At 38.9% G+C, this 72,089-nt stretch overlaps 1 protein-coding gene and 1 long non-coding RNA gene across 6 annotated transcripts; both read left to right on the top strand.

Annotated features, from left to right (window-relative positions):
- Positions 1–25,417: 25,417 nt before the first annotated feature.
- On the top strand, positions 25,418–43,940 carry naif1 (nuclear apoptosis inducing factor 1). 4 transcript variants are annotated; one of them, XM_026925007.3, is made up of 3 exons: positions 25,418–26,029; positions 28,485–28,532; positions 31,738–43,940. In XM_026925007.3, exons 1-3 carry the CDS (start codon positions 25,576–25,578, stop codon positions 32,208–32,210), a joined length of 975 nt encoding a protein of 324 aa, XP_026780808.3. In that variant the 5' UTR covers positions 25,418–25,575; the 3' UTR covers positions 32,211–43,940. The 4 variants fall into 4 exon arrangements, with proteins under 4 accessions (XP_026780808.3, XP_026780807.3, XP_026780806.3 ...); XM_026925006.3 differs by having other exon boundaries at positions 28,482–28,532; XM_026925005.3 differs by having other exon boundaries at positions 25,422–26,029; positions 31,735–43,940.
- A 33-nt stretch (positions 43,941–43,973) lies between these two features.
- LOC128318720 (uncharacterized) lies at positions 43,974–54,000 on the top strand. Of its 2 annotated transcripts, XR_008302185.1 has the most exons (5): positions 43,974–46,659; positions 46,905–47,054; positions 47,209–47,300; positions 52,999–53,063; positions 53,313–54,000. It is a non-coding gene; the product is annotated as an uncharacterized LOC128318720 (long non-coding RNA). The 2 variants fall into 2 exon arrangements; XR_008302184.1 differs by having other exon boundaries at positions 52,999–54,000.
- Positions 54,001–72,089: the final 18,089 nt, after the last annotated feature.

The following is a 72,089-nucleotide window of genomic DNA, read 5'->3' as shown; positions in this document are numbered from 1 at the left end:
AATGCAATAAAACCAGCACAAACACTGGCAGTGCTTTTCCAAGATGGAACATTTTAATGTTGGTGACGTGGATGAATCTGGACATGTAATGAGCAATGTTGCTCCTGGACAGGTCTGTAAATGCAATCAGTATGAATCTTTGAACTGATTCAATGGCCTGCTTTACATAACTCAACTAGATTCATTTTTATGAGCCAGGTAAGGAAATGCTTTGGATAAACCACCTTGAAATGTATAATATTAGATAACTCCAATGTAACTATGCTTACAAGAATAATAGAAATAGGTTCAGCTGAAAAATATCTCTGAGAACACGTTATAAATAAATGAGGGCAGCAGAGGCACTCTTAGCCATCCTCATAAATCAGTATGAGTCAAATTTCGCTTATTTCTAGTTCTAGTGCTATGGACTGGCAAGGCCATTTCTTTTGTATTTCCATATTTATATTGAGATGTATTAAACCACTTAGAACATGGCACCTATTGTTTGACCTCTCCCCCATTTTTCAAGTGATCAAAAATATTGGAACATATGACTGACAAGTGTTCCTTGTTGCCCAGGTATGCTCTGTTAAATGGATTGTTTAAAAAAAATAGCTCTACATGTCTATGCTTGGTTTGAGCCCTGGGTTCTGCTTGTGAAGACTGTGTTTGTTATTAAAAAGGATAAACCAAGATGAAGACCAGAGAGCTGTCTACAGGGGAAAGGCAACCCATTTTGAAGCTGAGAAAACAGGGAAATTATATCAGAGCCATTGCAGAAGGGTTGGGCATACACAATACAAGTTGGCCAAGGAAAACAGCAGTTCATGACAACACTGTGATGACATTGTGATGATGACATTGTGAGAGTTATATAGAAATATAGAGGCCATACCACAAGATGCAAACCACTCATCAGCAGTAAGAATTGGAAGGCCAGATTGGAATTTGCAAAGAAATACAGAGACGCACCACAAAAGTTCTGGAAAAGTTATGGACTAATGAGACCAAGAAGAGACTTCTACTAAAGTGATGGAAAGGCCAAAGTGTGGAGAAAGAAAGGATATGCTCATGATCCAAAACAAATGAGCTCATCGGTCAAGCACAGTGGAGGTAGTGTCATGGCTTGGGCTTGCATGGATGCTTCTGGAACATGCTCTCTTTACTGATGATGTAACTCATGATGGTAGTAACAGAAGGAATTTAGAAGTCTACAAAAACATTCTGTCTGCCAATTTACAGAGAAATGGATCAAGTCTAATTGGGAGGAACTTCATCATGTATTGAACATTTGAATGCATTTCACCTCCTGAATAGAGGACTGAAGGGAGAAATCCTCAACACAAACAATAACTGAAAGAAGCTGCAGTACAAGCCTGGAAAAGCATGACAAAAAAAGAATGCAACAGCTTGGTGATGTTAGTGGGTTGCTGGCTTGATGCACGTATGCAACCAAATATTAAGTGTTATTTACTTTAAGACTATTTGTTCCAATATTTTTGCTCACCTAAAAATTGGGTGGTTTGCACCAAAGGTGCCATTTTCTAAGTTGTTTAACACACCTAAATGTAAATGTCAGGAAATGAAAGCTGAAACATGTTAACATAAAGGTTATTCTGAGAATACGTCTTATAATCTTGTTGTGTGAAGAACAGCAAAGAAAGCCATAGAGAGTACATAATTAGAATTATTGGCAAAATGGGGGAATTTAAATGATTAAGACTGTTCATGGGATTGTAATGTCATGAGAGTCCATCATTTCTATATATGGTAAGACTGGCTGCCAGATAGTATAGAACTTAATTGCAGAAACGATTATGGAATTGCGATTTTTTTCTAATGTCATATAAAATCTCTGATCCACTGACTGTATGTAGGTGCGAATTTATCTTTCCATTTAATAAGTACAAGTCATCTGGCTGTAAGGGTTGCAAATGCGATGATATTAGATATATTCACCCAATGTTCCTACAGGACTATTCCAAATATGGCAATAACTGGTGAAGGTTCAATGGTCATACCAAAAACATCAGAGAGGAATTTGAAAATTAGTTTCCAGAGGTTCATTATTTTTGGGCATGACCAGAGCATATAAGATGGAGTACCAGGCTCCTCCCTGCATCTATCACACAGTGAATCAGTTTCTGGTTTTATTTTAGCCAGCTTTACTTTGGTCCCATGTAAGCGATGTATAATTAACAAATGACGGATTGATGAAGTGTGAATCCTATCTAAGGCTGTTTGCCATATCTCAGCTGATATCCACATCCCTCTCCCCCTGTTGTTTTTGTGTGGTTAGGGGCTACAAATTATTTGAGTTAATTAGTCAAGGAATATGAAACATTTGTTGAAAGATGTTCAAAAGAGATAAATTTATTATTCAAGTACAGGTCTGCAAAGATGGTGATTCCATTCTGCTCAAATTTTGAAAGCCCCATCCATCACTCCAGATGGAGTGAACGTGTTATTTCCTATTATAGGGGCACACATTGAGAAGTCATTAAGAGAAAAAGCCCACCTAAACTGTGTCCAGATCTCAACAGAATGCTTCACAACTAGGCTTGAAGCATAGTGGGATAAGGGCCCGGATAGAGTTATTTTAGAGCAGAGAAGAGCATGTAGTGAGGTGGACCCGCAGGATGACTTCTCCATCCCCAACAACTTAGGGCTATTATGGTCATTTGATATACTAATCCAGTACAACAGGCTTCATATATTGCATGGCCAAAAATAATAATAATAATATTGAAATTTGGGCCAAGATAGCCTGTCTGTCATGATTATGCCAAAATCAGTGTTTAACTACATTACCCATCAGCCCCTGCATGTCATATAACCTTGTAAAATGTCTCACTGAGCACTTACACCTGTTCTGTATTACTCAGATACAGAACCAGCACCCCTACTGAAGTCCTGGTCTCTGTATGTTTCAATGTCGAGCTTGTCATGCGCATGTGTCTTCGTATGTTCCACACCCTTGATCATAGTCTGCCTGGTTTTGCGTTATATCCAGTGGTTACATTTATGTTCTTGTTTCACGGTTTTGGTTGTTTGTGTTACACTTTTTTCAGTAAAATCTGCACTTGCATCCGCTGCCTCTACAAAATCTCTGACCGAAAGCTTGACCTAAAACATGGATGCAGCAGACTCTTTGTCCAGGAAGCCCTCCTAGAGCGGAACCACCTGCTGTGGGAGCAACAGGGGAAGGGAAGTTGGGTCAGAGCCACTTGGGAGTTGCTCAACACCATGCGCCCCCTCAAGACATTTTTTGAGTAGGGGGCTACCAACCCAACTAAAACCATCTGGCAGAGGATGGCAGAGGAAGAGGAACTGGCTCACTGGCATGATGTGACTGCTGATAGAAGTAGCAGGATGAATTCTGAAGCTTATAGAGCTATACTTTCTGCTCAGATTCAGACAAAAGATGCAAAAATGATAGGATGGCGCTTCACAGTACAGATGGATAATGACCCAAAACATACCACAAAAGCAACCCAAGTGCTTCTTAAGCTCAAGAAATGAAATGGCAGAGTCAGTCAATTGACTTCAACCCAACTGAGCAAGCTTTCCACTTACTGAAGACAAAACTGAAGGCAGAAAGACCCACAAACAAGCAGCAACTGAAGGCGGCTGCAGTAAAGGCCTGGCAAAGCATCTCAAGGGAGGAAACTCTGCATTTGTGATGTCCATGGGTTCCAGATTTCAGGCAGATATTGGTTGCAAAGGATTTGTATCCAAGTAGTAAAAATAATCTTTATATTAATAATTATGTTAGTTTGTCCAACTACTTTTGCTTCTGTGAAAACGATGATTAATGCAACATTTTTGTTAAACTCCTTGAATTAAAGCTGATAGTCTACACTTCAGGCACACCTTGATTGCTTCATTTCAAATCCATTGTAGTGGTGTACAGAGGCAAACATACAAAAATGTGTCACTGTCCAAATACTTGTGGACCTGACTGTATTCTAGATAACCACTAATTATGTTGGACTCATATCATATACATAAAAAAGGTCTCCTGTTGAGTTAATATTAAATGAACAAAACACTATACATGAATAAAGATTTGGTGCAGCAAGAACTCTCCCCATGTCACTAATCAAAACCAGGTGACACCTAAACCCCTTACAAAGAAATTTACACATTAAAGTGCTTGTAGTGGATAGTAATTCAACTTGGCTGCAATTTCTTTGGCTGGAGTCCGTGTTGTGACTAGTCAACAAGCACTACTTTATCCAAGTCCAGTTCTTCTTTAAGCAACTTAGAGACCCAAGCTGGTGTGCTTGAATTTCTCTGCTACATTCACTATGCAAATATTTGATCTCTTCATTCTCCCCTCCAAATCTAGATATTTTTCCTGCAGTGCACCTACATCTGACTCCAGTTTGCGAATGGTCGTTTGCAGGGATGTTATCTTGTCTGAATAGGTGGAAAGGCTGCTCTTACCTAAGAGAAGGTTTCTAAAGGCCAAAAAGCACAGCCGTCCGTTATATAAAGCCAATAGCCTGCATGTAGCCTATAGATACTCTATATATACTCTTCCTTGTTGTTAACAACTTGTGAAATTATTGTTTTAGCTATGAAAGAGGACTGCAGATGTGCTCTGGTCTTGTCCAGGATTGAGGCATCAAGTGGAACAGGCGGGTTAATAAAAATAAAAATAAAAAAAACAATCTGGTTATTTTGAGGAAACTTTCGGCTTTATCAACCACTTCTACACTATATAGCTAAAGGTTTGTGGACGCCTGACCGTCATACCCATTTGTGGGCCTTCCCGAAACTGCACAAAATTGGAAAGCTAATTGAAAGCCTTCTCAAAAGAGCGGAGGTTATTATAACAGCAAAGGGGGACTAGATCTGGAAAAGGATGTTTTGCCAGGCCTATACTGCAGTTGCTTTCAGTTGCTGCTTGTTTGTTGGTCTCTCTGCCCTCAGTTTTGTCTTCAATAAGTGAAAAGCTTGGGTGGAGATCACTGGACATTTAAGAACATTTAATTTCTTTGCCTTAAAAAGCCCTTGGGTTGCTTGCATGGTATGTTTTGGGTCATTCCTTGTTTTTAAGAATGTACCAAGTTGTTGATTTGGCCACTCCTAAAGTTTCTAATATCTCTCTGATAGGTCTGTTTTGTTTTTTCAGCCTAATGATGGCCTCCTTCACTTGCAACGACACCTCTTTGGACAGCATATTGAGAGTTCCCATGGACGGCTACCAAATGCAAATTTAACGCTTGGAATAAACTCCAGACCTTATATCTCCTTAATTTGTCATCAAATAACGAGGAAACAGGCCATACCTGGCCATGAAACTGCTTATCAGTATATATAGACACACACTAAATGACAGTGGAGCACATACCTGCAAGGGCAGTGACCAATCAAAAATTTGAAGATCGAAAATATTAATTTTCATAATTTTGCAACATGATTGTAGAAGGTTTGTTATACAGTATGTCCTTACTAAATACGTTATTATTTGTTTAAAAAAATTGATTCATCAAAAATCCAGTTCTTTGTATGTTATTTTGTACATTTTGTTCTTATGCATTCAAATTTCATTAACTAATGTTAACAAGTGCAAAGAAAAAAATGTCATTACCATCACACACAACATTAAAAAGTCTATACCATCTACATTTGCATTAGGCTATTTCAAAATACATGTTGATCAAGGCCATGATCTTTCTTCATTTCACTGATCGACCTTGGGGGGGGGTTTAGCAGGAGTTCCCCTTACTGGCTTTGACAGTAGGCATCCTGTGTACCAGAAATGGATGGAGTGGGGTGATCATGGGGGGAAGTTAAGTTAACTTCTAACAAAATACAGGACATTCCCAGCTAATTCAGCACAGCTGGCAACCTTACCTACAACTGTCATACAAACCAGGGAATTTCAAAGCAGTAACTAACACTAAATAATTTTAGCTAACAAAGCTAACATAATTTCCATGCATAAATGTTTCTTTAGATTAGATGTTGGGTCCTTTGATAAAAACAGTGTCTTCAGCTGGAAAGCATAGTTTACACTGTACTGTGATGTTGTTATTTCCATTTACTGCTTTATAGACAAAATAATTTCGAAATTTCCATGACTGTAATGCATTTTTTTTTCCAGCGTGCATCATCACGATAAACAGCCATTTCAACTCGCCTCTAGAGCAGAATGATTAAAGACAGATGTTATTTGCGCATGCACCAGGCTCATGTGAGTCATGACTCACAAGAGAGAACCAGAATTATAATCAAGCAGCTGTCTATATTGTGTTATGCCAAAGATAAATTTATTTGGTTTTAAATTGTGATCCTGATAGTAATCCTATTTTTTTTTTTTTTTTACAAAACTTAGCTGTAATCTGATTACTTTGTTTTTTAATGTAACTGTAAAGGCTTACATTTACCAGTTTTTTGTATCCTGATTACCTAAAGCAGTTACATGTATTCCATTACTCCTGTTGTAGCAATTAACAAAGATTGACCAAAGGTGCAAAGATCACTCCGGAGAGCAGGGGTGTTGAGACCAATAGACTTTATTCTTTCAAGAATCAAGACGAGCAGTTCTCTGCAGAGAAAATGCTACTCAGCTCTTCAGAAGTGCATTCTTATATACATTTATGTAAAAAAAATTCCTCCTCCTGTTCTTAGCAAGACACTATATTCTCATACATGTGTATCCTGTTTTTAACAAGACACAAGGTTTCCCCGTGTGCTTATCTTATTGTTAAAGGAAGCCTTACTCACTTAAATATACACCTTGTTCCTGTTATCCCACCTTAGGCAGGATACCTATGCATATGTAAAGTCATATAGGTCACTTTTGGGCTTCAGTGTTACTGGGTCAGATACTGGGTACAATGATACATTTTGTGCTATACTGGTTCCATACGTCTATAACACTGGGGATTAAACATTATCAAATATGAGTACACATTTTGTGGTTAACATTTTATGGTTTAAATATTCTATATATTTCCCCCCTCTGAGACTTATTAAGTCTCACATTCATTACCTTTTTCAAGAGAGCAATCACACAATCCAGTACTTTCACTTACCCCTATCCGGTGACCTAAGTAGATCACCCAACCTTTTTATCAATGACTAAATTCTGGAATTGCTCTCTTGTGCAGACCAAACATCTCCCTCCCCATTTGACTAGGAAGGAGTAAAAGATCTGTTTAATCTGTTTAGCATCAGCATTGGCCACCAGAGTTCTAAAAGTAGAACACAGCAAAACAACAACCCACCAACAACTACAACTACAACAATCGTTATTTCCAATTTAGTTAACCAAGCTCTCCATTTTCCTCAGTTTAGTTCAAACCAATCCCATGCACTGGCATCTCTGCCCATGTTTTCAGTCACTTTTTGTCTGAGATTTTTTAGTTTTTCGTGGCTTCCGTAAAGGTTCCTTCTGGTGCAATATTATTAGGGATATGAGTACAGCATTGATCATTGAACAAAACACACACACCTTCTTTCTTAAGCCAATAACCAATTTAGTGCTTGGTATAAGTATAAGTCTTGGCTGTCCTACTGAATCTATGTACACTTTAGGATCAGTCTGATAAGCCCTTTTTACTCTATGGTTCTCTTTTGGGTTACTTCTAATAGGTTGTTCTATATTCCAATCCATTATTGAGATCTCTTGAATCATCCATACTCTATTACAGAGTCAGAAGAAATTTGCTACAAGTACTATTTGTTCATCATAACAGTGTTTTATTGGAAATACCAAAGTTTGGTTTGTGCATCCATGTATTATTGTCATATTCTCAGGTACAGTTACTGTTGCATTAAGTATACATTTCTTCTGGACATCTGTTCGCTGGAAAGAGTCACTGTCCAGGTGCCACATCACCATACAGTTACCTTGAAATTCACCCATGCTCTATTTGGTTTTAGACTTAAAACATTCATATTCAATTGTATATTCTATTTCATAATCTGAGGGGATCTCTTTCTTTTTAATTTCTATTCTTACATCTAAATGTTGGCACCACTCTCCCCATTCTGGTGAATTGAAGCTACTAAAGTAATCTGGACTACTCAATATTGTTAAGCATTCAGCTGGGCAATATGGTCTTTTAAAATCATGCAGATGACAAAAGTGTTGATTAAGCTCAGCACACTGTCTATAGTCATACTGATTGGGTACTACTATAAGTGTTCTTAATGGTGATGGTGAGCATAGTAAACAACTACTCACTCTTGTTTCATTTGCTGTGTATGGAGCCCACTTATACCACTCATTACATCATGCTATTCTTAATAGCTTTTCTTTTATTCCTCTACCATTAATTTTATCACTAGATATTTTTCATTCATTTAACTGTTGCCTTGTAAGGGCTGGCTTAGGGTTACTTTGTGACCCAATCAAAGGTTGGGGAGTTAAGTGTGTTGAACTTTGATTAGCAGCTAGTGGAAGGGCCTGTGTCTGCGGGACCAACTGTACTAGGTACACTGCAGTAAGTATCAAGCCAAATACCAAGATCATCCTCTTCACTCTTTTGATCCACAGGGGTGGATGTTGGCTTACTTCCTCCTCCATCACTTGTGTCTGGGTTTGTTCCAGTCCCTCTCTCTCCTTCAAATGTGCTTGTTTCTGTCTTTTCAGGACTTTCCTCTGAGGTCTCCGCTTGCTGTTCATTTCCTTTTTCCTTTTCTGGTGCTACTCTAGGGACTCTGGTACAGTGATTTAAATGATGCCAAGTAGTACTACCTTCTGCTTGTACTACTGTTGGCATAGCTCTTACCACGTTGTAGGGTTCTTCCCTTCTGGGTTCATTCCATTTTCTTCTGAACACTTCACCTGATCTCCCGGTATCACTGGACATGGTGTAACTAGTTCTTCTCTTGGCTTCTTTTTCTTTTCCTGTAAATAGATGGCTTTATGTATAAGAGTTAGTTGTTGCATATATGCTTTCAATTCCATTTGCAATTGTTCCAAATTGGGTCCCTTATAAGGACCACTCCATTCTGGCACAGGCATGGGTCAACCTGTAAGCATTTCATGTGGTGTTAGATGCGTCATTCTGTTAGTTTGCATGTGGTAGCTCATGAGCGCAAGGGGAAATGCATCAATCCAATTAAGCTTAGTGCTAGCACAAATCTTATTGAGTTTAGATTTGAGAGTACCATTAACTCTTTCCACCATTCCCTGTGATCAAGGATGATAAACACATCCCAGCCTTTGTTTTATCCTTAGTTGCTGCAACACTTTCTTCACTGTGTTTTGAACAAATGCTGAACAATTGTCAGAGCTGATTTCTGATGGTATACCAAACCTTGGAATTACTGCTCTTGTCAAGAATTTAATTGCTGTTCCTGCAGCTTCCATCTACTGAATCTATCTATTACCACTAACATATACCTTTTACCTTGTACTTTCTTTATCATGTCTACATAGTCTATCACCAGATGTTTGAATGGACCTTCTGGGACAGGTATATGACCTATTGGTGCTGAGATTCCTTTCCTGACGTTATTGTGGGCACAGACTTCACACTTAGACAAATATTTATCTACTGTTACCTGTAGATATGGGGACCAATACCCCTGTTGTTTAATTTTTCTTATAACCTCCCCCTTTGCACAGTGATCTAGATTATGTGCATCAGATCTGAGAAAAATAAGAAGTGCTGTAGGAGCAATAAGTCGTCCTTCATGTGAATGCCATACACCATGTATATCCTTAGTAGCACCCCTATGTTGCCACTCTGTTTTTTCAAACTGACTGGCCTGGAGCTGAATACGAATGAAGTCTTCTAGCTGAGGGTGTGGTTATATTCTAACCGTTGGTGCTAACACTGCCATCTGAGGCCTTCTTGGCTCCTAAACCTGCAGCATTATTTCCGTTGATGACAAAATTATTTCCCTATTTATAAGCCTGGCATTTGATGACTACTAATCGCTTTGGTTGCATCATGGCTGACATTAACTGACTAATTTGTTCAGCATGTTGAATAGGTGTTCCATCACTCTTTTTAAAACCCCTTTGTTTCCAAACAGCCCCACATAAATGACACACCCCATGGGCATAAGCGGAGTCGGAATACATATTAGAAATCTTTTCTTTTGCTACCTGACATGAAGTAGTGAGAGCCATCAATTCAGCTAATTGGGCAGAGCAAGGCTGCTCGCAATGTTGTGAAATCAGCGTTACAAACTTATCCTGGTCTTTTCTAACCATGGCATAACCTGCATGGTTGCCTAAATGATCTCTAAAATATGAAGCATCTACACAGTAATCAACGTCTGCATCACCTTCAAAATCTAAAAGAATCATGTGAGCAAGATTCACTGTAGAACGTCTGATACTTACATCAGGATAAGTGAGAAGAGATGAATAGGCCTGAATATGTGCCAGAGTCAAAACAACTCTACCTTGCTCTGTTAGTTCCACTACTTTGTGATGAGTATAAATGATTACTGGGTAGGCCATAGTTAAAGTGGATGCTTTTTCTTAAGCATAGTATAAGGCAGCTAGCCCTTCTTGATAACATAGAGGATAGCCCTGTGTTACACTATTCAGTTTACAGCTATAGTATGCAATGGGTTGTTTCTTTTTGCCGCTACGTTTCTTGTATTAACACTGCTGAAGCATATCCATCTGTTCTATTTGCTACATACAAGTGGAATGGTTTAGTGTAATCTGGGGTAGCTAGTCTGAAGTTCCTTTTTAATGGATTCAAAGGCTAACAATGCATCACCATTCCATTTTAGAGCTGAATGCAAATTCTGTTGTCCAGTTGCTGCGTAATTTCCCTCAACAGTGCAGGTTTCATTGCATTCATATCACTGCATTCACTCTATCCAGTCTGAGCTGAAACCTGTGATACCAAGAAAAGTCATCATTTGTCCTACAGTCTGAGGAAATGGGGCCTTACATATTCCTTCTAAGTGGGTTGGTGTTATTGCTGTAGTTCCATATGCTATGAAGTGGCCTATACTGTATATTCGACCTGTGGCTGACAGTATTGCAGTTTAGTCTTGGATACCTTATGCCCGCCCTGTGCCAGTTTGGTCAACACTTTAATAGAGTCGCTATGGCACTGGTCTAGGGACATAGAACAAATCATAAGGTCATCCATGTATTTCCAGTGAAAGATCTGCTAGATCAGCCTTATGTACTTGATTGAATACATGTGGGGAATATTTGAAACCTTGAGGCAGTCTAGTGTATGTGTATTGCTTACCAGCATAAGTAAAGGCAAATAAATGTCTACTTTCCTCTGCTAGAGTAATGCTGAACTAGGCTGAGCAAAGATCAATCACTGTAAAATACTTGGCATTAGGAGGGAGTTAACAATGTGCGGGGCTGGCCAGTCTTCCTCTACTTCATTGACAGCCCTTAAGTCATGCACTAAACGCCATTTCGATTTATCTGCTTTAATGACATGTAAAATTGGAGTTTTACAAAAACTAACTGTTTCTATTAGTACCCCAGAACTAAGCCAGAACTCCCTGTGTATTTTAGAGTTTAGACCAACTACTTCTTCAAGCTTGCTTTTTACTTCGGGAACCATGGCATCCATCACAGCATTTCTGAACAATGTGGTAATTAAGGGATCACCTTCCGGATCTCTTTCAGTCTCCTGTTTCCAACTTTTCAGTTGTCTTTGCACATAAGCAGTTGGATTCTCTGTTTTGCCTAGCTGTTCTCATTTTAGGGCTTTAGGGTCCACTTGGACTGGGTACTCATTTCTTAGCACCCACCACAGAGCTGGTTGACTTGGATCAAAAGCAGTTCCATCCATCTGTGGAGTGCCTACAGCCCCTCTCATGTTTGTGGCTGTAAGAGGTTCTTCCATCTTAGCACCTCCCAGGATTTTTGCCAGTAATGCTTTTTAAAAAAAAAAAAAAAAAAAAAAGTCATGCAAAATGTCGAACCCATTCTTAAAATGACTTAATTTTGGAGAAAAGAAATTTACTAATCTTATGCGTCTTTAACTAATAGCTCAGCAGCTAGTCAATGTCAGCATTTGATTTTACATCATTAAATTTGTGTTGTAAATATTAGTAATGTATTTTTTTTTCAGTTGTCTTGACATGAGCAGTACTAAACCCTTATGCCAGTCATTATAACTTTGTACCTTGTATGTCATTTGTAGTCAGACCATATCATTCAACTCAATTTATTTATATAGTGCGTTTAACAATGGACATTGTCACAAAGCAGCTTTCCATAAATCTAGATATTGATTTAGATGCCTAAAGAGGAAGCCAGAGGTGACAGTGGAAAGGAAAAACTCTCTGAGATGATATGAGGAAGAAACCTTGAAAGGAACCAGACTCAATCTTCAGCAGTTGATTCACCAGTGACGGAAACTCCAAGCAGGAGTACAGCATCAGGATGGGCCAGGCAGTTCCAGAGGGCAGAAAGAGCCAGGGTTGCCAGCATCTCATCAGGCAGTAGGAGTAACACGTATAATGACAGAGTGTCAAGAAAGAAAGGCTGAGACGGATGCAATCGCAGTTATTTTCCTTTAATGAGAGAGGTTCAGACAAATCCAAAATGTTAGGCAGGTTCAAGGTCACAAAACAGGCTTAAGTCAGACGATCAACAAACATGACAAACGGCAGAAACTAATCACAGGAATCAAGAAACTAGGCAAGGTCAAACCAGATCAGCGGAAACAGATAAACATTGGTAATGTCAGGTGCACTAAACAAACAGTGTATACTTCGCAAAGTTTTTTTTTTTTTTTAATGGCACTTAAAGGTGCATCTTCTGCTACCTACTGGGCTGGACTGTGGAGCATTGTGGATGGAAGAGAAAAAAAAATCCTATTAATCAAGCTTGTTATTCTTTAAAACTATAAGTTTTAAGTGACACATTTCTTATTTCCAATAAACTTAATTCTTCATCTAATTGAGCTCATTCTCTTTTGTATGCTACACAGTTTAATATCACATGTCCCTGGTAAACCACATTTATCACAATTACCAGATTCATGTTTGCCAATAATAAAAAGTGTGATTGAGAGTAATGTGTCGAATGCGGAATCTAGATATTATTGTGTCCTCCTTCCTACTTCCAAAAATTTTTTCTTCCGGTTCCAGCAAGTTTTTGAATGCTATATAGTTGACGACCCCTTAACTCCCCACCCCAAATCTCCTGCCACTTCCTGATCACAGCCCCTCTAATTATTCCTTTAATTTCAGCCTTACTTAATGATACATTTATCCTGACATTAATGTGTTTTATTGCCTTTTTGGCCATTTGATCTACATTCTCATTTCCCTCTACCCCAACATGTGCCAATATCCATAAGAATGATAAGATTAATCTATATTGGTGAATTCTAAACATACTTTGTTGGATCTCATACAATATATCTTGCCTACATGTTGACTTGCCACTTAATAAACTTAAAACGGTAGAATATGAGTCTATGAGTCTATAATCTAGAGCAAATTATTGTATTAAGTGGCTGAATTTCCTCCACACAATGAAGAGCCATCAAAATGTTCCATGTTCCCATGTTCCCAGCTCTCTGCCAAAACCTTTCTAACTGGATGGGTTATTGGAGAGGTCCAAAATGCCAGGGACAACTTCCATCAGCATCTCTCCCAAGATGTGTAGCTGATACAGGAGAGGTTACTCGCAGAACTTGTGCCTGAATACCATCTACCTTTTTTCAATAAAGTTGCCAGTGCAGATCTATACTCTATACATCCATAATCTATTGTAGCTCTTATAAGCTAACAATATATGGTCATTAGTGAGTGTCATCTTGCACCCCATTCCACCCCTGCTAAACATTTTAAGATGTTTATTCCTTACTTATCAATAATTTTCTGTATCTGTACCGCAAAAGTTAATTTTGTATCCATCCATACCTCCATATATTATAATTGAGACCTGTTCTACCATTTATCCATAAAAAAGAAGAAAAAGAAGTGTTTTTCAAAAAGAAAACAACTCCTCTAGTTTTATTCTAACTAGAGGAGTTATTTTCTTTTTTGAAAAACACTTTTTTTTCCATCTGTTTTTAGCAGACGAGGTCCCCAAGTTTCTGCCCATCTTTCCACTTCAACCACTGCCTTCTGCATGCTTCTCACCACATATGAAACATTTCGTCCCTTCTTTCATAAAGTCTCATCATCTGCATACAGTGACTTCCCAATTCCTAGTCCAACATGGGAAAATATGTCATTAATCACTATACTGAAAAGTATAGGTCTACACACACTACTTTGGGGTGATCCATTTTCTATTGAATAAGATTTTGAATAAGAAGATCCTACTCTGACTCTTATAGTTCGATCGAACAGAAAATTCATTATCTAATAATGCATTCTCCCTTTAATACCAATTCTGTCTAATTTAATTAAAAGCCCTTCTTTCCATGTCATATGCTTTTTCCAGGTCAAAGAAAATTCCCACTAATACCGCTTTATTTATTTGTGCCTTTCTAATATCATCCTCTAAACAAAGAACAGCACCCAAAGTATTACGCCCTTTTCTAAAACCACTTTGATAAGGAGATATTAACCCTTTACTTTTCAGCATGAGAGTTCTATTCAGGACCATGCTGTGACACTTATACTGGGTCGAGAATTGCTTTTCAGTGTTTTAAATCAAACACACACACATGGCTCTGTGTTGGTTGGCTCTCTCTCTCTCCAGAGGTGCTCGTCTCTCTCCTTTTCATCCTCGCCTCCACTCACTGCAACACAGAACATTCATTCATTGGCCTGTGGATCACCTTAAATTTAAATGGCTTAAGTGCCAGATACCAATAGGTGATCTGTGCGTTGGCATCTTTCATGCGGTGGAGCCACTAGAGTGGGGCATGGTCCGAACACGGGGTGAAGGGGTGAAGATAGTGCCGGAGGGTGAGGACCACCTATTTGATGGCCAGATATTCTGTCTCTATTGTGCTGAACTTAGTCTCTCACATGGAGAGTTTGTGGCTGATGTACAGCACGGCACGCTCCTCCCCTTCCACCACCACAATGCGGGCAGTTTTGTCCCAGCAGCAATCGCTGCTGTCTTATCAATTTGGGGATGCGCCCATGGGGACATGCCCATGGCCCAAGTGGAAGCCGAGATACCGTACTTCCACCCTTCCAATCGCATACTTCCTTCGGCTTACCGTGAGCCCCCTCTGCATGCCTCAGCAATCTCAGAACATCCCTCAGATGCTGAATGTGCTGCTGCCGATCATTGCTGTAGATAATGTCATCTAGATAGGCAGTGGCATAAGCAGTGTGTGGATGGAGGATTCTGTCCATGAGTTGCTTGAATGTCGCGGGGGCCCCAAATAACCCAACAGGAGTGGAAAAGTCCATGTTTCACGAGATATCCCATTGTCAAATCCAGTGTTAAATAAAAGCGAGCTGCACCTAACCAATTGAGCAGCTCATCAATGCAAGGCACTGGGTATACGTTGACTTTTCTAACGTCTACACAAAACCTGACCGAAACATCCATTTTGGGAACCAAAACTACTGAGCTGGACCAGTCACTGTGGGACTCCTCGATTACTCCCATATCGAGTGTGGCCTTGAGCTCATCCTGAACCACCTGTTTTTTATGCTCAAGTAAACAATAGGGGCGGCTGCATACCACCACCCCTGGGGGTGTCTCTATGGGGTGCTCTATGAGATTAGTGCGACCTGGTAGAGGCGAGAACGCGTCTGAAAATTCTACCTGCAACTGGGCAACATCCGTGATTTGGGAGGGAGATAGGTGGTCTCCATCAGGGACCGGGGTGGATTGAGCCACCGTTTTTAGATTCACCTCTGGTCCTAGTTCCTCCCACTCTGGAATGACCTTCACCTAAACCACAGGAACCACCTCCCTCCATGGTTTGAGGAGGTTAAGGTGGTAAACCTGCTGTGCCCTACCTCTATCCGTTTGCCTTACCTCATAGTCGACATCCTCGAGCCGCCGTGTGACCTCAAAGGGTCCTTGCCACTTGGTGAGTAATTTAGAGCTTGACATGGGTAGCAAAATTAGGACTTTATCTCCTGGTGCAAACTCCTGTAGCCGAGTACCCCTATAACACAGCTGGGATTGACATTCTTGTACCTGATGCAAACTCTCCTGTGTTATGTGACTTAAGGTGTGTAGTTTTGCTCTCAGGTCAAGAATGTACTGGACTTCACTTTTAATGTTAGAAGGCCTCCCTCTTTTACCGAATGATGTAGAGGATGCCGCAAGGCTTCCGCCTGTACAATAATTCGAATGGGGAAAACCCTGTGGAAGCTTGCAGGACCTCTCATACTGCAAATAACAGGGCTCTAACCACTCGTGCCAATGCATCCACGCATCATCGTGAACGAACTTATGAATCATGTTTTTAAGCATTTGATTAAACTATTCGACCAGCCCATCTGTCTGCGGATGGTAAAATGGTGCATATCGATTTAATCCCCAGCAATTCGTAAAGCTCAAATAGTGTTTGTGACATGAAAGACATGCCCTGATCAGTCAGGATCTCTTTCGGGATCTCGACTCAGGAGATAACACGAGGAGTGCCTCTGCAACATTACCTGCGGAGATGTAGCGTAGAGGCATTGCTTCCGGGTATTGCGTTGCTTAGTCCACTAGAACTAATACAACGCCCTCGTGCAGTCCGATCTAATCTAATGCCAAGTCTTTCGAAGGGGACCTTGATTAATGGAAGTGGGCGCAATGGCACTTTTGGGGTGGCCGGCGGATTCACCAGCTGACATTTGCGACATGCCATGCCCCACTTGCGAGCATCACCACAAATGCCCAGCCAATAAAAACGAGACATTAGAGAATTCAGTGTCTTATTTTGGCCCAAATGCCCAGCCATGGCATTATGATGAGCTGCATGGAACAAAAGTTCCCTACAGCTTTTTGGAACCAACAACTGGGTCGTCTCTTCCTGCATTTGAGTGTCCTGTGTAACTCAATATAACCTATCCTTAATAATCAAAAAATAAGGGTGGGAGAGTGCAACAATAGGCTGAATTTGCTGACCATCAATTACTCTCACTTGGTTAAAAGCATGCCTCAAGGTCTCGTCGCATGACTGCTCCAAGGGGAATCCCTGCCAAGAGGGGAGGAGCAAGGCCCTCCTCACTTTCTGTGTCCCCCTGACGTTGAGCGGACACAGATGGAACCAACACCATCTCCCCAGCCAATGCTGAACACATTCCACACTGTCTCTCACCACTGCAGGACCCATCCACAAACATTTCTTTCGCTAATGCTCGAAACCCTGGCCAATTTGTCCCCAGGATTAGTGGATTTGTGAGGCGAAGACTAACCACTGCTTCCACTATATATTTTTGCCCCTAGAATTTGAGGATGACTAGCAACAGTGGATATTCGTGAACATCCCTGTGCACACACCTCACCTTCACCATATGTTGATTCCCCAATGCCTCAGCTTGAACCAAGCACTGGTGAATTGAGGTTTGTTCACAGCCTGACTCCACCAATGGTATGTACCTCCATGAACACTCACTGGAAGGTGACACTGGACCCATTCCACCATCCCCTCTGGTAGTCGGGTGACGAACTGCTCCAGCACCACGAGGTCGGCTACCTCTGGCGACATGTCCCGTTTCCAGCAGCCATCTTTGGCAGGCATCCCAGGGCTGCTAGGTGAATGCGAACAGACCGCCGCGCTTGCGGAGTGTCAGTGAGTGGAAATACTGATGGTGCTGTTCAGGGGTGCAGCCAACCCGTTCCAATATCACCCGTTTCAGGGCCAGGTACTCCATCAGGTTCACCAAGGGAGCTGTTGGGCCATGAGCTGGGCTTCCCCGGACAGGAGCGGCAGTAAGCAGGCCACCCCCTGGGCATTGGGCCAGCCCCATGCTTCCGCGGCCCACTCGAACAACTCAAGGAACACCTCCGGGTCGTCTTTCAGTCTCATCTTTGCCAAGCCCTAGGCAGCTGCTGGGGCTGCTGCTGGAGTACCCGTCTGCTGGACCAGGCTCTGGAGCACCTGCCAGTCCTCTGCATGAGCTTCGAGCAGGGCCTGGATGCGCTGCTCCTGGGTCTGGTGGAGGCTGGTGAGGGACCTGATGATCTTGGCCAGTGGTGAGGACTCCCTGACAGCGCTCCTCCCTTAATCCCGGGTTTTAGCACCAGTGTGACACTTATCCTGGGTCAAGAATGAGGAAGTGGGAGAGCATACCCCCACTTCCACATATGCATTCCATATTTTACATAGGTTGGATACATATTTTACATAGGTTGGTTAAAGCAATGGCCTGATAATTGGATGCTTGTGAGTGATCCCTCCTTGGCTTAGCAACTGGGACAAAAATTCCATGTTTCCAAAAATATTTCCCATACCTTATAAAAAGGGACAAAAGAGCATTTAATTACATGCCTCATCTTTTCCTGGTGATGTCTTTCTAACTCCAGCAAGAGCCATCTTTAATTCATATATTGTAAAATCAATATCTAATGTGCAACCAGAGGGACCTCTTTGTATCTTAAACTACATTCTCTACACACTCTCATTTCATCAGGAATATTGCTATTACTGTGCACTTTTTCAAAGGCTTGTGTCAACATTTCTGCTTTCTCAATATCATTTATTATTGGCCTGTCTCTACTTATAAGCACAGGTATGCTGCTATAATTTTGTATCCATCCCATCCATCTGATCATGCTCCATATTTCATTAATTTCTATTTTTCCACCAATATTATCACAAAATTTCCACCAATAATTCAAATCTTATCCATTTCTAACATTCTCAATTCACATAACTCCTTGAATTTTTCCCAGTTAGCAGTTTTAAATTTCCACCTAGGAATTCTACCTACTGCCACTTGTTTGACATCTACTCCTATTTTACAACAAATGGGGAAATGGTCACTTTCTTTGTTCTAGTGCTTTGTTATAAAACATCCCAAGTGCATTTCCTAGCCAGGTCTTCTGAGGCAAGTGTTAAGTCTATTGCAGAATAATGACCATGGTCTACATCAACCCTTGTAGCCGTACCTTCACTGAGGCACACTAAACTGCTCCATTCTAACATATGTTCAATAATATTCCCATTTTGGTCATTACTTACACTACCCTATAGCGTGCTATGGGCACTGAAGTCTACATACCACAACAACTTGTGATTACCCTTTCCGTGAATTGTCTCCAATGTTTCATTAATTGACCTGTTACATATTATAGAAATATGTAATATATTATATGTAATATGTAATATTTAAGCAGTTATAGAAATACTCAAACTAGTCCATCTGGCATCAACAATCATGCCACAGTCAAAATCATTGAGATCACATTTGTTTTTCCCCCATTCTGAAGGTTGATGTGAACATTACCCGAAGGCGCTGGCCCATATCTGCATGATTTTATGCACTGCACTGCTGCCACATGATTAGTTAATTGCATGAATGAGTAGGTGTACAGGTGTTCCTAATAAAGTGTTTGCTGAATTTACATAGCTGATATGTACCTTGCATTTCCAGTGCTTCTTGTATAAACAGACCCATTTCCCCTACAATAATGTGGTAAAGTTGGTAATGTAGAAAGATATCAGTTGTACTTTTGTTGTAATTTTGTTCAATTTCAATCTGTCTGGGTTTATAATCAGTTTTAGCCATAGTGAATGTGTCAACAGAAGAGAGTAGCGACAACCATGTCAATGTGTGTACCATAAAGTTCTGGAGACAGTAGAAAAAGGTGTCAGCTATGTGAAAATCATAACCATAATGATACATGTTAAAATGCTGGATGTTTAGGAAAAGTGTGTTTTTATGACTGAACTATGTACAAAGGGTTATTGTGAGGATTCATGATTCAGATCCAAATGTAAAAAAAAGAAGACATTGTTAAAAACAAACAAAAAAAGGTACATGGTATAGTAAGTTCATGGGAGTTTAATGCATTCACCATAAAACAACTAATCATGTATATACATATGTGCAGGCCTAATGCAGTTTTTGTTGTTGTTTTAAAAATCCCTTGAAGTGTCATAATGGGTTAAAACACAGTGTGTTCTAGATGTATATTTAATTTTTTATATGTATTTTTATTTATAAGGAAATGTTAGAGAGTACCAATTTTTTCTTATGGTGACCCTGAGATACAAAAGAGACAGTTAATTAGATTAATTAACTCACATCCTATTTATTTGTGCTTGCATCTTGTGGTACGGCCTCTATAATTCTGAGTCTTCTTCGAATGGTGGATTGTGATACCTTCACCCTTGCGTCCTGAATGTTGCTGGTGATGTCACTGAATGCTGTTTTTGGGTTTTTCTTCACAGCTCACAGCTCAAACAATGTTTGTGTCAACTGCTGTTGGCCTTGGCTGACCTGCTTGATGTCTGGTTGTTAGTACACCAGTGGTTATTTCTTTTTCAGGACATTTCAAATTGCTGTATCAGCTATGGCCAATGCTTGTGCAGTGGCTCTGATCAATTTTCCCTCTTTTCTCAGCTTCACAATCCCTTGCTTTGCTCTCATGGACATCTCTCTGGTCTTCATGTTGGTTTATCCCTTTTAACAACAAATGCAATCTGAACCCAGGGTTCAGACCAAGAGTAGACATTCAGAGCTATTACTTGTTTAAACAATCAATCTTACAAGGTACACCTGGGCAACAAGAAACACCTGTCAGTCACATGTTCCCAAAAAAATTGGGGGGGTGCATTTACTTTTACAATTCCAGTGATGAGAAATACTTTTCGATTGTACTAGTTGTTTCCAAAATGACTCACTGTTTCAATGACTGGTGACATCTACTGGTCAAATCCATGTGAAAGCATTGAGTAAGGGAATCCAGGATACATTTAACCTGTTTCATATCTTTTTTTTTAAACAGATGCTTTGCAGCTGCAAATAATAGCAAGTTTCTATAACTGACTCGTGTTCAGCAGACACAACCAAGCTGAGAAGTCTATAATTTTAGACAAATAGACAAACAAGCAGTTAGCTCAAATTGTCAGAATCCAAGGGAATAAAATTGTCTGTGTTCTCTGTGTGGGAGGAATGACATTGCTTTCAGTCTCCTGTCAGTCACTAGCCAATAGTGGGCATCTGTGATCTCATGTATGCGTGACTGATAGTGCTTTCCTCCACGTTTTACACTGCCCTGTGATACAACACAAGTGGCAGCTGGAAAAGATGCAGTTGGTTAGCTTCCTGTGTTTCAGAGGAAGCTTTCACCCTCCAGGTGAGCTGGCTGGTGAGTGGGAATTGTCAGGTGGCCAAATTGACTAGAAAATGGGGGGAAAAGATCACATCTAAGAATTGTAGTTTTCACCACAGTTAGCACTGTTTGAGGACAAACCATAGATTGTATATACACTCACATTCCACTTTAATAGGAATATCCATACACCTGCCCGTTTATGCAGTAAGCCAATCATGTGGCAGCAGCACAATGCATAAAATCATGCAGATACAGGTCAAGAGCTTCATTTAATGTTCACATCAAACACTGGAATGAGGGAAGAAATGTGATCTCTGTGACTTTAACTGTGGCCTGGTTGTTGGTGCCAGGTGGGCTGGTTCGTATTTCAGAAACTGCTGATCTCCTGGGATTTTTCACACACAACAGCTATCATTGGCACAGGCCCACCCAAATTGGACAGTTGAAGATTACAAAAAAAAAAAAAAAAAAAAAATCACCTGGTCTTTCCAGTCTTCAACTGTCCAGTTTTGGTGAGTCTGTGCCCATTATAGCCTCAGATTCTTGTTCTTGGCTCACAGGAGTGGAACCTGATGTGCTGTTCTTTTGTAGTGGCCCATCCACCTCAAAGTTTGATGTTTTGTGCATGCTGAAATGCTTTTCTGCCCACCACGGTTGTAAAGAGTACTTATTTGAATTACTATAGACTGTGTCAGCTCAGACCACTCTGGTCATTCTCCTCTGATCTCTCTCATCAACAAGGTGTTCCTGCACACCCTCCTCAAACACGATATTTTTGTTTTTCGCATCATTCTGTGTAAACTCTAGAGACTGGTGTGTGTGTGAAAATCTCAGGAGAGCCACATTCTGGTGTTTGATGTGAACATTAGCTAAAGCTCTTGAACTGTATCTGCATGATTTTGTGCATTCTGCTGCTGTCACATAATTGGATAACTGCCTAAATGTGCAGGTGTACACGTGTTATTAAAGTGGATAGTGAGTGTATTCCATGGGTTCGGAAAGTATTCATATGCTTTCACTTTTTGCAAACTTTATTGTATTATAGATTTAATTTAAAATGGATTAAATTTGCCTTTTGGCCATTAATCTATACACAATAAGCCATAATGACAAAATGAAAACATTTCTGGAAATGTATTACAAATTAAAAACAGAAATGTTGCATCTAGCCCCTGGACTAAGGCACTCCAAGTTGAGCTCGGATGCATTCTGTTGGCTTTGATTATCCTACAACTTTACTGAAGTCCACCTGTGGCGATACTTTGGATCTGTGTAACTTTTAGCTTTCCGACTCTGATTCTGAATAAAGAGCCTTTGAATAGCTATAATGTATGTAAAGCTACACTATATTGCCAAAAGAATGTGGACACCTGGCCATAACACCCATATTTGAGCCTTCCCCAAACTGTTGTCACAAAACTGAATAAAGAGCCTTTGAATAATTGTCTACAATGTCTTTGTATGACGATTTCCCCTTTGTAAGATGCCTTTGTAAGGTTTCCCCTCACTTGAATTAAGTGGCCTAGCCCAATCCTGTTCCAGCATGACAGTGCTCCTGTGCACAAAGCGAGCTCTAAAAGACATGGCTTGCCAAGGTTGGTATTGAAGAATTCAAATGGCCTGCACAGAGCTCTGACCTCAACCCCACTGAATACCTTTGGGACGAATTGGAACGCCGACTGTGTGCCAGGCATTCTTGCCTGACATCAGTGCCCAAACTCATTAATGCTCTTGTGGTTGAATTGGCACAGGTTCCCATAGCCACACTCTAAAATCTAGTGGAAAGCCTTCCCTGAAGAGTGGAGGTTATTATAACAGCCAAACGGGGCACTAGATCTGGAATGGGATGTTCAAAAAGCACATATGGGTGTGCTTAGTCAAGTGTCCACATACGTTTGGCCATATAGTGGATTTTAAAGTAGAAACATTTAATGTGGTCATTGATAAATTAGTGGCTTGCCTTGACCATCATTTAGATGCTTACAAGCATTTAACTCATCTCTTTGGAGTTGTCAGATCAGGTGTCTAACAGTGACATAGTGGAAAAGGCAAATGTACTCTCCACTGCACATCCATCAGACCTGGACATGAACTTTACCAACAGGTGCATCCAATTCATCCAATTCAGACTCTGAGTGTGAGAAGTGCCCAACTAAGTTGCTTGAGACACTGCAGGCACTTAATCTGCATTCGGTGTTCCCCAGTGTCTATGTGGCACTTCATAAGTTTGCCAGTGACAAACTGTCAGGGTGAGTGGACATTTTCCCTTTCAGGCAGAATAAAAAAATGAGTAGCATGTGCCAAATATGTCTTAGCTCATTGTCACTTCTGTCTATATCAGACCTGGTCAGACAGCATGATTTTGATGGCCTGATGATTTTGCGAGGAAAAAGGCAAGAGAGAGACCAATATAGGAATGCCTGGCCAGAAAAGGTCAATACTTAGCAAGAGGCGGAACTCTCATACCTTACTTGCCATAAGGAAAAAACCTGGGGCGGATTAGGCAGTTTTCAGCTTTTACTTGTTTTCAATGAGAATTTACTATTACAGTCAAAATACTGCCTTATTTCATTGCTAAAGAGTTCTAATTCACTATTCAAATACTACTTGACTTTTCAAAATATTATGGCAAAAATTCATGTGTCAATGCTTAGGATTCACATTAGCTACTATATTTAGTTTTAGTCTTATGTCAGCCTACCAAAACACATTTCCAAATTTTTTAGCCAAATGGCCCTTGTTGCTTAACATAGTATAAGGCTACCCTACAAAAGGAAACTGCAGTATCTATGTTGTTGGTTGAAACTGTGTTAAACTTTGGGTTGTCAATTTAACTTGTTTCAACATTCAATCTTGCTCAATTTCAGAAAAGACATGAGGTTCTCCTAACCAGCTCCAAAATCTGGCCAAAAACACAGTGAGAAAAAGTCAGACCTCAGAAAGTGAGTAGTAAGTCAGCTTTTCTCCATTTCAGTGTTGGTACAGATAGTAGGGCAGAGGGTCTGTCACAAGGAGAATCAGTGCGGGGTGGGGGCCTCCACAGACATGTGCCCCAGGGCCTCGCTGATTCATGGTCTGGCCCTGATCATGCTATATAGGTCAGTGGCAGGGACAGGGAGACTAATCAGAATTTTTAAATTCAATTTATAACACAAGAAGGAGTACAAAACCTGAAGGGTCTGAATACTTTTCAGACCCACTGTATATAAAATATACAGTATTTTTATATAAGTCTACACATCCTTTTTTTTTTTGCTTTTGTTTGTGATGTAAAAAACAGAACAATGATAAATCATGTCAGATGTTTTCCAACCTTAAATGTGATATAGCAACCAAATAATTTCACGTGAAAAACAAATTGAATTTTTTAGGAAAAATGAAAAAGAAAAAAAAAAAAACTTACAATAACCTGTTTGTATAAGCATGCACACCCTTTAACTAATTCTTTGTTAAAGTACCTTTTGCTTGAGCTACAGCACTCAGTCTTTTTGGGTAAGAGTATACCAACTTAGCACAACTGAATTGAGGTAGATCAAAATTTTCAGATATTAAATAAAAAAATTGTGACCTCCCTCAATTTTTTGACTTAGTATCTCAAATTTGCTAAGTCAAAAGGTATAATAAATTATGTCAGAATTTTGAGTTAATTAGACAGAATTTTCAGATAAGAAATCGAAATTGAGGTAAGTCAGAATTTTGACATACTGCTGTTGCCAAAAATAAAGAAAAGATTATCCTCCCATTATCTCCCATTATCTGGGAGAAATGAGCTTCCATACTTATTTGATTTGGAAAACTGCAGTGTAGGCAACAGTGAAATCCACCTCTGATTTTTTTATCCATAGATGTGAAATATTAATACATTTTCCTTTGTGTTCATTTGTGTGCATTTTAGATTTATAACAGTCCACAGATAAAACTATTTCTGTAAATGATTAAATACTAGTGTTTCCCTCAACTGTATTTCAAAAAAAAACTTTATTTCTTACCTAGTTGTGGTTAAGCAGCAAAGCTATGATAATTTTTCCATGATTTACTCCTATTCAAAAATTTCATTGTTTATTGTCATTGTAACTAAAAATCTTCTGCACAAAAAGGAAACTGTACAAGGTGCGGCCACAAGTGAATTTAACTGCCAAAGACTCGCATGAATTAGATCATTGTCGCACATTGCATCGAGGTAGTAGGCCATTTCGAAAAGACCCATCACCTTTAACTGTTTAAGACTAGTTTGAGTGACTGTTAGTTCCGCCAATAATCTCATCAATCGTCACAATTTCCTAAACGGTACAGCGAGTAAAAATCCGTGTTGCGAAAGTAGGCGGAGTTTTACCCATTACGGCCGTAAACGTCGTCGTTAAAGAAGAAGTCGATTCAGGAAGCCATTACGTTGCGCAATTTAGTCAAGAAAAACTTACTATTTTTACGTATTCTACGCACTTTTAAAAATACTTTCCTTAAGTCCCATTCAAAATATTATGGCATCGCAGGCAAAGAAGAGAAAAATGAATTTCTCTGAAAGGGAGGTGGAAATCATCGTGGAGGAGATGGAAAAGCAAAAGCACATTTTGGTGAACCACTTCAACGCTGGCGTCACTCACATCGCCAAAAATAACGCCTGGATGGAGATTCTGAAGCGCGTGAACGCTGTGACCAACTGCCAGCGCGAGCTCGCCGAGGTGAAGAAAAAATGGTCCGATTTGAAAACCGAGGTTCGTCGCAAAGTGGCGCAGGCTCGCGCAGCGATAGAGGACACAGGGGACTGCACCACGGTACCGGTTATTCTTACTGCCATGCAGCAGCGCATCTGTAACCTGCTGGGGGAGGCCACCATCATCAGCCTGCCTGCTGGAGAATCGGGAGAGCCGAGTGCGGAGATTGCGGTGCCGGTACCCATTAGCACAGCCAATACTACCGTTACACTAACGCAGAGTAAGTCAATGGCGTTACTGCAGCGCGGTTTAATGCTTGTTACCGTAAACCGACCCTCAGAATAATGGTGAAAAATGTCACCACAACCCAGTACAATAACACAACGATAACAAATGTTGTTAATCGCGACTTTAGTATTATAAGGTTCTGTCAGAGCAAAGAGCCGTTTAGAGATATGGGACATTTCCAGGTAGCAAAACTCTGACGCACTGACATTTACATACATTTACAGCTGAACAATTTTAAGGTTATTCCAAATGTCCACTGTTGAAATTCTGAGACTGTTAGAAAGTAAATTTTTTGACCAGTGGCCAAACAACAGTCAATAGAGTTTACACAGAATTTTGCACAAACAAACAAACAAATAAATAAATAAACAAAATAAAAACATGTAAACTCTGTTGTATGTGAAAATCCCAGGAGATTAGCAGTTTCTGAAATGCTCAATCTGGTACCAATATCCATGGTGATCAAAGTCACAGAGATCACACTTATTCTCCATTCTGATGTTTGATGTGAACATTACCTGAAGCTCTTGGCCTGTATCTGCATGATTTTATGCCTTGTGCTGCTGCCACATGATTGGCTGATTAGATAACTGCATGAATGTACAGGTGTTCGTAATAAAGCGGACAGTGAGTGTATTTATGAACACATTTCTGATTGACACCCAACATCACAGTGTGACATTTTAGAAAATAAATTCTAGCTTGTTGTCCTTGTTTTTGCAACAGATGCAGGCTCTTCCGTTATAGGAGCGTCAGACTGATGTCTCACTCAGAAGTCTGGATTGGTTTATGAAATAGGGATTACTGATGGCAAATTACGTATTTGCACAATGCTTGCTGGGTATTCTAGTTTCACCACACTGAGGTGTGGAAAACAAAAAAACCAAAAGAAAATCATGAATTCTGTCAAAACACAAATGCTAATACAATACAGTAGAATACCATGCGGCTGAATACTACATACAAATGTAGTAAATTCTGGTTTTTTATTAGAATTTCCCTTAAATGTTGACAGAAATTGAATTTGTCAATTTACTGCTTTGTCTGCAGAGTTTAGTGTGTATACGACTGAAATATAATGTATAACCATACCGTGCCTTGCGAAAGTATTTAACCACCTTGGTGTTTTTTCTGTTTTGTTGCCTTACAACCTGGAATTAAAATGGATAATCTTATTAGAAACCCCTAAATAAGAGCTGATCAAACCAATTAACTTCAGAAGTCACGTAATTAGTTGATTAAGGTCCACCCATATGCAATAAAAATGCCACATGATCTGTAACATGATGTCAGTATAAATACACCTGTTCTGAAAGGCCCTTGAGTCTGAAACACCACTAAGCAAGCAATATGAAGACCAAGGAGCTCTCCAAACAGGTCAGAGACAAAGTTGTGGAGAAGTATAGATCAGGGTTGGGTTATAAAAAAATATTTGAACAAGTACTTTAAACATCCCACAGAGCATCATTAAATCCATTATAACAAAATGGAAACAATATGGCACTACTACAAACCTGACAAGAGAAGGCTGCCCCCAAAACTCACAGACCGGGCAAGGAGGGTATTAATCAAAGATTCAACAAAGAACCAAAGATAACACTGAAGGAACTTCAAAGATCCATAGTGGAGTGGGAGTATCTGTCCTGTTTGTCGTAGTATAGGGCCTCTTTAAGCTGTACACTCCACAGAGTGGGGCTTTATGGAAGAGTGGCCAGAAAAAAGCCATTGCTGAAAGAAAAAAAATAAGAAAAATGTTTGGAGTTTGCCAAACAGCATATGGCAGACTCCCCAAACACACAGAAGAAAGTTCTCTGGTCAAATGAGACTAAAATTGAACTTTTTGGCCATCATGGGAACTGCTATGTGTGGTGCAAACCCAACACTTCCCATCACCCCGAGAGCACCATTCCAATAGTGAAGCATGGTGGTGGCAGCGTCATGCTGTGGGGATGCTTTTCAATGGCAGGTACTGGAAACCTGTTTCAGTATGCCAGAGATTTTAGACTCTGTTGGAAAGCATACTGCTAAAGCTACATTGGAGTGGTTTAAAGGGAAACATTTAAATGTCTTGGAATGGCCTAGTCAAAGCCCAGATCTCAATCCAGTTGAGAATCTGTGGCATGACTTTACGATTGCTGTACACCAACACAACCCACAACTTGAAGGAGCTGGAACAGTTTTGCCTTAAAGAATGAGCAGTGAGTAGATGTGCTAAGCTAAAAGAGACATACCCCAAGTGACTTGCAGCAGAAAAATAAAAATCTATCTTAATTCCAGATTGTAATGCAACAAAACAGGAAAAACACCAATGGGTGAATACTTTCACAAGGCACTGTACATGTGAGCGTATTTAATAATATGAACAGAAGTTCAGTAAGTATACAACATGCACAAAAAGCAGGTTAAAATTCGGCAGGAGTCTTATACTGTTTTACTTTGTTCAGCAGGTATTCAGCCGACACCTGGTACTGCCTGCGAAATGAAAACGCTAGAAGGTAAGCCTTTTAGGCCATTTTTCAGGAAAAAATCTGATTAGTCACAGACTAAATCACAAACTTTCCTGTATTTGGAACAGTGACCTGGTTGCCAATCTAGTTGCCAATTGTAGATTTGTCCCCAGTGATTGCAGCTTGTTGCTATTTATTCTTCTTGTAATATGGAGGAAAGGTGCAGTATGTCCCTTCCTGAGAATAACGTTGTAATAATGTGCAGTATTTTTAGAATAAATATATTTTGTGAAAAAGGTAATAATATTACAAGAAAAAGGTGCAATAAGTCATAATTCTATGACAGAATGGTGCATATCAAAGCAACGCAAATAAAGAATTATTTTACAAATAAAGAGATGCTTAATCTTCTGGCACATCAGCAACAGATTGTTAGTATTAGAACTTTGAAATGACTGTGCAAGAAATTGCTTTATTTAGAAGAAATTGTCTGTTTTGTTGACGGAGAATGCCAAGTGGAGTTCCACTCTGGGATAGGTCATTTTTATTACCATTTATTTATGCACCCTCACTGAATGGCACACAGATGTAACCATCGAGAGGCTTGAAGGTGATCTCTACCTGTGAGTTCTCCTTAACAAAAGAAACAATAACTTCATCAAATCCCGAAACTTTGTGTCAGCTCTGTTGAACTGAAAACTGACCGTCCTAAATATTTAATTTCTTTTGTTCACGATAATGTTAGATTTATTTCTTGGTTTAATATCTCGTACTGTTATAACGTAAGCAGTCACCTGCATTTGGATTATCCTGATTATATATTTTGTATAATTATGGCTAAATAAACACGAGCATTGGTCAGCATGTCACCATTACACAGACAGCAACAAGTATACTGTATTTTCTGAAAATGTATTTTTCAAATACCTAATGCAATTATACTCAAATTACTTACTCATAGAATACTATCACTCATAGTCTAATTTTCTTATTGATTTATACCTCATGATTATTGTCATATCAAATTATACATTAGGGTACAGAAGTAGGAAGATTTAAAAATCTAACAACATATAATCAAATACAGTAGTATAGAGTTTCACCAGAATAGAAAATAATAGATTATAATTTATTTCTGATAGAAAGAAGTCATCTTTGGTCATTAGACCACAAACTAAATTTTATGCATTTACAAAATACTATAGTTTCTATCAAGAATGCAGAAAAAAGAAGCAGTGACGGAGAGTAGTTGTGAAAGGTGAGTAGCCATGACGGAACCGGTTATTTGCTTTTATCAATTGTAAATACCTCCAAGAAAAGAGTTTAACACGAAGAAGCTCGAGAGCCGTGTTGAGTGTAGGAAAGTCAGTAACGTCTGCTCAAAAAGTTTGTATTTGTATGTAGCTGCTAAGGGGTTTAAACAGTTGCAAAAGTAGCACCAAAGTCTCAGTTATGTCTTTAACATGTGTCACACTGATTAATATGCAACTAATGATATGAATAAGTATTACTAGCCTACACATGGAAGACAGCCTGAACATTAATGTAGTTTGAAAGCTAAATCTATATTTGAACAATTTATCCTGTCACATACGCCTATCAGCCGTAACATTAAAACCATCTGCCTAATATTGTGTAGTTCCCCCTTTTGCCATTAAAACAGCTCTGACTCATTGAGGCATGGACTCCACAAGACCTCTGAAGGTGTGCTGTGGTATCTGGCACCAGGACGTTAGCAGCAGATCCTCAAAGTCGTGTAAGTTTCTAGGGGCCTCCATGGAATGGACTTGTTTGTAAAGTATATCCCACAGATGCTCGATCGGATTGATATCTGGGGAATTTGGAGGCCAGGTCAATACCCTGAACTCTTTGTCATGTTCCTCAAGCAATTCCTGAACAATTTTTGCAGTGTGGCAGAGCGCATTATCTTGCTGAATGAGGCCACTGCCATTAGAGGCCACTGCCATTGCCGGCCGTCCACATGATGTAAAAGAAAGCATGATTCATCAGACCAGGCCACCTTCTTCCACTGCTCTGTGGTCCAGTTCTGATGTTCATGTGCCCATTGTAGCCGCTTTCGGTGGTGGACAGGGGTCACCATGGGCACTCTGACTGGTCTACGGCTACGCAGCCCATACACAGCAAGCTGCGATGCACTTTGTGTTCTGACACCTTTCGATCATAGCCAGCATTAACTTTTTCAGCAATTTGTGCTACAGTAGCTCTTCTGTGGGATTGGACCAGACAGGCTACCCTTCACTCCCCACATGCATCAGTGAGCCTTGGGCGCCCATGACCCTGTCACCGGTTCACCAGTTGTCCTTCCTTGGACCCCTTTTGTTAGGTACTAACCACTGCATACTGGGAACACCCCACAAGACCTGCCGTTTTGGAGATGCTCTGACCCAGTCATCTAGCCATCACAATTTGGCCCTTGTCAAAGTTGCTCAGATCCTTACACTTGCTCATTTTTCCTGCTTCCAACATATAAACTTTGAGAACTTACTGTTCACTTGCTGCCTAATATATCCCATCCCTTGACATGTGCCACTGTAACAAGATAATCGTTGTTATTCACGTCACCTGTCGGTGGTTTTAATGTTATTGCTGATCAGTGTATATTCACCTGTTGAAATTGAACAACTTTAGTTATGATTTTACTATTGTTCTTTAGTGTTTGGAACACTATCAAGTTGAATTTCTAGGATGTCTCTTCTTTTTATAATTTTTATTAAACTGTTTGGTTTGTTAATCATTTTGTGCTTGGTAGAATGAGTTGCTATTAATTCTAAATGACCTTCATTACCGATTGATAAATATATTAAAATTCAAATAAATGTAAGGTAATTTGAGTATGGTTTAGGTGGAATTAGCATTTAGTGTCTTCCTAACATATAGAGAGCTACTTTTCATATGCTAATTTATTAGCAAATTGTTTCGCAAAACTTTTAGCAAATTATTAGCTGATTATAAATTTAATCTATATATAAACCAACAATATAAACCATAGATTGCTGAATGGTATATATCCATCACTTCTATAGTGATGGTATATATCCATCACTATAGAAGTTAAAAGCTTTATTTATGCCAAGCTTTATTTCTGTTGATGCTGGTCATTTGATATAACCAAGCAAAATTGAAAGAGGAAGTATTCATGTGAAAATATAAATTATTTTTGCAAATTTATTCAGAAAACCGCTCCTAGTGTTTTAAACTACTGCTTAATAAGGTTATGTGTGTGATACAGTAGCTGAGACCACATACCACACTCTGGAGGAGGGCATGGTAGAGTACTGCACAACAGAAACACCCGTCACTGTTACGACTGAAGCCCCTGTGGAGGTTTTAGCAGCGCAGGCTGAGTGCTCAGTAAAGCCACAGGAGCTGAAGAGCCGTATTGCGCTGAACTCTGCCAAGCTGTTGCAGGAGCAGCGTGTCACCAACCTGCATGTGCGTGAAATCGCCCAGCACTTGGAGAACCAGAACGACCTGCTGCAGATGATCCGCCGCTCACAGGAGGCACAGGCCTGTGCCCAGGAGAGACAAGCACAAGCCCTCGAAGGTACACAGGCTACCCTTCTTGCTCTCATCCAGATGTTCAAGCCAGCTCTGAAGGACTTGAGAAAGTTCCTGCAAAATGCTAACACCGCTAATGTAACAGGAGGCGTTGAGGCTGGCGAGGGGGTGGTGAACATGCCACAGCAGGTGGAAGATGGACAGTAGACTGGCATGTGTTGTATTCTCAGGAGAATGAGTTTTGTGTGTGTGTATGTGTGTGTGTGTGTGTGTGTGTGTGTGTGTGTGTGTGTGTTGAAATATCCTTGATATTGTCCTATATTCTACTTTCCATGAGAGTATTCTGTATATCAGTGGTTCTCAAAGGGGGGTCCTGGAACCATTGCCAGGCGGCCCATGGTTTTTTTTGGTTTTTTTTTTTTTTTGTTACAGTGGTAGAAATACAATCCACATTTATTATTGAGCTTCTATAGTTGTTAGCCTTTTGACTGGTCACATGAATTAAATGGGTTTAATTCAAACCTTAATAACTAAATGTTGATGAAATAAATATGTACTGAGGTGGTCCATGAAATGTATTTTACAGTTTAAGAGGTCCCTGGCTCCAAAAAGCTTGAGAACCACTGCTGTATATTACATGAATGGAGACTTTATGAATGATGACAATATACTTTCTTTATACCATTTTCTTCTTTTTCCAACTACATTTTAATTTAAAACCTCTCATCATTTCTGAATTAATTTTGCATGTAAGAATGAGCTTCCACTAAATCAGCAGGGCCTCTGACATTACAGGTCAATAAACAAGACAAATATAAAGCTATTGTCAACTCATTTTCATAATTAAGGTCTTACTGATTTCACCTGGCTGATTTGAGTTGGACAGGACTATATTTGGTACAAGTGATGTCAAAACAACCTGAGTACAAAGCAGAATTAGCCATCTGCTTACATCAGTTCCCTTTTACTCCAACCACAGAAAATGGACTGACTTCTGTTTGTACACTCAGGCTCTTTTTGCCTGAGTATGACCAAAGCTGCCTGTAGTTAGAATTTTCACCATTTTATATGCACTATTTTACTGTAGTTCTATGTATATAGTAATGGTGAGAGGTTCAGCTGTTTTTTTAAATGGTGAAAGCAATGAAAATTGGCAGAATGCTGCACTACGAGTATGATAATCATGAGCTACCTAGTACTGTAAAAAGGTAGATAAGCTGTATTTTTATCTAATGAACAAGTTTTTAATAATACTCTTTTACTGTCACGATGTGACATTGATAGGCCAAGACCACAGTTTCCAGCAATGTTTTTGTGTTTGTATAATAAAATCTTACAAAGTTATAAACAGAAAAATACGATAAATCTAATCTGATTTTTTAGTAAAACCCATGGACACCTAAACACCACTCACCGCCATGTAATAGTGTACAGTGCCATGCTTAAATATTCAGCCCCTTGAACCTCTATACATTTTGTAGTATTACAACCTGGAACTGAAATGGACTTAATTGGGATTGTTACCAATTGATTAACACAATATCCTGTGTTCATTCCTGAGTTTGTATTGGCCTTTTATGTTCTCCCCAGGTTTGTATGGGCTTCCTCCGTGTTTTTCGGTTTCCTCTCACTGTCCAAAACCATGCGGGTAGGTGTGCTGGCTCTGCTAAATTGCCCATATGTGTGAGTGTGTGTGCATATGTTGCTCTGCCTTGGGCCCGTTGTTCCTTAGATTGGCTTCTGAGCCACCCCTATCCTGACCAGGATAAAGCACTTACTGAAGATAAATGAATGAAAACTGAACAATAAAGTAAACACATTTTTTAACGATAGTACTAGTTCTCTATAGTTTGTTTGGAGCTGCTAGAGCAGATATATTCAAATTATTCAAATTAAGTAAAACAAAACTACAGTCTTATAATACAGCAAAACGTTGGGTGGTGGTACACACAGTGAACAGTAAGTATGTATATGGACATAGAAAATATTTCATATTTGTTACATGTATAGTCATAAGATCAAAACATATATGACCAATTTGGATATATGGTGATGTATGTATGCCCCCTATATGTCCTGTAACCCATACATATAAATACAAGGAAACTATGCATAGCTTATATATGGTTATAGTCATTTTTGCAATTACTTTTAATCAGCTCGTCCCATGGTAATTTGTAGTGGATGGATGTAGTCCATCAACCTCCAATTACCAGTGTTACCTTCAATTTCATACAAGTGCTCCTAGCAGAGTAGACACATGGTCGAATTCATCACATTAAATATGGATTAACTGTGATAACCAAATACTTTTTTGTCTGTAATTTTGTGTGTAATTTTGAACAGTATATGTATTAATTTTATATTTTTAAACACATACACACCAGTCAGCCATAACATTAAAAACACATGCCTAATATTGTGTAGGGCCCCCTTGTGCCACCAAAACAGCTCGTCTTGGACCAGACTTGTTTGTACAGAACATCTCCCAGATGCTCTGGGGAATTTGGAGGCCAAGTCAACACCTTGAACTCTCTCTCATGTTCCTCAAACCATTCCTGAACAATTTTTGCATTGTTGCAGGGCATATCTTCCTGCTGAAAGAGACCACAGCCATTAGGAATTACCATTGCCATTAAGGCGTGTCTACAACAATGTTTAGATAGGTGGTACATGTCAAAGTAACATCCACATGAATGCCAGGTCCCAACTTTTTCAGCATTTTGTGCTACAGTAGCTCTTCTGTGGGATCGGACCAGACGGGCTAGCCTTCGCTCCCCACGTGCATCAGTGAGCCTTGGGCGCCCATGACCCTGTCGCCAGTTGTCCTTCCATGGACCACTTTTGGTAGGTATTAACCACTGCATACCAGGAACACTCTGCCGTTTTGGAGATGCTCTGACCCAGTCATCTAGCCATCACAATTTGGCCCTTGTCAAAGTTGCTCAGATCCTTACGCTTGCCTATGTTTCCTGCTTCCAGAACATCAACTTCAAAAACTGACTCACTAGCAGCCTAATATATCGCACCCCTTAACAGGTGCCATTGTAACAAGAAAATCAATGTTATTGACTTCACCTGTCAGTGGTTGTAATATTTGAGGCTGATTGGTCAGGTCCATAAGTATTTGGACAGTGACACAATTTTCAGAATATTGCCTCTGTACACCACCACAGTGGATTTGAAATGAAGCAATCAAGATGTGATTAAATTGTAGACTTTCAGCTTCAGTCCAAGGGGTTTAACAGAAATATTGCATTAACTGTTTAGGAATTACATAGTCCCTCCATTTTGACAGGCTCAAAAGTAATTGGTCAAACTAACATAATTATAAATATAAAGATTATTTTTACTACTTGGATGCAAATCCTTGGCAGTCAATGACTGCCTGAAGTCTAAAATACCTGGACATCACTAAATGTGGAGTTTCCTTCCTTGAGATGTTTTGCCAGCCCTTTACTGCAGCTGCCTTCAGTTGCTGCTTGTTTGTGGGTCTTTCTGCCTTCAGTTGTGTCTTCAGCAAGTGAAAAGCATGCTCAGTTGGGTTGAGGTCAGGTGACTGACCCGGCCATTTGAGAACATTTCATTTCTTTACCTTAAAAAGTTCTTGGCTTGCTTTCGCGGTATGTTTTGGGTCATTATCCATCTGTACTGTGAAGTGCCATCCTGTCAGTTTTTCAGAATTTGACTGAATCTGAGCAGAAAGTATAGCTCTATACACTTCATAATTCGTCCTACTACTTCTGTCAACAGTCACATTATCAATAAACACCAGTGATCCAGTTCCATTGACAGCCGTACATGCTCATGCCATAAAACTGCCTCCACAATGTTTGACAGATGATGTAGTATGCTTTGGACCACAAGCCCTTCCTTTCCTTCTCCATACTCTTCTTTTCCCATTTTTCTAGTACAAGTTAATCTTTGTTTCATCTGTCCAAAGAAACTTGTTTTAGCATTGGGCACAATTTTTTAAATGATTTCTAGCAATGTCTAATCTTGATTTTCAGCTCTTGAGTGTTACCAGTGGTTGCATCTTGAGGGTAAACCCTCTGTATATACATTCATGAAGGCATCTCTTGATTGTAGACTTTGACAATGATACACCTATGTCCTTGAAAATGCTCTTGTCTTGGCAAGATGCTGTGAAGGGGTTTTTATTCACCAAGGAAAGAATTCTGCGATCATCCACTTTAGTTGTCTTCCAGGCCTTTTGGTGTTGCTGAGCTCGCCAGTGCATTCCTTCTTTTTATGAATGTACCAAATTGTTGATTTGGCCACTCCTAAAGTTCCTGCTATATCTCTGATAGATCTGTTTTGTTTCTTTAGCCTAATGATGGCCTCATTCACTTGCATTAACACCTCTTTGGGCAGCATATTGAGGGATGCATGAACAGCTACCAAATGCAAATTCAATGCTTGGAATCAACTCCAGACTTTTTATCTCCTTAATTTGTCGTGAAATAACAAGGAAACAGGCCATGAAACTGGTTATCTGTCAGTTACTTTTAAGCCTGTGAAAATGGAGGGACTATGTAATAAAAGGCTGTAATTCCTAAATGGTTAATGCACTATTTTTGTTAAGCCCCCTGCATTTAAGGTGAAAGTCTATACTTTAATCACATACATACATATATATATATAAAATCACACCCACACAAACATAAAAATACTTCCCTCCGAAAGTATTGGGGACCATTTAGCAAACGACATGAATCCCATTTTAATTCCTGTTCATATTTTTGCTAGAAAACAGCGATTCCACAGGAGTGCCTATATGAATTAGAGGCTAGTAGCAGGTAATACAGCACGCTTAAACAGTGATTTTTTTTCCTTCAGCACATCTTCTTTATTCTTTTAAAAAGACACGTATTATTGATTATTTGTATTATTATTACGTTGAACTTCGTATGTCCTTTAAGTGAATATTTTTACTGGACATTGTGTCTACCAGGATCTTAATTTGCTGTTCATGCAGAGTTTTTACTGGCTAAATACCAATATTTACTGGCTTATGGAAACTCTGATATATACACTCACTGTCCACTTTAACAGGATCACCTGCACATTCACGTAGTTATCCAATCAGCCAATTATGTGGCAACAGCACATGTTCACATTAAACATTATAGAATGGGGAGAAAATGTGATCTCTGTGACAACCTGTGGCATGGTTGTTGGTGCCAGATGGGCTGGTTTGAATATTTCAGAAACCGCTGATCTCCTGGGAATTTTACACACAACAGTCTCTAGAGTTTACACAGAATGGTGCAAAAAACCAAAAAACATCCTGTGTGCAGAGGGTTGGCAGGCTGAAACACCTTGTTGATGAGAGAGATCAAATGACAGCTGACAGGAAGTCTATAGTAACTTAAATAAGCACTCTTTACAACTGTGGTGAGCAGAAAAGCATCCCAGCATGTACAAAACATCAAACCTTAAGGTGGATGGGCTACAACAGCAGAAGACTACATCAGGTTCCACTCCTGTAAGAACAAGAATCTGAGGCTGTCATGGGCACAGACTCACCGAAACTGGACAGTTGAAGACTAGAAAAAGACCAGGTGATTTTTTTTTTTCTAATCTTCAACTGTATATCACAATGTAATTAACATACGTATAGCCAATTTTGTTTCTACTATTCACTGAAGATATTTGGGTTTGAGATCAAAAGATGAATATAAGACAATAGATCAGAATTTCAGCTTTCATTCCCCGATGTTTACATCAAGATGTGTTAAAGAACTTAGAGCATGGCACCATTGGTGGCAGACCACCCAGTTTTCTAGGTGAGCAAAAGTATCAGAACAGATAGTCTTAACGTAAACCACACTTAATATGGGGTTGCGTATTACTTGCTTGCAATAACCGCATCAAGCCGGCAACCAACTGACATCACCAGACTGTTGCATTCTTCTTTTGTGATGCTTTCCCAGGCTTGTACCGCATCATCTTTCAATTGTTTTTTGTTTTTGACTCCTGTAGTCTTCTCTTCTTGCATGTTTAATTGGGTTAAGGTCTGGTGATTGACTTGACCAGTCTAAAACCTTCCACTTTTTCCCTTGATGAAATCCTTTGTAATGTTGGCAGTATGATCTGTGTAATTGTGTTGGTGCATGATGAAGTTCCTCCCCAGACTGGATGCATTTCTGTAAATTGGCAGACAGAATGTTTCTGTAGACTTGTGAATTCATTCTTCTGCTACCATCATGAGTTACATCATCAATAAAGATTAGTGAGCTTGTTCCAGAAGCATTTTTGCAAGCCTAAACCATGACACTGTGCTTTACCGATGAGCTTGTATGTTTTGGATCATGAGCAGATCATTTCTTTCCCCACAATTTGGCCTTTCCATTACTTTGATAGAGGTTAATCTTGGTTCCCGAATGTTTGTGGCTCATCTCTGTATTTCACTGCAAATTCAAATCTGACCTTCCAGTTCTTGCTGCTCATGAGTGGATTGCATCTTGTTGTATGGCTTCTATAATCTGCTCTCACAGTCACACTACCTTCATCCCTGCTCTGTGGAGGTTGTTGATGTCACTGACTGTTGTTCTTGGTTTTTTCTTCACAGCTGTCACAATGTTTGTCATCAACTGCTGTTGTTTTCCTTGGCCAACCTATGTATGTCACAATGCAATTAACATACATACGTTTTTATTTGTTTGTTTTTGTTTTAAATTTATTTTATAAAGCAGGGTAATTTGTATATATTGTATGTGTATCCATTGCAAAATTACTACTCTTAGTTATAGAAGAGATAAAGTACAGAAACTGATTTTGCAAAGAATGTAAACAAAGAACTGGCTTCCCAGGTTGTCATAGATAGAAATTTTTAGTGAAATTTCTATTGGGGGAAAAAAAATTCATATCTTCTAAATGTTGAAGACTTGTTCCAAAATAAGTAGTGCCATATTATGCACCTTCTCAAGAGTATACTACACCTCTCACTTTGGCAAGTTTAACTTATTTTAATTAATTTTTAGTTAGAAAAAAATTCAGTAGCTTCTGAACAGTCAAGATAATTGTTCCAGAACAATTTGTGAAATAATGCGCACATGTTCTAGAATAGACTACATTCTTTACTTTGGTGTACTTAACTATTACTAAATTTTAATGAAATTTTCTTCTTTTATACAGTTGAATTAACTGATACAAAACAAAATATGGACCTTCTCTCAAATATATTATACCCTTTACTTTGGCAAGTTTAACTGGTAATGAATTTCTAATGATTTTTTATTTGCAAAAAATTTTAATATCTTCAAAAAGTGTTGAATATGTCCATCTAAAACAGCTTGTATAATATTATGCACCTTCTCTAGAATGTACTATACTTTTTAATTTGGCAAGTGTAACAGTTACTGAATTACTGAAAGTTACTGAATTTTTATTTGGAAAAAAATATAATAGCTTCTAAATGGTTAAACATATTCATGGAAAACTATTTGTATGACATTATGCACCTTCTCTAGAATATACTACACTTTATTTTGACAAGTTTAATTCTTGTCAAATTTGTATGTAATTTTATTTGAAACCAAATTCAGCTAATGAACCATTAAACGTATTCACGCAAAACACGCAGGTACAATATTATGCACCTTCTGAAGAATATACAATACTCTTTACTTTGGCAAGAACTGTAACCGAATGATTATGAAATTTTACTAGGAAAAAAAAATTCAATATCTTCAAAACAGTTAAATGTATTTAACAGCAGTAAAGTTGTTTTTATATTGGACATTCACTGCACATTCTAGATTCTCTCTTGTATTCCTCAAGAAGTAAACACACAAAATGTGTATTTTTTAGTTTGGAGTGGACAGACAACCAAGTATAGTAGAATATATATTTTTAATTCTCTCTTGTTAAAGCCTGCTGATGGTAATTTTTCAGAAATGCAGATCACCAGCGCTTTATCCACCTTTTTCCTACGCCCCATGACGCTTTGTGCGAATTATGGGAGTAACTTCCGTTAAGACCTTTTTTGGGAAGCACTGCCATATGGCTCTCAGTATAATAGGCCTAGACTTGAGGACACTAAACACATGGTTGGAGTCATGGAATGGCAAAAGGTCATAGCTTCCTTTGGTGAAAACTAGCCTAGTATGTTTCTGAATCTAAATCTCATGACATCATGTATCTAATTTAATCCAACTGCTGAAATGTCCAAATACCAGTGCAGTGATATGGTTATAATAGAACAGTGGCATGCAGAGTCTTTCATAGGGGCAGGTGTGAAAAATGGAAAAAAGGGCACACGCACGCATGCACCAGGGTGACATTTCAAATATATGGGGTACAGCCCCCAAAGAGAATATGAAATATGCAGACACAGACCGCTCACCGATTTCTTTTTTTTTTTTTTTTTTTAAACAATTAATTTTTTAATTAATATCACATGCCAGTGGAACAGAAAGTGGAATATGGCTTTGTGAATAAAGTTGTAAAGTAAACACTGTCTTGATATTCATGATACACGTTTATTTTAAGTGTAACTTCAAAATCAAGTTCCTCTCACAAAGTGCATGCCAATGTCCTACACACACACACACACACACACACACACACACACACACACTAGGGCACTCCTGATAAAACACTCTTGCTTAAAAGACATTTAAAAGGGCACCATCTGTTCCACCTATACCTACTACAAACGCATGCATATACGCTCTTCAGTAACTTAAGTTGCAAAAATGACGTGTGAAAATGTCCCAGTCTGAGGGGCTCATGTGTGCTTCATCATCCTTGGTATGTGTCTTGTGGCAAAAACAAAGTGGACCGATTATTTTCCTGCCACTTTAATTTTCACTTGCACTTTTTTGGAAATTAATCTGAATGAGGCACTTTGAGCACGCCACTGCAATAAAATAATACAAAGTGTACATTTTCACAGTGGTAATCAGTGCAGATAAAGGCTGTACAGTATGTTCTAATCACTTAAAGATTCAATTATCATATGGTCTTGGATAACTAGGCCAGCTGCACTGAACATCTACTTCTCTGACAACTTTCCAAATGATTTCTTGATGAGTTGAACTTGAATTAAATTGCACTTTTTTTTTTAATCCTGTTTAGCGAGAGACTTGTGTGAAAATCGGATTGCAATTAAAAGAAAAAAGAATAACATATAATCCTGGGTCAAGAGTTGAATTTCCCAGCAGTTGAGACACAACTAATTGTACTTCAAAGACCATTGTTTGTAAATATGCTTTGTTACAGTCTGAGTGAGAATATAAGTTAAACAGTTCAGTCTCTTTACTGTAATTGCCAGTCAGAAGACACAAAAGCAGTCAACAGACTTGAAAATGGAAGCAAAGATAGTGCCAAGAAACTGAGAGTGAAAAATTTTAGGCACCATAGACACAACACCAAGGAACACAGTATTCAGTGGCAGTGTTGGAGAGAAAACTGCCAAGCAAAACTGGTCACAAACTGCTTTGATGTAAAGGAGGACCATCCCAATATTCAAATTCTTGAGGTCTGTGAACATATGCACCCACCTGATATGCAAATGGTGAACAAGGCTGAATTTCACCAAGCAGTTACTGAAGAGGTGAGGAGGGAACCCACAGTACCCATACGACGAATTTTCAATGCTGAGCATGTACAACTGTGCCATCAGAACCAGGGTGGAGGTGACAGACCACCTGTGCCAAGCTTTCTGTCAGTTAGATCTGTTATGCACAGAGGCAGAGCTGCGGTAATGCCTCCCATCCCAGCTACAATTGATGATGTAAGGATTGCAGGCCAGTGGGCTGAGACATGGGGCCAAGACCACTTCCTCTTGCATCAAGACAATGAGTGGGGCATAGCAGCATTTGCCACAGAGGATATCATAAGACAGCTGCAACGCTGTAGAACACTGTACATGGATGCAACATTCAAGTCATGCACATGCCCCTACAGCCAAGTGTTCACAATACTGGGGGACATTCATGGCTATGTTGGCCCCCTTGTACATGCCCCAATGGAGCACCGTACAATTGAACAGTACCAGCAAGTGTTCCAGTCTGTCCAAACAGGGAGACCCCCCCACCACCACTGGCATGATCATAAAGTCATCTGTGATTTTGAAAATGCACTGTGATTGTGATTTTGTAAATGAGTTGCCACAAACCAGAATTGGAGGATGCTACTTTTATTTTAATCAAGCCTTGTGGAAGAGGGTGCAGCAAATTGGATTGGCTGTTCCATTCTGGAATAACCATCAACTGGCAGCAGTCATCCACCAGGTGATGGCCTTAGGATGATGCTGTCCAAGTGGGCCATCCCTCACTTTGGATGTTTATACGCCATGTGAAAGATCAGCAAACACTTGCAGAGGAAAAGCTGATGATGGCAGACAGAGGTGACACTCTTCCACCAAGGAGACAGAAGTGGAGGGAATTGGAGGCCCAACTAGCCAGATTAAAAATACAGTAAATTTCAAGTATGGATGAAGGATGGATTTTAAACTAACGTATGCTGTTATTCATTTAAATGTGTATTTGTTTAAAGTTAAAAGGTAATAAAGTTAATAGGACCCTGGGAAAATGAGTCCTGGCTACATAAAACCTTTTGAAAAGTTTCCTTAATGTGAACAAAACATTGAACTGGGGAACACAGGACCTCGTGTTCATTATGTGCCATATAAATGTGGGGAACGTAGGACCCTGGGAACATAGGAAAGTCTTTTCCAAATTGAGAACTATATACAGTCACAAGAATTGTTCTTTACACAGAATCTGAGCCAGTGTCACTGACCATAATTATGTCAGCATCACTTGGCCATTGAGTGGAGTTTGGCTTCCTCCTCCTCCTCTTATTTGCAGAAAGCCAGCGTTTGACACATAGTTCAGGATCAAACTGTTCATGTGATGGGCCCTCTATGCTGATCCTGATTAAGTCTTCCAAGGTTGACACATGGAGTGAATTGCGTACTTTTGATTTTATTCTGTTTTGAGCCAAGTTCACACTGAGCAACCGATAACTGAACTAGATAAAAAACATTCTGGAAATCTGAGCAGTAGGGCTCTTTTGTCAGTAGGACTTCCCACATACTGCAATAGGATTTATCTGAAAACTGTCCTTTTACATTAGTTTTCAGCAATCTCCATTCTGCCTGTAGAGCACTGATGTCACATCCAGTTTTCAGCAAGATGCCTTGATATCATTTTAGCAGCTTGTCAATTTCATCTTCTGCAGAAGTGTGAATGTCTTCTTAAGCATGGGCACTTTGAGCATGGTCATCGCTTTAAATGTATTCATCCTGGCTGCCCTGGTGTTTTCAAAATTGGAATTCACTTTTGGCACATTTGTCTAGGAATCACACTAATACCTCTAGGCAACCTGAGACTGGTTTCATTTTCTTGTGATTTATGTTCTTTCTGTGAACTTGGGGCAGAACGGGACTACTTTCTAGACATAGGTCATCATCTCAGAAATAACGAGACCTGTATGTTCAAAGGCTGTGACTGTTCAAAGGCTGTTTCAAGTCTCACAAAAGTCACAAACATAAGCTACATTCCTTGGAGGATTTTAAAGATGGTGTAGTTCAAGGCAGTGTAAATGATTCCATTGAACATGGAAGTGCAGTTGGACCTGAGCCAGGTAATCCAACGGACTCTTCTGACGCTACATATGTGAATGCAGATATTCCAGATGATCAGGCACATGTAGTAGAGCAAAAATTAGCTGCAGTGTTACTAAAACTGGAAAATATTTGTCACGTTCCAAGTGCTGCAGTTAGTGAATTGCTGGAAAAGCTCCATTATTTGTTGTGCACTGCTTCCCTTTGTAATACAAAAACTGTGATACACAAGATACTGAATAGACATAATTTGCATATTGACCAGTCAGTCACTGAAGAACTTGCATCTGCTGTCTGTATCAACAATCCAGTGTCTAATGCAATTGGTAAAGGTAGTCCACTTCGCACATCATTTAAACCCCCCCCCCCCCCCCCCCCCCCCCCCACACGTACTAGAAGTTGTTGAACCAGTAGAGTACATATTGGATGACAAACGCAAAAGAACACTGCTGAACATCCCAATCTTGCCGTTTTTACAGCTGCTTTTGAGTAACAATTACATTCTTGACACAACTTTAGATATTCAAACCATGTCAGAAGTTGGACAAGAAACACTGGTATATGCATCTTATTATGATGGTATGCATTTCAAGAGCAATTTTTTTTTTATCGTGTGAGTTTCAAATATTGCTGAACTTGAATGTTGACGATTTTTAAATTTGCAACCTGCCTGGCACTTCCAGTAAAAGGCACAAAATCTGTCGGCAATTTACCACCAGGTGAAAGCTCCTCACTGTCTTCCATATATTTGGCAATACTTGGCCGATCAGATGATGTTAGGACCTATGAAAATGAAAAATCCTTGAGTCCTTGCTGCAAGATCTTTCCACATTGGAAAGCCAGGGAATTTTTATTGCACAGCATGGTTGCATTAAAGGCACAGTGCAGACTGTCATAGTAGACAATCTGGGAGCACATGGAATTGCTGGCTTTGTAGAGAGTTTCTCCGGCGAATGTGTGTGCCGGTTTTGTACTGCGAAAAAGTCTGAAATTGAGTCTGAAGGTGAGTTCTCATGATTTCACTCTCAGTACTAAAGAGATGCATGAACTGCAGTATCTCAGGTCAGCAGTAGACACTGAAGAGGCTTGTTGTGGTGTAAAAAGACAGTGTGTTTTGTCTGAACGTCTTTCCCATTTCAGTGTCAGTAATGGGTACCCACCTGGTATTGCTCATAATATATTTGAAGGCATATTACAAGTTGGGTTAGCACACTGCCTACAGTTGTTGATTTCTAAGAGATTTTTCACTCTCAACAGTCTCAATGAATTAATCGAAAAATTTCCTTACAAATGGACAGACAAAACGAATCGCCCTCATATTGTTCCATGTGCTTTCATAGCCAACAGAAGCATTGGAGGCAATGCTCATGAAAATTGGAGTCTTTTATGGTTACTTCCATTCTTGGTTGGACAGCAGATACCTCCATATGAGCCAGCTTGGCAGGTCCTTATGGAGCTTAAGGATATTGCTGAGTTAGTTGTGGCACCAGTGCAAACAACAGAATCAGTTGCCTTCACAGTGACCATAGGCACAAGTTGCAAGACGTTTTTCCAGACATGAAACTTTTGCCGAAACATCATGTTGAACATTATCCACAGATGATCAGATTTTTTGGACCTTTAGTAGGGATGTGGAATCTGAGATCTGACACAAAGCATCACTTTTTTAAGCAAGTTGTTTGTTACACACATTGCTTTAAAAACATACTCTTGTTTCTGGTGATGAAACATCAGTTCATCAGGCATATAACTTGGAGTCAGCTACCATTGAAAAGAGTAGCATGATTGTAACAGCTGTCTCAACTGTTCCCTTTGGTATTTTGAATCAGGATGTAGTTAATGCTCTTAAGCAAACATATCCTGATTTGACTTGTATTCATCTTGCAAAGAATGTGTCTGTTGATGGAATAAACTACAGGAATGGCATGATTGTTGTTCATGGCCTTTCTGATAGCTTGCCAGATTTTGCTGAGATTGTCCAGGTGGTTATAGTGGAGTAGAGTTTGAGTTTCATTGTGAAAGATATGAGTGCTTGGTATTGGGAGCATTTGTCACTGAATGGTGTCACTTAAGATTTATACACACAAGAGGTTAGGTTCAGTATGTTTTAAATAGTTCATTAAAAGTACAAGTACAAGTTTAAAATTTGTACATAATACCAGTCAAAAGTCTAACATTACTGATTCATAGAGAGGTTGCTTTTACTGTACTATAAGTCCTTTAGTTCTTGTGCAGTCCATTGTCCATCAGGTAATTTAATATAAATTCTCTGTCTCTTAATTATATTGAGTAAATATTACTATGAAGCTCAGAGTCACTGTGGAAGAAAATGACTTCAGAAGATCAGACCTCTCATCGGGGATGCAAGATGCAAGTGTTCAGAATTTACATGATACTGTTCGTCAAGCATTTGGCATTGAAAGAGACTTCCGGCTTCAGTAAATGGATGCAGACTTTAATAATGAATTCATGAATCTGACATCAATTCAAGATATAAAAGACAAAAGTACCATCAAGTTGATCTACCTGGCAAATGATTCTCATTATCCTCTCTGAAGATGAGTCCAGGGCTCAAGTCTGGCATCTTGGAAAAGCTGGCTGAAGATGTTTTCCAGTACACTGCATACCCACATGTTCCCCAGATAGATGAGGCTGCAAAGGCACTTGTTGAAAAGTTTCCATGTTTGAGAGAAAAAGGATCAATGAAGGGGTATAGTGGGTGGATATTCAGCCTCAAGCACAAAATGGCAGGACGCAACATTAGTTGTCCCGAAGTCACTCTTAATTCACTGAAGGACAGGTCCAGGGATGAATGCTTTCCAGCCAAAAATGTGAAGAAACCCAAAAGAGCCAAAGTTAACTTTTGCCCTCCTAATCGTACTGGAGAAACAGATGAAAGCCTTGAAAAACTGAGATGTGAGCTACTCATTGATTTCAGACAGAGGACGAGAACGAGAACATCAGTAGGAAAAGAAAAGATGTCCAAAATGTTCTCCTACAGAAGAAAGAATGTGGTGCAGAACAGTCCAATGATTGAGGACTTTAAAACTCCAGTGGTCTGCACTTTTCCAGGTTGAGGTAAGGTCATGTTTCCTCCTTCCTCATTTACTCTCCTTTTGTGCTACAGTTGATGCTCTCCTTATATCGCTCTCCTTATATAGCGTTCACATTAGAAAAGTGGATGTTGGGATGATTGCAGAAGGGTTGGTTTGGGGTTGAGCAGAAAAATCTTTGATATAAGAATAGAGGAGAGAGAAAGGTAGCACACTCATGGCTGACCACAATGTGTTGTCTTTGTCTGTATATTCTTCTGTGTATAATAGATTGGTGCCGAATTCCAGCGCATTACTACCATCACCCTTGAAAACACCTTTATGGCACAATTGGACAATTACTGCTGTCCTCCAGAAAAAAAAGAGGTGCTTCTGTACAGAAAATGGACAAATTTCAGGATTTTCCAGATTTTACAGGACGTATGTATACTTATGCTGAGTATTCCCAGTGGTGTCAAATATATACGTAAGGTAGCTGATATTTAGTGGGTTCTTTAATTTTTCCTTGTGCCACTACTGTGTATGGATTGTATGCTTAAGCTTAAAGTAATATTCAAATTTGTAATATTTACAGATGTGATGTCCTATCTAAAGAGAGAAGATATCCTCAAAGCTCTTTTCATCTACCTTGGTGAGGATGAGGGATGCCTAGTGAAGGAGTACATGGTATGTCTGTTTGAACTGTTCATCTTAAAGGAATAGTCCACCCAAAAGTTGTCTGCTGTTTGTTTCCATGCAGTGAATGGTGACCAACACTTTGATGCTCCAGAAGATATAAAGGCATCGTCAAAGTAATCCATGCGACTTATGTGGTTTAATACAAGTCTTCTTAGGTGACTTGATTCCTTTGGGTGGAAAAAAAAAACAAACAATGGAATTGAATCGCTTAAGAAGACTTGCATTAAACCGTTCAAGTCAACTGGATTACAATGGCAATGCCTTTATATCTTTTTTTGGAGCATCACAGTTTTGGTACCCATTACCCTTAATTGTATGGACACAAAAGGCTGACAACTTTCTTCATTTGTGTTCCAAAGATGAACAGAAGTCATACGGGTTTGGAAAGACATGAGGGTGACAAAATGGTGACGTAATTTTAATTTTTGGGTGGAAAATTCCTTTAAAGACAATGTTTATGTATGTCAGTGGACTTACCTGAAAGGATTTGTTTGATCCATGCTAACTTATTAAGCCTGTTCCTATACTGAAGACCCAAGGAAAACAAAATTGTAAAAAAAAAATAAATAAATAAATAAAAGGATTTACAAGATTTAATAACATACTCGCAAACTTGCCAAAAGAGTGTGACGTTGCGGGATCAAGGAAAGGCTGAACACACACACAGAGGCAGTCAGTGCAGGGGATGTGCTCTTTATTTTCTTTTTAAGTTGGCAAAGTGAGGAATGGTGAAAGGGTGAAATGTGGGGAGTGAGGCTGAGTGCAGGCAGTGAAGTCTCAGGCGTTGCATGGCGAGCATGAAGCGGCAGCGCAGCGACGAGACGGAGGGGAAGCAGCAGGCTTTTCTCTGCAGCTGGGTGCTCTTAAAGCAGCAGCGGAGCATCATCCTCCCTTATATCTGCGTCTGTGAACGACAGGGAGATAGCCGTTAGTGAAGAATATTTCTCCACTTACCTTCCTGTTGGTAGAGTGGCCGCGAGCTCCTTTTATAGCTCCTCGTCTTCTCAAATAGTGCAGTCCAGCCCACAGAGGACCCTCGGTAACAAGAATTTGTCAAAAAAATTTGCATCCCTTGGGGAAAGCTTTCCTTGTGACATCTGTTTGTTCCAGATCTTTGTTGGAGACCCCTCGTGCCAAAAATTGAATAAATAGATTTTGAAAGCAAAATTGCAATAAAATAATGGTGTATTGCTTATCAATTTAAAGTCGTCAATCAGTTACCAATCAAAAAACAACATCTAATAACAGTTTCTTTTTATTTAAATATAGGACATTAAAAGAGATGACTTCTTGATAGACCTGGCAAACACCACCTTGGCCATTTATGTCATTAGAAAGGAAGGAGGAGATCTTGGACACTATGAGGACATTGGAATTGTTGTTGATGGGGTCATAATTCTTGAGCACATCAGATCTGTTGCACAAGCCTGTGCATTGATGCTGGGTGCAATCTATGTGCTTAATTTGACATACCCAAAGGAGCTCAAATACTACTATGAATTTATTCAGAAAGTCCTTATGCAGATGGATTCTGAAAGGCTCTCCTCTAAAGTTCGAGGAGTGAAAAACAAAATTAGTGTAATGCTGTAATTTTGCTACAGACACTGATGTTCAGGCTCATACTGAAATTTCATTTCAGATGATTGCCACAGCCTGGAACATTGCACTGTTATTTTCTTTCAAGAACTGAACGTTTATAGTTGAAAACTATGGCTGTGGCTGGTTACTTATGTGGCCAATTGTAACAATTTAACAATTGTACAGTTTAAGCACTGTTGTTTTAATGATGCACAAACAAATGTGATGTGGCCAATTGCCACCTGTGAATTTTCTTTCTTTTTTCAGTTATTTTATGAATGTGCAATTTGTTATTATAAATGGCAGCACTTTTTTAGCAGTTGCACTATAAAAGTGTATTGTGGCTGGTTACTTGTTATGTGGCCAATTGCACAGTGGAAGTATTTAAGCCTATAAAAAGTGTCTTTAAATGTGAGTTTCATTTCTACAGGAAGGGTTTTTTTTTACCCACAAAGAAGCTGATTGTTATTGGACATATTGTTCACTACATTTGATGACAAAGTCATAAAAGTTATGTTGTGTCATTTTTTTGTGTATTTGAAAGGCATACAATGACCTCTCATACTGTTAAATACCACTGTAGACATTTAAATAGTAGATTAAGCTAGATAATTTACAAACTGTTGAAACCATGATTTTGAACACTTTGTATTTCTAAATAATTTAAGTACAATTAACATGATTAGTTAAGGGTAGAATTACTGAATTTAACATACTCAAACCAACTTGGTTTAATTGAGCTAAGGTAACTAAAAAACAATTGACCAAGTTCGACTAAATATATTCATCTAAATTTAGATTTCATGCAACCACTTAAAAAAATTGAGTAAAGTCAAAGAATCATTTTTTTCAGTGTACAATTTCTTCAGTGTTCTTCACTGAAACCTGAGACCACAGCCTTTAAGTGCTATGTTCTGAAAGGAAATGCCCATGTAGTCAGATGAGGCTCTTTGCGATTACATGGTCACGAGCATTTTTATGCTTTTGACTATCCGCCGTGTTTTCTCACAGTCTCTTTATTGAAATGGTTCGTTCCGGTAATGAAATCCATTTTCCCCGCTATTTCTCTGCCCGCTTTGGAACAAAAGTCACAAAGCATTTTCTGTATGTGATGATCATACCTGAGAAATGCAAACTCTCAAATCCAAGAAGTTTTAAAATGCCTTTTACTTGGGTGTTCAATGATTCACAAGGAAAGATGATCCTCTGTCTCCGTCGTTTTCTAGCTCTCTCATGCTAGCACAACTGGAGCCTGCTATTTTTATTAGCAGGTGTGCCATCAGCACTGGTGCTCGACAGGGATGAGGATTGTTTGAAAAAGTCTGATATTTTTCGTTTTGACATGTTTTTCTGACTAGGAAAGCTGATCTTTGCTTTCACCGTGCGTATTTTTGGCGCTCTGGATGAATTTGAATTTTTTTTTCCCCCACTGAAATATTCATGCGCAACGTCTCATTTTATTAAGTCAACACAATACGTTAAATCATAACATGTACATTTGTATTGTCGCCAGTGAAATGAAATTTGCGATCTCAGCAAAAATATCACTCGCAAATTAATATTTTTGGTCGCAAATGCAGCTGTTTTAGGCGTGGTCTGGAGTCCTGCTGCATCACGTGACAAACTCTGCGTTAAAGTTAAATGGAAAGCTGGTGCAGAAAATGCGAGAGAAAGCTGTAAAAAGCATGTAAGAAATGTTTTTTAGGAACGTCCGTGTAACAGTAACACATGAATGAATGAAGTCAACAGTGTCTGCATTTACTTTTCACCGTAATGTACTCAACAACATAAGACTGTTTGCTTAAAAATGAATATTATGCACAGTGAAAGCAATAAAGATTATTGGGCTGAAGTTGTAGGACTGGGTGTTCCTTCTAAGACTGCAATTAATGTTGCTGATGGAAACTGCTTTTTCAGAGCATTAGCTTATGCAATCAATGAAAAAGAACACAGAAGAATCAGATGAGCCTCCCTTACACATGTTACAGTGTATGTTAATTGTCTCAGAGAAGGCTACTCTCCCGTTGAACAATACAGTTAGGTCCAGAAGTATTTGGATAGTGACACAATTGTTGTAATTTTGCCTCTGTACACCACCACAATGGATTTGAAATGAAGTAATCAACATGTGATTAAAGTGTAGACTTTCAGCGTTAATTCAAGGGGTTTAACAAAAATATTGCATTAACCATTTAGGAATTACAGCCATTTTTTTTGCATTGTACCTCCATTTTCACAGGCTTAAAAGTAATTGGACAATTGACTGATAAACAGGCCAGGTGTGGCCTGTTTCCTCGTTATTTCATGATGAATTAAGGAGATAAAAAGTCTAAAATAAGCATGACCAGTTCTGATACAAGATTAACTTGTACCAGCATGATGGGTAGAGAAGAGTATGTAGAAGGAAAGGAAGGGCTCATGATCCAAAGCATACCACATCATCTGTCAAACAGTGTTATGGCATGGGCATGTATGGCTGCCAATGGAACTGGTGATTATGGATGATTGCTGATAGAAGTCACTGGTGCTTATTGATGGTGTGATTGCTGGATGAATTCGGAAGTGTATAGAGCTATACCTTTTGCTCAGATTCAGTCAAATGCTGCAAAACCGAAGGACGGTGCTTCACAGTACAGATGGATAATGACCCAAAACATACCGTGAAAGCAACCCAAAAGCTTCTTAAGGCAAAGAAATGGAATGTTATAAAATGGCAAAGTCAGTCAGTAAACGCAACTGAGTATGCTTTTGACTTACTGAAGACAAAAACAAAGGCAGAAAGACCAACAAACAAGCAGGAACTGAAGTCAGCTGCAGTACAGGCCTTGCAAAGCATCTCAAGGGAGGAAACACAGCATTTGGTGATGTCTGTGAGTTCCAGACTTCAGGCAGTCGTTGACTGCAAAGGATTTGCATCCAAGTATTAAAAATAATCCTAATATTTATGATGGTTAGTTTGTCCAATTACTTTTGAGCCTGTGAAAATGGAGGGGCTATGTAAAAAAAGGCTGTAATTCCTAAATGGTTAATGCAATACTTTTGTTAAACCCCTTGAATTAAAGCTGGAACTCTACACTTCAAGCACATGTAGATTGCTTCATTTCAAATGCATTGTCGTGATGTACAGAGGCAAAATTACGAAAATTGTGTCACTGTCCAAATACTTCTGGACCTGACTGTATGTGAATGCTTCACGAATGAAGTGTGTAGAAACTTGGGCAACTGAGGTGGAAATACAGGCAGGCGCACTTACATCAAATAGAAACAGTGAGTATTCAAAAAATATAAAATGATGAACAACATAGAAGTTTAATGAGAAAGTATAGTATTCATACCTACCAAAAGAATGAAGAGGATAGAAGAACTGCATAGTTTTAACACTTACCATATAAACGAAGATGCTAAACATCATACAATGTACCACTGAATCATATCGCACAAATGAAGACTATAGAGAAACTGTAAGACATCTAAGAATATAAAGATATCACACAAATGAGATTCATAGAGAATCTCTAAACTATAATAAGGATAAATATAAATCTGACAGTTCTTATGCCAAAGATACTGCAATGAGAAATGCAAAAAGAATAAGAGACAAAATATACATTTTGTCATTGAACAGTTTAGGGGAAACAATTAGAGAAGGCCCTGATTATGTGTGTTAAGTATGCCATAGAAAATGATTCTGTAATCAAGTAATATAATGCAAAAAAGACCAATGCAGAGATCTTGTAAAGTTCATGCAATGAAAAATTGAAAATGCATTTTTCTGAAAAATTTTGAAATGGCTTTGCTGCTGAAAAATGCATAACTGAAACATATGTGCACAAATGCATTGACGTGCAGTTATAAAAATAGAGCTTATGGTAAACTATGGATTTGCTACACGTCATAGATTGGTGATGGGAAAATGCCACAGTTCCTGTGATGTAGTTCCTGTTTTTGACTCGTTTGCCGGGAGTTTCTTTCCTGCTTCTCTGTTTAAACTATACTATTTCTTTCTTTTTTTATTAATAATTTTTATCGTTTTCATCTGCTGTATTTTCATTTTTTCGATAACCGCTTTTGTTTTTGTTTTTTTTGACTGCTTTTGTTTTTTTGACAGAGAGCAGAGGCCATCCACACTGGATCCACACCATCTAAAATAATATCAACTAATCTTTGACTAAGGTACTTTAAATAACATGTCAAACATTCAGCTTGTTCAGTGTGTTGAATGCAGGATGTTTAGTTATTCATCCGCCGTCGTTAGTAATAGCTTTACTACGCATTGAGGAACACTTTTCCAACAACAACTCTAGGGAAATGTGGCAAGGAATAAAGACCCTCACTGGCTACAAGAAAAGTCACACAGACATAAACCCCATAGACAGCACTCTGCCAGACACTCTGAACCATTACTTTTCTCACTTTGACCAGCGAAACAGTGACGTCTGCAGCCATCCTTCACTGCCAGGAAAGGATGACCCGATACAGCTACACCAGCATCAGGTCAGATCCACTCTACGCAGGGTCAACGCGAGGAAAGCAGCTGGTCCAGATGGAGTCACTGGATGGATCTTGAAGGCCTGTGCAGACCAGTTGGCAGAGGTATTTACCACCATTTTCAACCTCTCGCTATTACAGTCCGCTGACCCCACCTGCCTCAAGTCAGCGACGATCATCCCAGTTCCAAAGAAAACCACAGTGAACTGCCTGAATGACTATCGTCCAGTTGCTCTAACCCCTATCATCACCAAATGATTTGAGAGACTCATACTCTCTCGCATCAAAGCTGTCATCCCTGCCAACCTCGACCAAAACCAGTTTGCTTACCGAGCAAACAGATCGACAAAAGATGCAGTGATCAAAGCTCTCTTACACTGTACTTACACATGTGGATGACGGAAACACTTATGTAAGAATGCTGTTTGTGGATTTCAGTTCAGCTTTTAATACAGTCATCCCCCACAAACTCGTTCAAAAACTGAGCAACTTGGGCCTAGGCAGTTCACTGTGCACATGGATACTGGACCTCCTGCGCAACAGACCTCAGAATGTCAGCATGGGAGGTCACACATCATCAACTCTCATACTGAACACTGGCACACCACAGGGGTGTGTCCTCAGCCCCCCCCCCCCCCCCCCCCCCTTTACTAGCTCTTTACACACGACTGCTCCCTCATCCATTCCACCAACGCCATTGTCAAATTTGCTGATGACACCACCATAGTGGGACTGATTACAGATAATAATGAAACAGCCTACAAGGAGGAGGTTCAGCATCTGACAAAATGGTGTTCCCTCAATAATCTGGACTTAAACATCTCCAAAACCAAGGAACTTATAATTGACTTCAGAAGATCAAGTACTGAGCACTCTACCCTCTGCATACGGGGTAAGGAGGTCGAGAGGGTAGAGAGCTTTAAGTTCCTTGGTATGAATATCTCAGCCGACCGCACCTGGTCCGCACACATCTCCCATCAGCTGGGGAAGGCAAAGACTGTACTTCCTCAGGAAACTGAAACAGGCGCATCACCTGCTGACCAATTTCGGTCAACAATAGAGAGCCTTCTGACCTACTGCATCACAGTGTGGTTCAGCAGCTGCACAGAAGAGAATAAAAAAGACCTGCAGCGGGTGGTGAGGGTGGCAGAGCGCATCATTGGCACAACAGTACCTCCTCTCAAAGACATTTACACTGGCCGTCTCAGAAAGAATGCCAGTTGTATCATAATGGACCCCACTCACCCTGGACATCACCTGTTTTCCCCTCTGCCCTCTGGGAAAAGATACAGAAGAATCAAAACAAGGACTAACAGATTAAAGAACAGTTTCTTCCCACAGGCAGTCAAATGCATAAATCCTCCTCCTTCCCTCCTTCTGCTCCCAAGCATTATCGAACAATAAACCAATGTCTCAGGTCTACAAGTGCGATAATACACACGAACACACCACACTGCATATTTGCACTAATCTGTAAACACCTCTCATATGTTCACACAAATCTTATACTGTTACACTTATGTTTATTATTCATATATCCTGATATACATTCATAGAGTATACAACAACACTATGTATACTGTATTCTGCACTGTTGTTCTTGTTCAATTTGCTCCAGTGTATACAATATTTTGCACTAACCATTGTATATATTACCTTTTGGAATACCTCTCTTCTTGTTTATTTTATTTTTTTTATTTGTATTTGTTTATTATGCCAAAACCTTGTGAGCTGCTAAACAGTCTTTCGTTGTTCAAAACAATGACAATAAAAATCTATTCTATTCTATTCTAATTTATTTGTGCTAACCGTATGTTAGTTAGCTCTCTGATGGAGAATACTGCAGCAACTGGAGGTGTGCATCCAGACTCTAGAGAGGGTTAGTGAGAGTGAGAGCAGCATAGTTTTGGCATTGGAGCCCTCACAGCGGGGCGAATGGGTGACAACTCAGCAGCATAATCACAAAGCCAAAGCTAACGCTAAGGCTCACCCACGGGAGTACCACTCCTCTCCATGTCACGTGTCTAACAGGTTTGCTCTCCTCAGTGAAGCACCCACTGAGAAACCTGAAAGAGCAGTTGTTATAGGAGACTCCATCTTAAGAACCTTGAAATTATCTAGTCCTTTAGGGGCACCAGCAGCACTAGTTAGGTCTATACCGGGAGCCAGGGCACCAGACATAGCAGGTAATCTTAGGGTCTTAGGAAAGCATAGGTTTTCAAAGATAGTTATTCATGTAGGAGCTAATGATATATGCCTTCATCAGTCAGAGGTTACTAAGAGTAACATTGTAGAGGTGTGTAAATTAGCGAAGGCGATGTCCAATGCTGTAGTATGCTATGGCCCCATCCCAGTGCGGCATGGCGATGTAGCTTACAGCAGGTTATGGTCGCTGAACTGCTGGATGCCCAGGTGGTGCTCCGAAAACAATGTGGGTTTTACAGAATAATCGGAGTAGTTTTGTGGGCAAGGTTGGACTGTTGAGTCTCAGAGCAGGCCTGTCAGTGGCAATCGGTGACAATCCAGAGCCAAGGCCAGGGAGCAGACAAGCAGGGTAAACCGACCGAGTGAGTCATCACTCAGGTTCCAACATATTGAGACTGTGTCTGTTCCTCGAGCTAAACAAAAATGTAGAAATACTCAGAAAGTTACCTAGTAACCTAATTAACATAAAATTAAATCATACCAAAAGCACAGCCAGCACCTTTAATCTGAAACTAGGACTGTTGAATATTAGATCTTTACATCTAAAGTGCTTATTGTTAATAAAACTATAATTGATCAGGAGTTTAATGTACTGTGTTTAACAGAAACATGGATTAAACCAAATGAGTATGTAGCATTAAATGAAGCTAGTATGCCCGGATACAGTTATATACATCAGCCTCTTCTAACTGGCAGAGGAGGTGTCACAGTTATTTATAATAATAATCTAGGCATCACATAAAAACCTAGTCATAAATTTAATGAATTTGAAGTTCTTTATACCAATATAACATACGTAGCCACAAAAAATAAGTCTATCCAGACAATTCTGCCAATTATTATTATTCGACTAATGGTTGTGATAATTCTGCTGTTGATGATCACAGTAGCAATGATAATTTTGATGAGACTCTTCAGGATGGACCACAACATGGCATATTTATGGATACATGCTTACAACCAGTTGACATTGTACAAGAGCTCAGCATATTGAAGGAGATTTATCTGTAGCCCCTGCAGAAGGAAACAGTTCAAAAAGATTGATAAATGATGCAACTAATATTTTGATGCAACTAATGATGCAACTAATGAAGCCAAATGTTTTCTAGTTCTGTTTCCCAAAGGGACAGGTACTTTCCATGACAAAAGGGAAGAAAAACTAACATTGAACAGGTATTTAAATGCAAGGATACTAAATGCAGATGGAAGATTTGCTAGAAACCTGGATTACATCTTTTATGGACAATATTTATCTGAACAAATTCTGGCAAGGTGTTCAGAACGACTTATTTGTTACGGTCAGACAGCTGGGTATCCCTACATGGTTTTGTTCATTTTACTTAGCTGATTTGCTATGGACAGAAATGATGGAAAGTATCCTGAAACATGAGGACAGAGGACCATGCCCAGATTCTCTGGACTGTTCTGCACTGTTAATAAAAAAAGACATCTGTAAGGATGTTTGTTCATTGATTTCATCATTTTCTGAAGCATGTGGTTATGTCAGAAGCACAACCAATTGGCAAAATAATTTTCTACAGAGTAGAATTTTAGCAACATGGATCACCACACACATCGTTTTGGGTGGAAGATGTCCCTAAAATTGTTAAAATCATGAAGAAGATGTTGTTGCATTTATTGATTGTTTTATAACCTGTGAAATGCCACCTGCTGCGGAGAAGGAAATATTTGAAATTTTTGAGAAGAAGACATTCAAAGACATGCGAAAAGAAAGGGACAAATTGGAGATTTAACCTTTTACACCATCCAAGCTGCTATACATTTATTACAAGATGTGAACAATATGACAGGAAAAAGGAGGAACATGATGCTAAATGTGAGGAAACTAAACAATCTGCAGTAGACAGCAGTAAAGGACCTGAAATAGACAAACATAAAATAGAAGCTATAATGAAAAATGTGCAAGAAGTTTTCCTACATAGTAAAGAAAATTTGATTCTGTTAATTCTTTATTTGGTTCAGTTGGTATAAACCAAGAAATATTTGAAATGGCTTACAAGAAAATGATTATAAATGAATGTAGTTTTAAAGAGAAAACATACATGTGATGTATGGATAAATCAGTATAACAAAGACCTTTTGCACTGTCGGAATGCAAATATGGATATTCATTTTGTGGTTGATACATATCGTATTTCTTCATTCTGTATATTATTTTCTTATATTTCCAAAGCAGAAAGAAACATGGGGCTACTATTGGCATGTGCTCAATTTTTCTCATCAAGGCAATCCTGATGAAGCAGTGTTTTCTTACATGATCAGGAAGTTTGTGCACAAGAGATTGTATATTCGTCTTACCAGCATAAAACTAAAAGAGGGATCATGCAAAGTGAAATTCATACCAATTGGACAAGATACAGTTAGAATGAGTCTAATACTCAATGTGATTCAACAGCAATCTGAGAACAGAAATGAGAAAAGTGAAAACATATAGATGCTCAGCATGACAGACAGATATAAATGTAGACCAAAAACACAACATTTTGCTGAAATGTGTTTGGCAGTCTTTGCATCTGAGTATAGAGTATTGTGCAAACCTGAAAGCTCTTCCACTGACTGCATAAAGTTGGACAAAGGACTTGAATTTGTGAAGACAAGATCACATACAGATGCTGCTGTTGGCTATGTTTGTTTTTCACCTATGAAAAATCCAGAGAAATATTATCAAGGCATATATTCAGACTGTCAACTGTACCCTTTCAACTTCATCACTTATGAGGAATTTTCTAATAATTTTATTTTATAGTGGCTTTGTGAAATTTACCGATGGTCATGAACTGTGTTCTGTGAAAATAACAGTTGACTCAAACATGGCATTATTTGAAAAAGAAGCTACAGACAAGGCACAATGGTCCAATGGAAGATGCATGGGCATAAATCTGTCCAGAAAGTGAAGCTGAATGTTTGGAGTGCCTTCTGAGCAAGAATAGGGAATACTCGGAAGAGTATTCTAGAAGACACTATGGATGTTATACCTGATTCACTGCCTAATGCTTCATAATTTATTGCTTAATACATCGTGCATCTCAGTTTAGGCCTTGTGTTAAGCAAAATCACAATGCACTTTCTTTAGACCCCGAATGAAAAACAATCTTTTATAAAATTCACGAGTGGTGTTTGAAAATGCAAATGGTCAAAACCCAGAACCATTTCGTGTGTTTATATCAGGTTCTGGGGGAGTTGGAAAGTCAGTGTTGATTAAAGCGATAAAGTATGAAGCCTCACAAATCTTATCTTGGCTGTCCAATAAGCAGGATGAAACACATGTGATTCTAACAGCACCAGTGGGTGTAAGTGCATATAATATCAACGTAGCAACAATACACAACTGCTTTTCTATTGATATATATTTTTCTAAGATACAACACAGCCTTATCGACCACTTGGAGATGAAGAAGTAAGCTTCCTAAGAGCTAAGCTAGGAAATGTTCAGATACTGATAACTGATGAAATTCCCATGGTTAATCACAAACTTTCTGCATATATTCATGATAGACTATAGAGTATATATTCTTATACTCTCTCTACTACTTCTTATGTTTACACCTATTCAGCAACTAATATTGTACTCTTTTTGCTCTATTGTCACTGGATTCACTTTCTAATAGAACTGTGTACTGGTTGGTGTTGCACTGGGACTTAGTGTGCCCATTGTCTATCTCAGTAGTCATTGTACTGTCTTGTGCTGTCTGCATATATTTGCACTTGTGCACTTTATCTAAAAAATTTATGTAATCCCTTGTAGTTCTGTTGTTCTGTGTTTGTCTTATGTAGCACCTTGGTCCTGGAGGAACGTTGTTTCATTTCACTATGTACTAACCGGCTGTATATGGTTGAAATGACAATAAACTTGACTTGATTTGAATAGACAGAGACCGAACAAACAAACAGGTGAATATTCACCTTTTGGAGGTGTTTCTGTAATTGCAGTTGGAGATTTCTTTAAAAGGAAATTTTGAATTTTTGGTAAAATATATTTTCTCTAGCTGAACTTACAGATATTATGCAACAAAAAGACCTAAACTTTGCACAGTTGCTGAACTGTCTGATGAAATGAAAAAAGAAAAACATGAATACTTGCTACATGATATCAACATGTTGAAACAATGTGAAACAGGTGAAGAAGATAGCATCTCTTGATATCGTTTTGCAACAAACAGTGAGGTAGATGAGCAGAATTGGAACATGTTGCACAAAATATGCTCTGATGTTATTACCAACATAGCACAAGATGGGTTGGTAAAACTGAACGATTGCAAACAAAAAAGGATCATTATGCCAAAGTTTATAAAACATAGAAAACTAGAAATAGGCATTAACACCCGTGTGATGTTGCTTAAAAACATTGATGTTTCAGTTGGTCCAGTAAATGGCATATTTGGTACAGTGAATGATTGGACTTTAAATATTGAAGACAAATTTCCATCAAGAATATATATTATTTTCTATGTTTTATGATTATGATATGATTGATAAAGCACTTACAGCTAAACAGTCATATTTAAAACCTGGCCTGGAAAAAGCAACATCGATTAAACCAGAAGTATCACACTGGTGGAACATGTCAGCAGTTTCCCCTGTGATTATCATAGGATTCCTCAGTACACAGAATTCAAAGCCTCACAGCAGAAAAAGCAGTAATATCACTCAAAAAATATTCACAGCAGGACAAGCCTATGTATCATTAAGTCGTGCAAGAACTAGAAGGACTAGAATTATTGAAGATTTCGGAAATGATGTTATACAGTGGTGCATGAAAGTTTGTGAACCCTTTAGAATTTTCCATATATCTGAATAAATATGACCTAAATCACCAGATTTTCACACAAGTCTTAAAAGTAGACAAAGAGAACCCAATTAAACAAATGAGACAAAAATATTATACTTGGTCATTTATTTATTGGGGAAAATGATCCAATATTACAGATCAGTGAGTGGCAAAAGTATGCGAACCTCTAGGATTAGCAGTTAATTTGAAGGTGAAATTAGAGTCAGGTGTTTTCAATCAATGGGATGACAATCAGGTTTGAGTGAGCACCCTGTTTTATTTAAAGAACAGAGATCGATCAAAGTCTGATTGTCACAGCACGTTTGTGGAAGTGTATCATGGCACAAATGAACGAGATTTCTGAGGACCTCAGAAAAAGAGTTGTTGATGCTCATCAGGGTGGAAAAGGTTAAAAAAAACATCTCTAAAGAGTTTGGACTCCACCAATCAACAGTCAGATTGTGTACAAATTCAGGAAATTCAAGACCATTGTTACCCTCCCCAGGAATGGTCGACCAACAAAGATCACTCAAAGAGCAAGACATGTAATAGTCTGCGAGGTCACAAAGGAACCCAGGGTAACTTCTAAGCAACTATAAAGGACTCTCACTTTGGCTAATGTTAATGTTCATGAGTCCACCATCAGGAGAACACTGAACAACAATGGTGTGCATGGCAGGGTTGCAAGGAGAAGGCCATTGCTTTACAAAAAGAGCATTGCTGCCTGTCTGCAGTTTGCTAAAGATTAAATGGACAAGCCAGAAGGCTTTTCAAAAAAATTTTTGTGGCCAGATGAGACCAAAATAGACCTTTTTGGTTTAAATGAGAAGCGTTATGTTTAGAGAAAAGAAAACACTGCACTCCAGCATAAGAACCTTATTCACACTTTTTTTCATTCTTGTTTGATGTAACCTTTAACTGAAGCTCTTATATGCATGATCCTGCACCTGTATATGCATGATCTTTTGCAATAAGCTGCTGCCACATGATTGGCTTGTATTTACATGTTCATTGTGAGGACAAATCCTGAAAATAGTATATACACTAAGGAAGAAGACTGTTATCCACAGTTCACAGTTCCTACTGTAGGGACACCTTACACCTTCATATTCATTTGAAGACCTCTCACAAACCCCTAACATGCACACACCCATACAGAAGTCCCTGCAGTGACTACAATTGCATGGAAGGAAGAACAACATATATCTACACTTATGGATCACCAAATTTGATATATGCATTGCAGAAAGCATTTTGACTGTTGCAGTATGGAAAAGTATGTAACTATGATTGCATAGACCCTTTACATAAACAAAGACCAAAAACTATACTACCCCTGCATTTTGTTTACACTGTTTTGTCTGTAATAGCATTACAAACTTCTTACTTTTTTGCATATTGTTGTGGTTGCACTATTCAGTATACCACTATATGTACCACTCTTGATAACCGAGTATTTCTATTTTTGGTACACTGTCTTGTATTGTCGTGTAATTTGTTTTGTTTACTCTAAGGTTTTGTTGGCTCTTTTGATGCTACTGGAACACATTATATAATGGGTTTATGTTGTCTGATGCTCTTGATTTTACTTAAGATGTATGTGATTTTCTTTGTTCTCTAATCCTGACCATTTACAAAGCTGGTATTTCTTTCAGTTTAATTGGATGGATATTAAACAGGCTGTACTCCATTTTCTGTGCCTTTTGCTTCATTGGATTCAGCTTTTTCTTTGTGATAACTATAGGGTATGTTTCACTGTATGTATTCATAAAACTTTAAGGTTAATTATTCTAATTATGACCTGTTAAATGAGTATAATTTTATACTATGTAGTACCAGTGCGTCGTGTCAGTGGCAAAGTCCAATTCCCACGATGCACCTCCGATTACTAACATTAACGCTTTGGACTACAAACACCCACATGCCACATTCAATGTCACATTCACAGTCACCCGATTACTAATTGCACACACCTGGACTCAATCACCACCACACACTACTTAAGAATGCTCCACACTCATCCACACCCTAAAGTATTCGTTCAGCTCTGTGTTTTCACCTGACGTACCAAGCCGTTGTTCATGTTTGCTAATTCTTGTTTTGACCCTTGTCTGGTTCATTGTTCTGTGATTCTTGCCTTGCTCTTGGATAATCTGTTTACACATTGCCTCAATGTAAAAATCTCTAAGGTTCACCAAAAAAGTGCTCCTTGACACCAGCCCTGTTGAAAATATGCAAATCAGCCAAACACCAAGTTTCTCGGTTTCCAGTGCGCCCAGTCCAGCTGCAGCCACTTCCCCCGAAGTAGTGGGCTATGTGCCATTCACACCCGCCTTTGGTGAGTCCGTCCAAATATTTGTCTCCTCAAGCTTTCTTGATTCCTGTTCAGATAAAACACTCAGAAGGTGTTTCTGGCCTTACAGCTCTGATCAATTCCGGTGCTGCTGGTAACTTCACTGTCTGAACTATTGCCGAAAAGCTCAGTCTTCAGCCTGTCCTGTATCCCCTGCATATGCAAGCCTTAGATGGGGCTCCCATAAGAGGAGTGTCCATCATGCATAGCACAGAACCTCTCCAACTACAAGTCAGTGCATTGTATCAGCAATAGTGATCTCCTTGCTAATCACTATTGCATCCAAGTATCCCAGTGTCCTTGGTTTCCCCTGGATGCAGAGGCACAATCCCCATATCTCATGGATGGAGAGAGAAATCATAAGCTGGTTGTCTCATTGTCTCGAGTCATGTCTCCAAGCACCCGCAGTGTTAATAGCATCTACTTTCATCAAAAGTCTGGAGTCATCCCACTCAGTTCCAATCACTTCAGAATATAAGGAGTGTCAGGAAGTAAAAGCCAGTGGTCTCCCTCCTCACTGCCCTTATGACTGCACTATTGATCTCCTGCCACAAACCATGCCCCCTAGGACCTGGTTCACCCTCTCTGCCACTGAAAACCATGCAGGAGTACATCTCAGAAGCATTGTCTCAAAGGTACATCAGACCCTCTACATCCCCAGCATCTGACGGCTTCTTTTTTTCTCAAAAAGAAGGGAGGTGGCCTTAGTCCATGTATTGATTGTCAAGGACTTAATCAGATCATGGTCAAGTATCGTTACCCTCTACCATTAAGGATTTGCAATGATTCTTGGGCATCGCAAACTTCTACCAACGCTTCATCAGTCTTCAGTTCCATTACTAGCCCTCTGCCTGCCCTGTTGAGGAAAGGGGCTAAAAGGCTGAAATGGACTCCGGAGGCTGAGCGGGCTCTGCAGAACCTGAAGGAGGCTTTCATCACGGCACCCATCCTCAGACACCCTGATCCAGCGAAGCCCTTTTTCGTCAAAGTGGATGCCCAAGACACCGGAGTAGGTGCCATTCTCTCGCAGCAATCCTGTGAGAAACCTAAATTGCACCAAGTGGCCTTCTATTCTAAGAAACTCACACCAGTGGAACAGAATTATGATGGGAACTGTTGCCGAATAAACTGTCCCTAGAAGAATGGAGAAATTGACTTGAGGGCGCTCTTCATCCTTTCATCATATGGATTCATCATTTGTGATTCATAATCACAAAATCACATTTGTGATTCATAATCACAAAACCGTATGAGTATCTGAGAACAGTGAAATGCCTAAATTTCTCATCAAGCTCGATGGGCCCTGTTTTTCACTTGTTTCCAATTCAGCCTCGTATTTAGACTTGGTTCTAAGAATGGCAAAGCTGACGCCATTTCTTGTGTTCACCCAGCGTTCCCCAGACAAGAACATGATGACCCCGTACTTCCTGAATCACGCTTTGTAGGTGCTCTTACATAGATCAAGATCACCACCACACACTACTTAAGCACCCTCCACACTCATTCATAGTATTTGTTCAGCTCGGTCTTTTCAACTGATTTACCAAGCCTGTTTGCTGATTCTGGTTTTGACCCTTGTTTGGTTCATTATTTTGTGATGCTTGCCTTGCTCTTAGATAATCTGTTTGCATATTGCCTGATCTCTTGCCTGTTTTTTGACCTTGATCTCTGCTTTACAATTTGGATTTGTTTTTTATTGCCAGTTCTTTAAATAATAATAATAATTATATACAGCTATGTATAATATTTAACCATGTATAACAAAAAAAAGCAGATTGATAGATAGATAGATACACCAAACACGTGGGTTCTCTCGGGGTGAATGTGAGTCTCCGTGGATGGGTTTTGCAAAGGAAAAAAAATCTCAAGGTTTTTTGGACAGTGCACTCTTTGCTTGTCCTCCCCTGGATGCAAGCCTTCTCCATATGATCACTGGGAGATCTCTCAAAGGGGCCGAACCTTGAAACCAAGTGCCAATCCTTGAAAAAGTAATGAACATGACTGGCATCTCAAATTTAAACATATCAGTGCCAGTCACACAGAATGCTTTGATCTGCAGTAGTCTTTCAGGAACTGACTTACCTCTTCCTAAAGTACTTAAGTTAGCACTTACAAAACCAAAAAAAAAAAAAAAAAACCCCAACAGAGTTTTGAACTGATGGTATTCCTAGCTTGTGACTTAGTGAGCCAGTATCAGAATATATTTATGATAGACTTTAAAGCACTTTTGTAAGTTGCTCTGGATAAGGGCGTCTGCCAAATGCCATAAATGTAAATGTAAATGAATCCATAACAGTTTAACAGAACTAGAATAGTAATTATTGTTAAAAAAGGACGTATAAGATTATATTTGCTTATTTGCATTTGTGTTATTTAGAGGTCCAGATATCTAGCTGTTGCAACCTTCTTTAGTGAAGCTAGCTAACGCAGGACAGACCAACAGATGAAATGAAAATAATAGAACATACAAATATATACTTCAATAACAGACAGCTGTGCTGACTCCCCAAACTTTGCAGACATTGTCAGAACCAGGTCCATTGAATTCATAGATTTTTTTTTTTTTTGGATGTTTTGATATATATATTTTTTGATAATTATTGAGTTTCTCACTCTCATGAGTACTTTGACATTGATATTGTAGAGATTGGCAAAAGATCCTAGGACTAGTCAACAAAATTAGATTTCATGTATCATGCAAATTATCACAAACTCCTTTGAATTAATTGATGTGTGTTTCACTGAATTTTCATGTTGTTTACAAATGTCAACATGTTTTCGATAATTATTGAGGGTCACACTCTGCTGAGTAGATTGAAACCAAAATTGTGAAGATAGGACAAAAATCCTAGGACTAAAACTAAAAGTAGGTTTTGCATATTATGCAAATTATCTAAAAATCAGGGCAGAGCTCAATGCTTCTTGGGGCTTTAAAGAATTTTCACTGTATGATTACAATATTCGAGAGATGAGGCAAAACATAAAATGCTTCGCCCTAGAGCCACCATTAGGATGATCAGGATTGTCTCTCTTACCCGAGTAGTAAGAGAGTGTACTACGGTTTGGTCTGCATAATCAGTTTTAATGGAGGAAAATACGAAGAAGAGGAAGAAATATACCTGCAAGCGGTGATCTGTGGAGGCCAAGCACCATGTGCAGATCGCACAACAGGTAGCTAGTTCTAGAATTTCTCCAATTTATTTCTCCTAAAATATATTTATCTTTGCAACGGTTGCTGTTTAGGGACACTGGACACCACTGTGCTATCGAACAACTAGCTAATCTCAGTAACATTTAACTTCATTCACATGCAGTTTCACTTACATTTATGTGTTGATATCCTCCTGACAAGACGCTGCTTCAGAGTTTTCACTGGAGCATAAGAGCCCAAACACTACTCTGTACTCAGATGCTCCGCTGTAGGGCTTCTGTCCACAAAATGAAGTCAACCGGTGGTTTCTTTAGATTCAAAGCTTTTAACCAAAGCCAAAGAGTTTCTTCATTTTTAGGAGGTGGTGGAGATCTACGGCATCTCATATCCACATTCAGCTTTGGTGCGTGCTTTGTTGTAAAACACACCTGCTCTGGTAAAACTTTTCTTTTGTGGTAGTTATTAAGACAATATCAAACTGCACATACAATACCAGTTTTCCAAGAATCCATAACTATTAACATTAAATATGAGACATTAAATGGCACTGTCAGTTGATGCTGTGACAAAAATACACCAGTTGGCTGAAATAACAGGAAACAGCTAACTGGAGATTTTACTCAAAACCATCGAACAGACCATGGAAACAAGTCCATGGGAACAAGTCCATGGGAATGCTGAAAATAAGGTGGATACAATAATAAGATACATGTAATCAACCCTATATAACATCAGTCTTTGTGAATATGCAAGGACTGTTATATGCATAATATCCTCCTCAAACATTCTCTATAAGAAGCACTGCATCCCTAGTGGGCAGATACAGACTGTCCTAAAACATGATGTCTTCACATGCTGACAGTGTGATTGATGCAGTGCGCATGTGCCAGCTACAAATAACGGTGCAGCTCTATATTAATTAATTATAAACAACAATATCACAAGTCATAAAAACACACGACAATCATTTCTGTTGTTTAAGTCCATACCATAATTTAAATCCAAAGTAGTGGCAGAATTCACCATAACAACCACACTAACGCAAGAAGCATAACAGCATATCCTTAACATTACCGTATTATACATTCAGCTTAATTATAGTCAATCAACAATGGAAATAGCACAGTTGTACTTACTTAACCCTTTGAAGCCTAAAAAATGTAAGCATTTTGCCATAGATGTTGTTTCGCTGCATTAATCCACCTTAAAAATGCTTTTATCTTAAGTGTTTGGTATCATTTTTTCAGCACAACTTCAGCATTAAGAATATTTTATTAAGATTGAAATATAAGATACTATTATTAGTATTGATGTAAGTGCTTCCACAACATACAAATAAGAAAAAAACACCTATAAAAAACACATTTTTATTGAATAAATTAAGAAAACAAGCTAAACAATTTTTTTGGTAAATTTATTTCAAAACCATTAATGCAAAATATAAACTTTAGAAGTGAAAAACAAAGAACTCTAGTGAACTATTTACAAATAAAGCAGATTAGTCGCAGGTGTTTTTTTTTTTCAGTCTGGTCAGTCCAATATAATCTTTAAATATAGCTGCAAGCTATAGTAGACCAGAAGAGTACTACCATCCCTCAAAGTTTCAAGTCTCTAAGCCTTATGGTTTGGTCTGCATGATCAGTTTTAGGGCTGAAATAATAATAATAATAATAATAATAATAATAATAATAAATATTCAATTACAGGGCCAAGCAAAACAGAGGCAAAGTATAGAGCTAAGCAAACATCAGAGCATGATTTTACATATCAAGTTTCAGTGCAGTAGGCATTAGTGTTACCAGGATATTGCACAAAACATTATGTGGTGCTTATATCAACTTTGACGATGTGTTATATGGAAATGGCTTGAGATATCAAAAACTTTTTTGCCAGCATGCTTTGTTGATTTGAAATTTGGTGTAGACTGGATAAATGGTCTAGGAGGACTCCGAAAAAGTAGGTTTTTGACATGACTCAAAATGGCGGACAGACAAAATGGCTTACTGTGTAAACATATATCACTGGTTTCTATAGGACCTAAGGAATCGAGAGAAGTGAGATTCATGGCCATTGGATGAAATTCATAAAAGCTATAAGCACATATGGTTACAATGGCACATACATACTTTCATCACAATACATTAAAGAGTTGCACAGATACAGCCTACATTATATATGTTTTATATAACTAAATCATGTAAAACAATCAACACACTTGTAAAACGTGACAGTGCCACCTGGTGACCAATTTTCTTTTTCTTTCAAATTTTCTTTCAAACCTCTCAGCCCAAAAGGCAAATATGTCCACAGTGTTTTGTTCTGATCAGTCTCTGGTAACCTTGTCTAAAAACTGCTGAAATGTGATTGGCAGGTGGTGGCCATGTTTTTAAGATACACAATTGTCCTCATAGACACTGATGGACATGGACATAGACGCTGATCATCAAATTCATTTGCATGTTATTCGAGAACAGTTTTGTCTGCATAGTCTGAAATCTGATTCAATTTTTGTGAAAATCGGAAAACGCTCTAGGAGGAGTTTGAAAAACTATGTTTTGAAATGAAAATTCAAAATGACTGAAAAATTATACATAGGGTGCATTCGACTTAGCAGGAGCCAAGGAATCAGAGGAAAAAAGAATTTTGTTTCTGCCACAGACTCAAGAGCGGAATAACAAGAAGCAGAATAATAAATATAGCTGCGAGCAGCGATAACGGGTCCAAGCACTATGGTGCCATCGCCACCCAGTGAGTGTATGAAAACAATGCATAGTGAAGCGAGCACTGTAAAGTAACTTGTTTTGCGCTGATGTTTTAGGTTAAGCCCAGGTCTAAGGCTTTACAACAGCTTCCATGTCCAAACATACAGCTAATATTTGGTGAGATAATGCATGAAGAAGATAAGAGATATATGTTGTTATCCTTATTACCATTAATTAATTGTAGTGAAGTAATGTGTAGTGGGCACATGCATTTAAGGGGATGCTACATAGCTCTATTTATGTGCCTTCCTCCCAGTTTGTGATTTGATTTGAATTACAGTGTAACAGCTATGCAAAGATTAAGTGTAATTTTGGCTATAGAGTAGATGTATTTTCAAAAAAAGATAGCTTTTCAAAAAATCCACATTAAATCAAAAATGACTTACTTCCTATTGGGTGGAGCTAATGACTGTCAGTATGAAAGTTGTCCGGCTTGATGAGAACAATACATGTACCGAGTTTAGTGACTGTAGTTAAAACTGGCCCCACCACTTTAATCAAAAGGGGGCGCTATCAGCCCTATTTCAACATTACTCTGACCAAGTTTGAAGCGATTCAGATAAATATAAGAAGACTATTTTAAAGCCTGTTTTAAATCACACAGTTCCTGCTGCCAATTGGTGGAGCTATGACCGTGACTCACAATAGTCAGATCTATGTGCTCAGCCCCCAGTACCAAACATACAGCCCAAGTTTGTCCTAAATCTAAATGCAGAAGATAAGAGACACTTCCTGTTTCCCTTTTTTCACCATAAATTTATTGCCTCGCCATGGTGAAACCGCTCGAGATATCAGAAATCATCTTCAATGTAGTGGCATAATGTTGACCAAGTTTGGTGACAATCGCATGAATCCCCTAGGAGGAGTATTTAAAAGTTCAGAGCCTGCAAGTTTCAAAAAGAAATCTACATTAAATCCAAAAGGACCTACTTCCTGTTGGGCAGAGCTAATGATGGTGTGAAAGTTGTTCGGTTTGATGAGAACCATGTGTCTACTGAGTTTCGTACATATACTTACAAGTATGTACGATATATGCACCAAGTTTATGTACCGTGTAAAAGGGTGCACTGCAGAGCCCCCCCACCACCCACATGTGCTACCCTTTGGCTGGGCCTAATGGCCGACAACTCTGACGTGTGTGCTGAATTTCATGAGTTTTTGAACATGTTAATGGCCCCAAAAGCCCCCGAAACCTTGGGGGAAAAAATAATAAAAAAATAAAATAATAATAATAATAATAATAATAATAATAATCCTTAGGAAAACAATAGGACCCTGTGCACTTTCAGTGCTTGGGCCCAATAAGAACATTTACAAATAGGTGTCTACGCACCTGTGGGGCTTGGCCCCTAATAAGAACAGTAACGATTACAACAGGTGCCTACGCACCTGCGGTGCTGGGCCCCTAATAATAATAAAAAATATAGCTGCAAGCAGCAATTATAATTTCTTATATTGCTTAGAATTTGTTGTAAAATCATGAAAGTGGTATCTTTAGATTCAGTGAGGCATACCAAGTCAAATGGTACCCAGTTTTACTATGTCAGCCATTTTGAGCGTCAGCCATTTTGAATTGTGTGTTAAGGTGCTGTATTTTAAATTGACCACCGGGAGGCAGTATCAGGTTTTACATCTGTATAAATGACCGTATATTATGCAATGTTTGTACAAACGTTATTCATATAATATTTTAGACCTTCTAGTATGTAACAATTTTGTGTTGAACTTTTTTATTTATATACTTAATAGTATAGTTATTTACATAGTTATTTACAAAAATGAGTGTGGCTTAGTGTACCCAAAAGTCAATAGCTCCTAAGTAAGCACATGCAATGTATTTCATTCTTAAGAAGATGGAAATTTTATTTAATTGATTGGACAATAGATGGTGCCACAACAGTTTAAATATGCTATTTTTTTTTTTATGGTAAATTATTTCTTATTATTATCTTGCATTTTCTCTGATTTAGATGCTTATAGGCTTGCACAATATTAAGTAATATATTTTATGTATTAAATCATATTGGATTTTTTGAAAAACCTACTTTTGTGAGCTGGTCCTTGGACGTTTGTCTGATTGGAACCAAACCAGTGAAGAAAGATTCTGAGAAGTCACATTATCAATAATTATAAAAAAAAATTGAACTTTTGATTTAACCTCGCAAAGGCACATCAAAACATTTGAAGTCGGCATGGCCACTTTTACTTAAATGGTTATAACTCTTGAACGGAAAGAGATATTTTCACCAAAATTTACACACTTATGCATGGGCTGAATCTGAGGACAAATATAAAAAATTACCCAGTGTGACCATTGCAATATTTTATAAATTTGATATAATTTTATTTCTTTTATTATTCCTAAGGTGTATATATAGTTATACTTTTAACTTTTCTTTCTTCCTTCCTTTTCTTTCTTCCTGCACTTTAACTGTCTGTGAGCTGCTGTGATAAGTGAATTTCCCCACTGTGGGATCAATAAAGTTTATTTTATCTTATTTACATGGCAGACTCTGCTTTTGCGCCGTCGATCGGGAGAACAGTGTAATTAGTATCACTCAGTTTCTTTTCTATTTTATATGGGCTAGCAAATCGAGCATGCATAGGAGAACAGGGCACAGACAACAACACAAGCACGGAATCCCCAGGTTAAAAACTACGAACAACACTCTTTTTGTAATATCCAGTTTTCATCTTGGATTGAGAGTCGGAAAGATGCTGCTTAGCGACCTCCCAAGATGCCCACGGAACGTACTCACATACTCCAAGATTGGCACACGGGGAGAATCTCTAGAAAGGAACTGTTCACTGATTAACTTCAAGGGTCCCTGAACTGTATGTCCGAACACAAGTTAAATAAGTTTATCTTATCTTTATCTTATAACAGGCGCTATAACAGAAAAAATATGAAATTGGCTCTAACTACGGTCCAGTCAATGTCTATGAGGACAGTCGCATATCTCGAAAAAGATGTCTGCCAACAGCCAATTAATTTTCAGCAGCTATGAGACAATATTAACAAAGGCAGTTTAGAAAGAAACTTGGTTGACTTGCTTGTCTCTTGGCCCCAGAGCTCTGTGAGAAATTTGAAACTAATCTTCCACTGGGAGGCGCTATCAAATTTTTCATGCACATAAATGGTTTTATATACCGCGGCCTTCCACAAAAACCCAAGTATTTCATACTGTTTAATGGAGCAAGTATTTCATACCATTTGCTCTTTTTGCTTATAATTTCTTTATAATTTGTTGTAATGCAAGTGGTATCTTTAGATTCAGTGAGGCATACTGAGTCAAATGGTACCCAGGGAGTGCTGAAACCCTATTATTATTATTATTATTATTATTATTATTATTATCATGCCCTAAAACTGATTGTGAAGACCAAATCGTAAGGTCTAGAGACTTTGAGGGGTGGTAGTCTACACCGGCGAAAAGTCTCGCTCCGATCA

Source organism: Pangasianodon hypophthalmus, chromosome 8 (genome assembly GCF_027358585.1).
Source record: "Pangasianodon hypophthalmus isolate fPanHyp1 chromosome 8, fPanHyp1.pri, whole genome shotgun sequence".
In the NCBI taxonomy this organism is placed as follows: domain Eukaryota; kingdom Metazoa; phylum Chordata; class Actinopteri; order Siluriformes; family Pangasiidae; genus Pangasianodon; species Pangasianodon hypophthalmus.
The sequence above is the reverse complement of the archived record's forward strand: the minus strand, read 5'-3'. Positions and strand labels throughout refer to the sequence as shown.

Bases quoted from the DNA above. Each gene is read 5' to 3' on its own strand.
- naif1 (XM_026925004.3), top strand. From the start codon at position 25,576: ATGGCATCGCAGGCAAAGAAGAGAAAAATGAATTTCTCTGAAAGGGAG. The intron at 26,030-28,481 runs GTAAGTCAATGG...TACTTTGTTCAG, and splicing joins TACCGTTACACTAACGCAGA to CAGGTATTCAGCCGACACCT. The intron at 28,533-31,734 runs GTAAGCCTTTTA...TGTGTGATACAG, and splicing joins CGAAATGAAAACGCTAGAAG to TAGCTGAGACCACATACCAC.